The sequence below is a fragment of the Loxodonta africana genome, chromosome 10 (genome assembly GCF_030014295.1).
Source record: "Loxodonta africana isolate mLoxAfr1 chromosome 10, mLoxAfr1.hap2, whole genome shotgun sequence".
Taxonomy (NCBI): domain Eukaryota; kingdom Metazoa; phylum Chordata; class Mammalia; order Proboscidea; family Elephantidae; genus Loxodonta; species Loxodonta africana.
In genome coordinates, this window is record NC_087351.1 from 101,586,581 (window position 1) to 101,647,156 (window position 60,576).

At 39.6% G+C, this 60,576-nt stretch overlaps 1 protein-coding gene across 2 annotated transcripts; it reads left to right on the plus strand.

Annotated features, from left to right (window-relative positions):
* Positions 1–19,743: 19,743 nt before the first annotated feature.
* SPATA7 (spermatogenesis associated 7) lies at positions 19,744–56,132 on the plus strand. 2 transcript variants are annotated; one of them, XR_775658.3, is made up of 12 exons: positions 19,744–19,941; positions 28,530–28,589; positions 30,911–31,006; positions 35,195–35,242; positions 40,928–41,061; positions 44,013–44,494; positions 45,911–45,977; positions 47,703–47,815; positions 48,678–48,754; positions 49,866–49,916; positions 52,530–52,607; positions 54,603–54,660. XR_775658.3 is itself a non-coding variant. In XM_010588794.3 (12 exons), exons 1-12 carry the CDS (start codon positions 19,923–19,925, stop codon positions 55,444–55,446), a joined length of 1,794 nt encoding a protein of 597 aa, XP_010587096.2. In that variant the 5' UTR covers positions 19,744–19,922; the 3' UTR covers positions 55,447–56,132. The 2 variants fall into 2 exon arrangements, 1 of the variants encoding a protein (XP_010587096.2); XM_010588794.3 differs by lacking the exon at positions 48,678–48,754 and adding an exon at positions 54,859–56,132.
* Positions 56,133–60,576: the final 4,444 nt, after the last annotated feature.

Here is a 60,576-nt window from a genome sequence, read left to right on the forward strand (position 1 = left end):
GACATACCATCTACCTGATCCACCAACACCACCTCCTCCTCCTCGACCTGCCAAGCCTGGCCAGACACGGAGCCATAAGCCCAGAGAAATGGACCGAACTCCAAAGATAGCAAGACATTCAGTTCAAGGGCACAAATGAGGCAGGTTGTACTCTTTCAAAGCTCTGCTTTACCTTTCTATATGCTGGTGCCATTAGCTGCCATCAAGTCAGCCCCTGACTCATGGCCACCTTATGTACAATGGCACCTGACAATAGTGATTCATGGGGTTTTCACTGGCTGATTTTCAGAAGCAGGTCACCAGCCTTGCTTCCTAGTTATTCTTAGTCTGGAAGCTCCAATGAAACCTGATTGGCATCATGGAAACACACAAGCCTCCCCTGACAGACAGGTGGCAGCTGTGCATGCGGTACGTTGGCCAGCGATTGAAACTGGGTCTCCTGGATAGAACGAGAGGATTCTACCACTCAGTTACAACTGCCCCGCTTTTCTATATAACCTGATTAAATTTATCAATAAGTTTTTTAATTTCAACAGTTTTTTTTTTCAAATCTTTGACATTTTTGAAGTATCTTTGACTTTATCAAAATTATCATCATCATGATTACTGTTATTAATCATCTGTCGTTAGTTGCCATGAAGTCGATTCCAACTCATGGTGGCTCAATGTGTGCCAAGTAGAACTGCTCCGTAGGGTTTTCAAGGTTAGTAACTAACCATGAGTAATTCACATTTTCTATTGATCAATGTTGCTTAAATATGGCACATCTCAACTATTACTACTCTGGTTTACTGAGTTTTGAGAGCTAACCTATAAACAAACAGTGTGAGTAAGCAGCTCAGGACCAAGAAGTTACTGAATTCTGACTGGTTACATTCACTTGTAGTCCACCAGGTCCAAATGTCAGCAGTAGAGGTGCATTCATGATAGTCTAAGACCTAGACTCTACATAACCATTCTTGCAAAGAAATTATTTTTTATATTTCACATAGTACTAAATAACTTTTTTATTTGGTTTGTGTAAATATGTCACTTTGGACATGTTGTCAGGAGGGATCAGTCCCTGTAGAAGGACACCATGCTTGGCAAAGTACAGGGTCAGCAGAAAAGAGGAAGAGTCTCAACGAGGTAGATTGACACAGTGGCTGCAACTATGAGCTCAAGTATAACAACGATTGTAAGGATGGCACAGGACGGGGCAGTGTTTCATTCTGTTGTGCATAGGGTCACTATGAATCGGAACCGACTCAATGGCACCTCACAACAACAACAATAAATATGTCACAAGCTACAATTCAATGGTTTCTGCAGATAAAATACTCTCAAAAAACAGCTGGAAAGACATGACGCTTACGTTATTAAATTCATATAAAACTCCACCTGGTGAGTGAAGCTCAGCCACATTTCCATGCAGTGACTAAATGTTCCAAGTGTCTTGGTTAATCAGGGAAAATGTTTTTTTTTTCAATATCTATGGTTTTTTCCAGACTATTTGTCTTAGTTATCTAGTGCTGCTATAACAGAAATACCACAAGTGGATGGCTTTAACAAAGAGACATTTATTCTCTCTTTTAGTCTAGGAGGCTAGAAGTCTGAATTCCGGTTTCCAGCTCCAGGGGAAGGCTTTCTCTCTCTGTTGGCTCTGGGGAAAGATCCTTGTCATCAATCGTTCCCTGGTCAAGGAGGTTCTCAGCACAGGGACCCTGGGTCCAAAGGACGCACTCTCCTGGCTCTCTTGTTTGGTGGTAATGAGGTCCCCATTCCTGTCTATTTGCTTCTCTCTTTTATATTTCAAAAAAGGGTTGATTTAAGACACAGCCTAATCTCATAGATTGAGTCCTGCCTCATTAACAATAACTGCCATTAATCCCACCTCATTAACATCATAGAGGTAGGATTTACAACACATAGGAAAATCACATCAGATGGTGAAGTGGTAGACAATCACACAATCCTGGGAATCATGTCCTAGCCATGTTGACACAAATGTGGGGGGGACACAATTCAATCCATAACACTCCTGGACATGACAAGTCCTAGATCATAGGCAAGCTCACTGTAAGTTTAGCCTCCGCAGGAGCCAGAGTGGCCATAGGCAAGAACACTTACTTGAGCTACAACGACAGCCACTCCCAGGAAGGAAGTGGGACTCCTATATTTGTTGTAATAGACTTATGCTCTTTCTAGTTTGCCATTTTTTTTTCCCCAAATTGTTCAACAACAATGGATATGACAAGGATTCCACGGAGCTCATACTATAGAGCCACATAAAAGCAGGAGGTGATAAATGATAAGTGTTCTGGCTTGATTTGGCTCAATGAGATCACTCCCAAGAAACCCTGAGACCAGTACTTGTGGCATTAGAGATATGTCCTGACAGCTGGGGTTTTATTGGAACAAGTGCAGCTTTGTTCTCTTTTATGTCCATTTGTTCCAATGCATTTGTCATTGGTAACTGCTCACACAGAGGGCAAAGCAGATGACATAACAGAGCAAAGAGGTGACAGATTCTATTCAGCTAACCGGAGGAGGGACTAGTTGTCAGGAGTTCTATTTTTAGAGGTTGCTACTATAATGATTTCTAGAGTGCCAAGTCAGCCTGTCCCAACAAATGACTTCATGTTTGGGCATCAATATGCACGTGGACAACAAAACCCATAACCTCTTCTTCCGGTGTGCACTCTACTTCCCTGCCTCTCTTGAGATTATAGGCAAAGGAATGTGAGAAGTGATGTGGGCCACTTCCAGGCCTGGTCCGTAAAAGACTCCCATGGGTTATTCTCCTCATTCTCTCTTCCTCCCAGCTAGATGTCCATACCTAGGTCACCATGAAATTTGCATTTGAAGGATGGTGGTGCCTTCATATGCCAAATCCTTGAATGGTTGTGTGGAGCATAAATGCCAATAACAATACTCCTATAGATTGGAATTTACATAAGGAAATGTAACTTCTAGGATATCAGGCCCCTTAAATTTGGACCGGGGTGGAGGTTGTTACAGCAGTTAGCTTTCCCTAATACGGCATGCAGGAGCCCAGGGAAAGAGTGGACGCACATACTGTATATACCCACTCTGGCAGCCTTTCTGGTTATCTTTTCTCCAACCTACCCCTGTGTTTATAATAATTCTCTAATAACTTACCCTGAGCTGGAGAATAATGGAGGAAAATATGTTGGGTTTTTACACACTAACATACTGATATGACTTTGGAAAAGACAAAGTGAAGATGGTAAAGAATGTACATTCTTGAGGTGAGAAATATTATCCCAATCAAGGAATGTTTGTAGGACATGTTCTCTAAAGGAGTCATTCTTTTAGATGCTTGGAATACAAAGGGATAAAACCTCATCCCTATTTTGGAATTAAAACAAAAAAGATCTAATCCTAGCCCTCAACAAGCTTACAAATTTTGGGAAACATGGCTTGAAATATAGTTGGCTGATGAAAGAGGACAAGCTTCCCAGTCAGACAGAACTGAGTTGAAATACCAGATACGTGACTTATTACCAACACATCTATGGAAAATTACTTAATCACCCTGTGCTTTCTCATCTTTAAACTGGGCTGATAAGGAACGAATAGGGTTAATTCCATAAACTTTTTATTTTGGAATAATTTTAAACCTACAGAGGAGTTGCAAGAGAGTTCCTACCTACCCTTCACCCACCTTCCCCTAATATTAACAACTTACATACCCATAATACAATGATCAAAAAGAAGAAATTAACATTGGTACAGTGCTAATAGCTAAATGGCAGGCTTAATTAGGATTTCCCCAGGTTTTCCACTACTCTTCTTTTTCTGTTCCAGGATCCAATCCCAGGATACAACCTTGCATTTGGTGGTCATGTCTCCTTAGTCTCCTTACCTGTGACAGTTGCCTAGTATTTCATGGCCTTGCCACTTTTGAAGACTATTGGTCACATATTTTGTGCAATATCTCTCAGTTTGGGTTTGTCTGGTGTTTACCCTTGATTAGTCTGAGGTAATATAGATTTAGGGAAAGAATATTACAGGTATGATGCTCCCTTTCCAACATATCATGACAAGAGTTACAACATGACTTATTACTGGTGACATTAATCTTTGTGTTATAGACTGAATTGTGTCCCCTGAAAAGATATGTTGGAGCCCCAACCCCTGGTACTTGTGCAAATGACCTTGTTTGGAAATACTGTCTTTGAAGATATTATCAGTTAAGTTTGCATGAGGTCATGTTGGAGTGGAAAACCCAAGCCAAACTCGTTGCCATTGAGCCAATTCTGACTCATAGCAAGAGTAGAACTGCCCCCATAGGGCTTCCAAGGAGCAGCTGGTGGATTCCAACTGCAGACCTTTTGGACAGCAGCCAAGCTTGTAGGGTGGGTCCTAATCCAATCTGAGTGGTGTCCATATAAAAAAGGAAAGGAGACACAGGAAAGCAGACAAACAGAAAGACAAGACAGAGAGACAGAGGAAGGACAACCTTGTGAAAACGCATTTACAAGTCAAAAAAAAGCCTGGGGCTACCAAAAGCTGAGAAAGACAAGAAAGAAACAACCTCTAGAGACTTTGGACAGAGCCTGCCCTGGCTTACGCTTTGGTTTAGACTTCCAGCCTCCAGAGATATGAGACAATAAATTACTGTACTTAGAAGCCACCCAGTTTGTGGTACTTTGTTACAGCAGCACTAGAAAACTAGTACACTTGGTTAAGGTGGTATCTACCAGGTTTTTCCACCGTGAAGTTATTATTTTTTCCCATTAAATATTCAATAGAAGTGAGTCACTTTTTAAGGGCAGGAGAATAAATTTCACCTCCTGGAGCAAGCAGTTATCAAAGAATTTATGGACACACGTTAAGACCATCTTAGTAATCAATAAAAATTTTAGGGAAATATTATGAGACTATGAAAATACCGTTTCTCCTTAAACCTTGGTTATTTTAGCACTCATTGTTCAAACTTGCCTGTAGCAATATTACTGAGGTGCTCTAATAGTGATTTTCTGTGCCCTTCTTCATTCATTAATTAGAATTATTCATTTAATATAAATTATTGGTTTATATATTTATTCAAACATATCAGTAAGGACTCAAGGACACTTATTTTACTCTTTGAATTATAATCCAATACTATCATTATTTTGTTGTTCAAATTGTTCCAGTTTTAGGCATTCAAGCTTTTTCAGGTTGGCCCTGTGTCCTTTTAAGGCCCTGTCATGGATTGAATTGTGTCCCCCCAAAATTTGTGTATCAATTTGGCTAGGCCACGATTCCCAGTATTGTGTGATTGTCCACCATTTTGTCTTCTAATGTGATTTTCCCATGTGTTATAAATCCTACCTCTATGATATTAATAAGGTGGAATTAATGGCAGTCTTGTTAATGAGACAAGACTCAATCTAGGAGGCTGGTTTTTATATTGAGCCAGTCTCTTTTGAGATATAAAAGAGGGAAGTGAGCAGAGAGACAGGGGGAACTCATATCACAAAGAAAGCAACGCCAGGAGAAAAGAGTGTCCTTTGGACCCAGGGTTCCAGTGCCGAGAAGCTCCTAGTCCAGGGGAAGACTGATGAGAAGGACCTTCCTCCAGAGCCAACAGAGAGATAAAACTTTCCCTTGGAGTTGATGCCCTGAATTTGGACTTCTAGCCTACTAGATGGTGAGGAAATAAATTTCTCTTTGTTAAAGCCATCCATCTGTGGTATTTCTGTTACAGCAGCATTAGATAACCAAGACACACCTCGTCTTTTTTTGTTTGCTTTTTTGTTTGTTTGAGCACTTCCTTACTTTCTGATATTTGAAGACTAAGATCTGGGCACTACATGTGCTTGTAATAAGGTGTCACTGCTTCTAGATCCTCTCAGCAGACACAGCTGGAAATACATATATGTATACTAGCCCATGTAGTCACCACCCATCTGTCAGTTTGTCATACTGTGTGATGGCTTTCTTGTTGCTATGATGCTGCAAGCTATGCCACCGGTATTTCAAATATCAGCAGGGCCACCCACACAGACAGGTGTCAGTGGAATTTCCAGACTAAGACAGGCTAGGAAGAAAAGACCTGGTGATCTACTTTCGGATATTAGCCAGTAATATCACAACAGAACATTCTCTGACTTGCTTGCTTTGGACATGTCATCATGGGGGATCAGTCACTGGAGAAGGGCATCACGTTGGGCAAAGTAGTGAGTCAACAAGAGCAAGGGAGGCCCTCGAGGAGACTGATCGGCACGGTGGTAGCAATGATGGACTTCAACGTGGAGCAATCTTGAGGACAACACAAGATCAGGCAGCATTTCGTCCTGTGGTACATAAGGTCACCATGAGTCAGAGTCCACTTAACAGCAGCTAACAACAATAACCCATGTATGCACACAAATCTACATTTATATCCATATATATAAGTGTATTTGTACATACATGTATAAATATATGTGCCAATATATTAAATAAACGTGAACTCATATAGATACTTCTGATTCCAGTTCAGCACTTTTCTAGCCTTCTTCCCTCTCGTTGTTTATAATTTCTTTCTCTGACAGCGAGAAATCTGGCTCTTATCATCTAAAAAACGCTTACTCATTTGTTCAACCCTAGTACATACATAAGGAGTCTCGTGGTACAAATGGTTTAGGACTCAGCTGCTAAAACTGGAAGGTTGACAGTCAGAACCCACCCATCAGCTCTGTGGAAGAAAGGCCTGGCAATCTGTCCTATAAAGATTAGGAGCCCTGGTGGGCCTAGAAAACTCTAGGGGGCACTTCTATCTTGACACATGGGGTTGTTATGAGTTAGAATTGACTCAACGGCACCCAACAACAAGAAGTATACAGGTAGTTTCAGAATTGCTAATCCACACTGCTGTGAGAAATTTAGCAAGTAGAGCATGGTGTTTGCAAACAGTTCGTTTTGTCTTTAGCCTCAGAGTATCTAGTCAGAACAGTGTTTTCCAACATTCATCCTTGGTTCAGCTCCATTCTTCCCTCACCATTTCAGTATACTTAATTTACAGAATTGTTTTGACAATTCTAATTTCTTCATGTTTCTGTTAAATTTCAGAATCAGCTGGTTGATATCTACAAAGGAGCATATAGTTGGGTCTTAGTTTTTATCCTATCTGGCAAGCTCTGACTTTTGCCCGGTGTTTAGACCATTCACAGGTAAAGTGATCATTGTCATGATTGCATTCAAATCTAGTCTTACTAGCTGTTTTCTTTCTTTCTTTTTTTTTTTTGCTCCATTATTTCTTTGTTTCTTGTTCCCTCTTTCTCTGTGGTTCATTGGGTATTTCTTAGGATTCCTTTTGGAATACCTGTACAGACTATGTAAAGTCCTCTATAGCCTCTTCCTCTCTGGACTTACTTGTACCACTTTTTTCAAAATTTTAGAACTTGGCCCCGGGACACCCTTTTAACTCAGTACTGAAGTCGCTCCTGAGGCTCACCCTTCAGCCAAATGTTGGACAGACCCACAAAACAAACAATAATACACGTAGCTCAACCACGCAGACAAGACTAAATGGGCATATCAGCCCAGGGGCGAGGATGAGAAAGCGGAAGGGGACAAGAAAGCTAGGTGGCTGGAAATGGAGAACCCAAGGTCGAGGAGAGTGTTGACATGTCTCGGGGCTGGTAACCAATATCACAAAAAAATATGTGTATTGTTTATTGAGAAACTAATTTGCTCTATAAACCTTCAAGCACAATTTTAAAAAAAGAAAAAAATTGAGTTTGCCGTAAGTTTAAAATATATATCTTTAATTAGAGTCTAGCTGAAAAATATATTATACCACTTTATTTGCAGTGTAAGGACCTAGTAACAAAATATTCCCTGTGCTTCTCAATTCTGCTGCAAATTAGATTCACCTATGAGGATGTGGGAAACCCTGGTGGCGTAGCGGTTAAGTGCTATGGCTGCTAACCAAGAGGTCAGCAGTTCGAATCTGCCAGGCGTTCCTCGGAAACTCCATGCGGCAGTTCTACTCTGTCCTATGGGGTCGCTATGAGTTGCAATCGACTCGACGGCAGTGGGTTTGGTTTTTTTTTTGGTATGGGGATGCGAGAGAAAAAAAAGAAAAAAAAAATGCCCAGGCCCAACCCAAGACTAATTAAATCAGAATCTCTTGGGGGGAGGCCCAGGCATCGCTATTCTTCAAAAGGTCGCCAGGAGATTCTTAATAAGCAGCCGGGTTTGGGCACCAATCCGTTCAGATCCAAAAACCAAAGCCAAACCCGTTGCTGTCGAGTGGATTCCAACTCCTAGCGACTCTATAGGACAGAGTAGAACTGCCCCGTAGGGCTTCCAAGGAGCGGCTGGTGGATTTGAACTGCTGAACTTTTGGTTCGCAGCTGAGCTCTTAACCACTGCACCACCAGGGCACCCCGTTTAGATCATGGGCTATTAATTGGCTAGGATGTGTGATGTGCAGCCTGGGAATGTGTTTGGTTATGCCTGTCACTGAAAAGGCAAAGTACCTGGGCACTGACTTAGCACCTCTTGTTCGCACACATTTATGTCACCTGCCTGCCCCCTGCAGGCTTTTGCGATGTTTGGTTTCTACCGTGACCACTAGAGGGCACTAAGCATGATGAACGCGGAGAAAAGAAAAAAAACTTTTATTTCTAGTAGCTTTAATGTAAGCTGCTTCACTCCAGCCGTTCAAGTAAGCACCGGGCAGAATAATATACTTCCTTACTCTGCAACTCTTCATTTTTTATAAATGGTAGTGCCAACAATCAGGGAGTTTGAACATGATTTAAAACCATGAATAATTTTCTTAAGAACAAAGTATCAGTGAAATTACTAACACCAAATTTGCCAACGTCCATACAGCAGCTTGATAGCATAGGTCCTAAAATAACTCCAATGTTTTAAGAGGCTACACTTTTACCAGAACACTAGGAAAAAGTGGAGGAGCCCTGGTAACACAAATAGGTAAGCACTCAGCTGTTAACTGAAAGCTGGTAGTTTGAATCCACCCAGGGACTCCGGAGAAGAAAGACCTGGTGGTCTGCTTCTGTAAAGACTACAGCCAAGAAAACCCTATGGGGCAGTGTACTCTGTCACACGGGTCACTGTGAGTTGACATCGACTCAATGGCACACAATAACAGGAAAAAGCTGGCTTTTAAAAATACCCGGTTTTTCAGAGAATTAAAGGGCTGAAAGTCACATTTATTGCAATTTGTCTAACTCATTTTATAGGTTAAGAAACTGAGGCTCAGAGATGTATCTCGTTTAAGTTCATATGACTAGTTAAGACCATATAGCACAAGGAGCCCAGTCTCATACTCATTCTATAGCGGTTCTAGTTTATTGAAGCCAAACCTCCCAAAAGCAGAGAATTCATTGTGATCGATGGGGTTTTTATTGGCTGATTGGAAGTGGTTCACCTGGTCTTTCCTCCTAGTCCGTCAGTCAGGAAGCTCCGCTGAAACCTGTTCAGCATCATAGCAATACACAAGCCTCCAGTGATAGATGGGTGATGGCTGCATATGAGGAGCACTGGCCAGGAATCCAGTCTGGGCCTCCCACGTGAAAGGTGAGAATTCTACAACTGAACCACCACTGCCCTCAATGAAGGAGCTACGTCTGTTCGAGTCCCTTTTCCTCTCTATCTCAGCATCAGGAGCACCAGTGCAAGGAGGTGGGGAGAAACACCTCCAATGCCAGCCACTGGAGCCCACCAGTCAAACCCATGCTGTGGGAAGGGAAGAGAAAAGTTTTGCATCTCACAGAAGGTTAAAATTTCAGAATATACAGGGCTGAGTTTTAAAAATTGAACCAACCAAACCCAACCCATTGCCATCCATTCGGACTCATAGTGACCCTATAGGACAGAGTAGAACTGCCCCACAGGGTTTCCAAGGACTGGCTTAAAGATTCAAACTGCTGAATCTTTGGTTAGCGGTCGAGCTCTCAACCACTGCGCCACCAGGGCTCCTTAAAAATTGAAATGATTTCTAATTCTGAAAGTGACTAAAAGCTAAGGAATCATCCTTAAGAGCCCCAGTGACCCAGTGGGGAGAAGAATTCATTAGCACACAGTTGAAAGCAGTGACTGGGAAAAATAAAAGAACTCCATGCTTTTACCCCCAAATGAAATGAGACTCCTCAATAAACCAATTTTGTCCTTTAAAGTCTTATCAGAGAATCAAACTTATGCAAATCTGAATTGATCCTTATCTAATCCCTCTCCCCCCACCCCCAAGCTGCTGTTGTTATTAGATGCCCTCCAGCCAGTCCCGACTCATAGCAACCCTACGTACAACAGAATGAAAGAGTGCTCGGTCCTGAGCTGTCCTCACAATTGTTGTTATGCTTGGGCTCATTGTTGCAGCCACTGTGTCAATCCATCTCGTTGAGCATCTTCCTCTCCTTTGCTGACCCTCTACTGGACCGAGCACGATGTCCTTCTCCAGCGACTGACCCCTTCTGACAACATGTCCAAAGTGTGTGAGACACAGTCTCGCCATTCTTGCTTCTAAGGAGCATTCTAGTTGTAGTTCTTAATTTGCTCCTTCCTTTGGCAATCCATGGGATAGTCAATATACTTCTCCAACACAATTCAAAGGCGTCTATTCTTCTTCAGTCTTCCTTGTTCATTGACAACTCTGTCTTAAGTCGGTTTTGATGTTAAGTCAAATACTTCTTTTTTTATTTTTTTAATTTTCATTATTATTGACTTCTGTTATTATTATCTTTATAAATCTGATCTTTGAACATCTGTGAATGAACGTCTAAGAATGATAACATCAACAAATTACATGCTGCAACACTGTATGAAGTACATATTACTAAAGATAAGATGTACCAAAAAAAAAAACAGATGGTCGTAAGGGCAGTTCTTGGTAACTCGAATACATCATAAACTGGGGACTACTTGTATTTGGGAGCCCTGCTGGTACAATGGTTAAGTGTTAAGGCTGCTAACCAAAAGGTCTGCAGTTTGAGTCCACCAGCTGCTCCTTAGAAACCCTATGGGGCAATTCTACTCTGTTCTATCTGTAGGGTCGATATGAGATGGAATTGACTTGATGGCAACAGGTTTCTTTTTTTGGCTGTTGTTGTTGTACTTGGAATTTACATTGGCTGGTGACAGTGAAGGTGACTTGTTAAAAGACATGTCTTAGAATCTTAGAAATCCCACAAATATGTATTGAATGCTGTATCAGAACTCTTTCATTGTAAGTGACAATAGGGAATTTATTGGATCGTATAACTGGGAGGTCCAAGGGAACAGGTCACTTCAATCATGGCTGTGTATTTGTGAGCTCAGATAACATCTTCACTCTCTCTCATCTGCTAGACACATGCTTTCCACAGGGAGCAAGATGGCTGTCAGCACCTAGAACTCTTCCCAGCTTAGCGCACCTAGAGAAACAAGTTAATACCAATAGCTTTAGCAGCTTGTCCCAGGGAGGAGGCTGATAGGGTAGGATGCTGACTAGGGTCCTGCACCCACCCTGAATCAACCTCTCTGGCCAGCTGGCTAGGAGTACTCTTGGCCAGTATCACATTCCCCTTCTGTGGCAATGGAGGGGCAAGCGAGAAAAGGATACTGGGGGAGGGAAGGAAGATGGAGACAGTATCAGCCAAAGGATGTGGAATGAGTTGCCCACAGAAATAAAAGAGAAGGATGCTAGGCAGACAATAACAACAGATGTTCAGGAAAAAAAAAAAAAAAATGTGTCCTCTGAGCCAGGCATGTTTAATTTTAAAAGAACCTGAAAAGTCATTTACAATAATAATATTTAAAAATACAAAAGTAAATGCATGTTGCATAGTTCCTGAAGCCCGGGCAGACACTATTGATGCTCTGCCCAAGTCTCTTCCGCCCTTGTCATTTCCTTGCACGCCAGTTCCAAGTTTCCATGGCCAGGACCTGTGCCTCATTGCCTAACACTTTCTCTGACCATTCAAGCCTACTTTGCCTGCCTGTCGGGCAAGCCAGAAGGCCAGGGAATTAACTTGCATCCCCCAGCAGCCCATAAACAAGGCCCGATGACAGATGGTGGATAAATACCCCAGCTCCCCTCCTCTTTGGTAGGATAACCCTGAGGTGCTTATTCTGCACTGTTTCCCAGAGTTCCCCATTGGGGTTGAGCTCCAATTGCCCACAGTGGTAACTTGCTTGATAAAACCAGTTGCCGTCAAGTTAATCATGACTCATGGTAACGCCACGTGTGTCAGCTAAAACTGTGCGACACAGGGTTTTCAATGACTGGTGTTTTAGAAGTAAATCACCTGGGCTTTCTTCCAAAGTGCCTCTGGGTGGACTCGAACCTCCAGCCTTTCAGTTAGCAGTTGATTGTGTTAACTATTGTACCGCTCAGGGACGCCAACTTTGACAGCACTTCTTTATTGGCTTCCTTCCTTTCTCTTCCTCACTTGTGTATCCACCTATTGGTTTTTTGGGATCACCTTTGCACTTGAATCCTTGTCTCAGGGTCTGTATCTAGGGGAACCCGAACTATGACAGTCAGGCACAGTGGTATGCTATTTGCCTGTCCTGCCTCTTTTCAGTCTCACAACCAGCACATGAAGCAGACACTATTATTATGCACCTTTTACAGGTAAAGAAAATAGGTCCAGAAGGTAAGAACTTTGGTCCAGATCACACAGCTAGGAAACAGCAGAGCCAGGATTCAAAGGTAATCCCAACACACACTCATCTATGTGGCCTCATGCTGTACAGTATCCCTGTAGACATTCAGCCTCCAGAGGTTCTGTTCAAATCAGGTAAAGGCCCAGCATATCACTGAAGGGGCTGTAAACGAATTAGCAAAGGTACAGTTGTGTCCCGTAGAACCGGAGGGGAAAGCGTAAGCTGAATATCCATGTGTCTTGCCATAGCAGGTGTTCATTTCTATTGGCTGAAATAACATGTGGCCACTTTCGCCTTATAGGAAGTCATTAAGGTTGCTCTATTCCACCGTCTTTGGGAAAAAAAAAAAAAAAAAAAAACCTGCTCCTGGTGAGGGATAATTCTCTAGTGTAAAATTTTCCTAAACTCAATGCAAATGATAGTCTCTCTGGATTTTGGTAAAGTAATCATCTCCAGGGTAGGAGAAAATTGGGCTCAACTGTGTTGTTTCATTTTAGAAGACTAATATATGTTGGTCTTTTAGGGAGAAAAAAATGACTTTAAAATACACATATTCTCATTTATCTCAGGCAGCTTAGGTACAGGCTTGCCTAAGATAAGGGACTTAAGCAAGCTCCCACTTACCTTTTCCATTTTCTGTGTCCATGCATTGCATATGAGAATAATTTTTCCATTATTTTAGGTAGCATGTGCTTAAGAGAATAAACAAGCATCCTGAAATGTAACTGAGATAATTGTCTTGCTGCTTATTTCCTGAATTAGTGAAATGAGCACTAAACCAGGAGTCAGAAAGCTGAGTTGTGTGGACAAATTACTTTCCTCTAGGCTCTTGTCTCTTCTGCTAAATGAGGCTTAGTGATCACAGACCTCCTTCTAGGCCCCAAATTCTCTGACATGCTCCACTCACGCTCTGCTATTGTTTATCTAACACAGGCATCCACACCGCATGGCCCGGTTGTGTTTATAAATGGCACTGAGGAAATCATCCTGTGGCCAGGTCACCACCTACGTCTCTAGACTGTGCCCCCTGTGGGAAATGCCTTCTGGACTCACTCTAGGACTCTCAATGTTTTTCCTTAATCAGATGTTACCTGTAGGTGTAATCCTCAGTGGTCAAGTAACGTTGCATAACTAGAAGTTGTTTTCATAACACATTTTCATATTGTTGGATGAGATTTTGTTTAAAAAAAAAGACAGAAGACACAATGAACACTGAATAATTGTAGATAAGTAAATGGAAGGAGTGGAATAGCGGTGGCTCAGTGGTAGAATTCTCCCCTTCCATGTAGAAGACCTGGGTTCGATTCCCTGCCAATATACCTCATGTGCAGCCACCACCGTCTGTCAGTGGTGGTTTGCATGTTGCTATGATGCTAAACAGGTTTCAGCAGGGCTTCCAGAATAAGACAGACTAGGAAGAAAAGCCTGGTGATCTACTTCTGAACATCAGCCCATGAAAACCCTCTGGATTACAGCAGTCTGACCAGGGGGATGGTGAAGGACCAGGCATGTTTAATCCTGTTGTGCACGGAGTCCCATGAGGCAGGCACCAACTTGACAGCAGCTAACACAACAAATGCGAGGATTCAAAATGGCTAAAAGAAAACATACTTGAGCCAAGTCAGAGATTGAGCATGTCTGGGGAGTCAGGGACTCCTCCACCCCACTTTCTTTTTCTAAGCTTACTTGTTCAAACATTCCAAAGAAAGAATTAATGCAGTCTAAATTTAAATGTAAGTTTCCGACAATGCTCTTCAAACACTTTAAGTTAAACCAAATGATATTGCCTACTTTGATTTATAAAAACAGTAATTTTGTGTCATTCTGCCTAATCACTTAAAGTGTTTGAGGAGTACATTGCTGGCAGACATCCAAAAAAGACCAGCATATGCCTGGAGTGGAGGTTTAAGTCCCTTAGAAAAACTAGGGAGGGTATGTATCTATAGCAATTCAGAGTGTACTGTCAATAAAGTAACAAGAATGGCTTTCATTGGCAGCTTACAGAAATCAGTTTCCTATCATTGATTCGTGTGTCAGTTTGTGAATCACTGATGCTCCTATAAGAGCTTCACTGAACCTCCTAGAAATTGTTAAGTCTGTGAACGCTATTTTTTAAGTGGAAAAAAAAAAATTACCAGATAGACTACAGCCTGGTTTTGTTTAGGTTTGCTTTATTTTTTAATGATGAGGGTATTGTAAAAGAGGACTTTTTTCTTTTTTAATTTTTTTGTTGTACTTTAGATGAAGGTTTACAGAGCTAGTTTCTCATTAAACAGTTAGTACACATATTGTTTTATGACATTGGTTAACAACCCCACATGTCAACACTCTCCCTTCTCAACCTTGGGTTCCCTGTTACCAGTTTCCTGTCTCCTCCTGCCTTGTAGCTCTTGCCTCTGGGCTGGTGTGCCCCTTTAGTCTCATTTTGTTCTATGGGCCTGTCCAATCTTTGGCTGAAAAGTGAACCTCAGGAGTAGCTTCATTACTGAGCTGAAAGGGTGTCCGGGGCCATACTCTCAGGGTTTCTCCAGCCACTTTCAGGCCAGTAAGTCTGGTCTTCCTTTTTGAATTACAATTTTTTTCTGTATTTTTCTCCAGCTCTGTCCAGGACCCTCTATTGTGATCCCTGTTAGAGCAGTCAGTGGTGGTAGCCGGGCACCATCTAGTCGTACTGGACTCAGTCTGGTGGAGGCCATGGTACATGTGGTCCATTAGTCCTTTGGACTAATCTTACCCTTGTATCTTTAGTCTCCTTCATTCTTCCTTGCTCCCGAAGGGGTGAAACCAGTGGAGTATCCTAGGTGGCTGCTCACAGGCTTTTAAGATCCCAGATACTACTCACCAAAGTAGAATGTAGAACATTTTCTTTATAAACTATGTTATCCCAGTTGAGCTAGATGTTTCCCGAGACCATGGTCCCCACAGCCAAAAGAGGACATTTTCAGATTCTGGTTTATTGCGTGGAGATGAACCTTTAGGCTGAACACTGTCCCTAAAGTATTATGGCATTGATTGGCAGTGGAAAACTAGATAAAATGCTATTCTTAGGCTGTGGGGACAGGTTACCCAGAAACCACAGAATAATTAAGTTCTCTCCACAGTCTTGTCCTCTTAATTGAACGAAAAGATTTAAAAAACACGAGTGTGGAGAAAATGGAGCGAAAGAGGACTGCAGTTATTAGGGAGCCTAATATCCACAATTCCAGCTGCCTTTGCCAAAGGGTTACAATACCAGTGAATCTTTTGTTAGTAACAAGCTAAGCTACTTACAGAGCCACAATTTAGTGCTCTTTCCAACTGCGGGAAAAAATGAAAAAGTGTGGAATGAAGCATATTGCAAAGTGCAGTAAAAATTCCATGTGGTTTTTATACTTCAGAGAATGATCATTTTTCTATGGGAAAGATCACACACCTGTTCAGATATCAGAGTTCTACCATTAAGAGAACTCAAGATGGCCCTTTGGGGTCAGTATACGTTATGAACACTCTCTTTTTTCTGTGTGTTCTACCTTTAGGCATATGTTGCTTTATAGAGAATTATGGTCATTCCTGTTCTCTCCTGTTTTAACAATGAAATGAAGAAAAATCAAGTTATAGGTTAGCAATGATGAAGACTTTTTTTTGATTCATTAAGGACCTTTATTTAACAATTTTTCCTATGTTCAAAAATGAACTCCATAGAATGTAATCAATGTCACTGAATTGTACATGTAGAAATTGCTGAGTTAGTGTACGTTATACTGTATGCCTTCTCTACAACAACAAAAATAAAATAAATCATATTCTTAAAGAAGCACTCAGTATGTATGTCACTGACTGCAGTTTGAGAAGTTCTACCTTGGGGTCACTTTAAAGATGATTGAATAAAATCTGTAGGTTAATATTGTCTTAGCATGGCTGCCTTCCGCACAGGAATGCAGCTTCAAACTTTCCTAAATCCATTACTTTGTAACACGCGAACACCACCATGCTATAAAGTTCTGTTTTCTCCTATAGTTATTAGATCATTCAACAGCAACAGGATTTTGATTGCAGAATGGCCGAGAAATAGTTAACAGCTCAAACACTCAAGCATTCTTCAATTGCTGAAGCGATTTTGTTTTGTGACTGGGGTCAACACAAACTGCGCACACTCCATTTAATTTTTACTCTGCCTTTTTATGTGTACCTTAAAAAACGCTCCCTAAATTTCCTTCATTTTTTCTCCTTTAGAGATTTAAGGATTAAAGTATGTTCATAATACCTCAATGAATGGGAGAAGGTTGTCTTGGCCTTTGTCCCTCATTGCTTTTAATGCGTTCCTGGGCAGTTTTCCTTAGTGATGCTAAGCATGTCCAAACAGACAAACATGACTTCCACGAATCCTCTGAATTATGAAACAAAGGGTCAGCTGTAACGATACAGATGAAATGTACATATCATAATGTATGTTAATGTTGTTGTGTGCCATCAAGACGATTCTGACCCACAGCAACCCTACGGGAGACTGCCACATCTTTCTCCCGCATATGTGTTAATAAATAAAATATAATTTAGAAAAACGGTTGCCATTGAGTCAATTCCAATTCATGGTGACCCCATGTGTTTTAAAGTAGAGCTGCACTCTACTGAGTTTTCATGGCTGTGACCTTTCAGAGGCCCATTGCCAAGCCTTTCTTTCGAGGAGCTTCTGGATAGGTTCAAACTTCCAACTTTTCTATTAGTAGCTTAGCATTTAACTGTTTGCACCACAGAGGAACTCCTAAAATGTAATAAATAATTAAATTATATATTATATGTACTAAACTATATATTATTATACTTACAATGTCTAGTTTATTTATTTTATTTCTACCCCATTTCTAAAGAACTTAAAGCTCATCCAACAAAAGGCAACTACAATTGAACCATTAAAATAAGAGTAGAAGAATAGTAACCTGCCTAGTAAAAAGGAATTAAGGAGATAAATAGAAAACATGGGCTATGAATAACTATTGCAACTGAGCACAAATCTTAGTTTTGAGCTTCTTGTCAGCTAGGACAAAAGGGAAACCCAATAATAAAGGTAAGCATGCCGATGCATTTTGGAAAACAATGGTTTCCCTTCTAAAATACAGATGTACGAACTTCTGCATATCAATAAAAAATATATAGCATTGGAATCATTTCTGATCAATGTGAAATTCACATTACAGGAATGCCTTCTCTCCAAGACCATTACAGCTGGGGGTGATTCCTCGAATGGAAGGGTGTTTGTTGGGAGCTAACTCTACAATAAGCCCATACCAGCTGCATAGATCAGCGCCCCGATCATGGATTATCTTCTGAGAATAACAGCCAGAAAAGATCTTCTCTCTTGTTTATACCCACAGAGTGAAAGCCAAGGATAAATTAAATTTCACTTATGATAATATGTTCACTGCTAAAACTGGAGAGAAATAGACCCTTACTGTGTGCACATCCTCGAAAGAATTGGAACAAGATACTTAAAAGAAATAATGAGATGAGGATGGCTTCAGACAAAGTCGAGTACCAGGCAATATTTTCTTCGGAGCCCTCTCCCATTCTGCTGACCTCTCCTAACCATGGAGGCCCTTTTCTGCTTAAGGGCAAAAATCCACTCTTCATCCTAAAGTCTACTTTAATAAAAGGAGCTGGCATTTGTGTGGATCAAGTCACTGGGTTGCCTCTCCGAGGAATGCTTGCCCTTTAAGCCTTGGCTCTAATTCAATTTAACAAACGCTAGCTAGAGGCTTATTGTATGCAAAAGAGTCGATTCCAACTCGAAGCAACCCTATAGGACAGAGTAGAACTGCCCCATAGAGTTTCCAGGGAGTGCCTGGTAGATTCAAACTGCCGACCCTTTGGTTAGCAGCCGTAGCACTTAACCACTTCGCCACCAGGGTTTCCTTCTACCTGATACACACACACACACACCACACACACCCGATAGGAGGGAATAAAAGGATTCATGTACTTGGAAAGGGTTTTCAAGCATTACTGAGCAGGCAGGAGAGCTTTTTTGTTCTCTGGGTAACAGGTGACTCTTTGCCCCCGGATCCTAATAACTGACATGTTGTTGTGGCCACAGAGCCATCACACACACTCCCCCCTCCCCCGAAAAAAAACTCAGCAGTTCCACACTCCGCTAATTCTCCCGCTAACCTAGAGTCAGAGAGCTAGGGGTTCAGGTATTGCTATTAGCGGCTTTCTAGTATATTCCCCTTTCTTTGTAACAGGGTTCCTGACTTACTCCCTTAAACCTGGAATCCTGAGTTCTTTTGAGGTAGGATTCTCAGAGGAGGGAAACGAGTATTTGTTAAATGCCTCCTATTTTCCAGGCATGTACATATTAATCCTTGCAACTGCAAAGTCAGTAACGATACACAGGACAGTCTCCCAAAACAAAAAATTATTCATCCAGCCCCAAATATGAACAGTGTCGCTGTTGAGAAACCCTACATTACAGACTGCTCCCTGTCCTGCTCTGATTTTATTTCCAAGGATTCAAAGGTAAATACTTCAAGTTAAACGAATTATAGATGCCAGATAAAAAAATAAAAAATAATTTTTTAATCTATATTGCAGCTCTATTCCATTATAGATGCCTTATCTATGTTGCAGCTCTATTCCATTGTAAAGGAAAACGAATTGGAGCCTTAAAATAAATGGGGGGGGGGCGCAGACAGGAAATTAGTTTGAATTATTGAGGTTAAGAATTAAGATGTAAATACGTAGGTATTTTTCATCCCCAGTAATTTCACTAATCCTAAATTCACAGATTGCTTCGAAATGTAATTATTTGAACTAGCTAAATGTCACCCTGACTATAGCTAACATTTGCTTTTCACTTTTTTTCCGGGACCCAGGAGACGTGCATACCAGATGAGACCGCCTTCTCTTCCCCTTCCTCCTGCAGGGACAAGGCCTGCCAGGTGCTGGTGACTCGGCTCCTGCCAGGAGGCCACTGTGTACCACCAGGAGGTTCGCAGAGCAGCCGACTGGCCTTTGGGGCACTGGCCCCGCCCCGTCCCGCCCCTATCCTCCCGCCCCGCCCCGCCCCTCCCCTCCATCTGCTCACCTCCTTCCTCTGGATACCGCGCGGGGGCGGGGCTGCGGGAGCGAACGTCCCCTGCGCCGTGACGTCACAATCCCGACGCCGCGGAACGGGCCCTTAGCAACGGGCCTGGCGACCGTCTCCTGGCGGCTGCCGCCCCCGGCCGGCACCCCTTTTCCCATCTTCTGCTCCCGGCGAGGGTGGGGCTGACTGGGAGTCCAGGGCTGGGCCCGGCCCCGGGAAGGACTGAGGGGCGCCGGCTGTCCCCACGGCGGCCGCACGAGGATCTAAGACCATGAACGGCAGCCGGAGAGGTAAAGGGCAGTTCTCGCGGGCGGCCTCCGGCTCCCGGTCCGGGTTTAGTCACCGGTGTTGACCCGAGCGTTGGCGCAAGCTGCAAGTCGCGCCTAGGAGGCCCTGCCGCCCGGGCTCGCAGATCGGCTTTCTTGCTCTGAATTTGACGCCGGGACTTGAGGAGTTCCGTCCCTGAACTCGGGGTCGTGCAGCCTTGGTCACCTCGGTAGCTCCGAGTGTGGTCTCTGGGGTCAGACCTCCCTGGGCCCACAGTGAAGCCCGTTGCCCTCCGGAGGCGGAACGCCCGTGTCATAGGGCTCTTGAGCATTAAATGCACATGGTGCATATAAATCTGGCACGTTCTAAGTATTCAGTAAATAGAAACCTTCCATTCTGTAACCTAAATCCCTCCCCCAAACTATTGCCTAACCCCGAGCTTCTCTAACTGTTGCGTACAGGAATCCCTTGGGAGTCATGTTAAAATGCAGATAGCGTTCTGTAGGTCTGGTTGGGGGTGCGGAGGGAGGCTGAGATGCCGCGTTTGTAGTAAGCTTCCAGGTGGTGCCACTGTTGCTGTTCTCGGGACTACATTTTTAGTAGCAAAACACTAATCCATACTGCTGTGTACACCTGTCCTTGACTGAGCACTTTCTGGGTCAAGCGGAACCGCTGGGGCCATATAACCTTAAATCTCTATGAGTGGACCCAAGCCAAATAATTTGCATCTCACTCTGAGCAAGTAGCGTTCTTTCCTAAAGCCAAATAAGATTGTTTCCAGACACCCACCCCCCCCCCATCAGTATTTTTGTCTGTACCTTTAAACCAAGATGCTTGGTGGTTCCTTGAAGTAAATCTTGCTTTGGTATGACTGTGCGTTTATGATGTAATCATTGATAAAAATAAGTGCTGTTGGAATGTAAGACCCCCAAACCCAAAAAACTCATTGGCATCAAGCCGATTGTGACTCATAGTGACCAACAAACTATATATTCTGTATATTCTGACACTACACCGGTGTAATTTTCAGAAAAAGCAACCCAAAATGTCTTTTAGGTTTTCAGAACTTTTACAACATAAACTAAAAATTTATTAAGCCCCTCCTGTGTAGCAGGAACTACACCCAAGTTTTCTCATTTAATCCACAAAAGCATCTCTTTAGGTAGGTATTACCCTCATTTCACAGGGAATAAACTAAAACAAAAGATCATAAATAACTTGTCCAAGTTCACACAGTAAGTGACAGAATTGGCTTTGAATCCAGGTGAGGCATGTTAAACCCCAGAGCCCGTGCTTTTACTTACTGTCTCATGGGTGGGTTGGGGGCATGAAGAAGGATGTATGTAGAATGTAGAGTATATTATAGTTGGTTGTTGTTAGGTGCCATCAAGTTGGTTCCGACTCATAGCAACCCTATGTACAACGGAACTAAAAACACTGCCCGGTCCTGATCTAGCCTTAAAATCGTTGTTTTGCTTGAATCCATTGATGCAGCCATTGTGTCAATCCATCTCATTGAGGGTCTTCCTCTTTTTTGCTGACCTTCTACTCTACCAAGCATGATGTCCTTCTCCAGGGTCTAGTCCCTGCTGATAACATGTCCATAGTATGTGAGACAAAATCTTGCCATCCTTGCTTCTGAGGGGCATTCTGGCTGTATATACTTGATTAGTTCTCAGTATTTGTTTATTGAATGATTTTTAACATTAGGTTCATGTCAAAATGTAAAAACAAGACTTATATTCCTGTAACACCCAATGTAATTTAATTAGGTCAGTTTTTTTTTTATATTATAACCCTGGTGACACAGCAGTTAAGAGTTCAGCTGCTAACCAAAAGGTTGGCAGTTCATATCTACTAAGTGCTCCTTGGAAACCCTATGGGGCAGTTGTACTCTGTCCTATAGGGTCAAAATCGACTCGACAGGAACAAGTTTGATTTGGGGTTTTTTATATTAAATATTTTTTATATTATATATATTTATATGTATATAGGTATATATTTATATATATGATATTATATAATATATGGAGCCCTGGTGGCACAGTGGTTAAGAGCTCTGCTACTAACCAAAAGATTAGAAGTTTGAATCCACCAGCTGTTCCTTGGAAACCCTGTGATGCAGTTCTACCTTGTCCTGTAGGGTAGCTGTGAGTTGGAATCCACTGGACGGTAACGGGTTTTTAAATAATATATAGTACTATCAAGCATTATTGATATTGAAATTTTAAAATAAATGTAATATACATCTGTGACAGTTTTCATATACCATAAATAATTATTATTAATAGGAAATCATAGATAATTTTAACCAAAGCTAAAATACTTAATTTTAAATGAAAATATTGGACTTTCTAAATTGCTTAGATCTCATTGGAAAGTTACCTTTGATGTTTTCAGAGTACCAAATATTAAAACATCTAAGGAAAAAATTTTCCTTTTTCATTTTCTCACAGCAGGCACATTTTAGGCATTCCCTTGTAAGGCAAACCTTCTGAATAGTGGTGTAGTATAAAGAGTACCAGTCTGAAACACAATAAATTTTGATTCTAACCCTTGTTTGCTACTAACTAGCTAGACAGTCTTCAGCAAGTCAAGTTACCTTCCTGAGGCTTAGCTATTTGTAAAATGGTGGACTTGGACTAGATAATCTATGAAGTATTCTTTCCAGCTTCTCTTGGGAGAGGGGGAAAAAGTTTGAAAATATCAATCTGCCATTCCTTCTATTATCAGTGACCTTGGGGGAGAAGAGGAAAGAAAGCAACCTACTAGTAAGGGTAACTGAAAGTAGTTTGAAAAAAATAAAATCATGTTAATCCCACAGAGACACTTATCTATGGGATTCCCAAACTTCCAGTATCCCTGGGAAACCCTGCCACTAGAAACACCTTCAGCTCTGCTCAGCAGAGTTCTGGCTGCCTTACTGAAATCCCATGGTATAGGGAACTGGGCTGCTCTCACATACAGATGAATTTTACTGTCTTACCAAGATCTTCTGGTTAAGTGCTTGGCTGCTAACTGAAATGTCAGTGGTTTGAACCCACCAGATGCTCCATGGGAGAAAGATGTGGCAGTCTGCTCCCATAACGATTACAGCCTTGGAAACCCTGTGGGGCAGTTCTACTCTGTCCTATAGGGTTGCTCTGAGTTGGAATCGACTTGGAATCTTAGAGACAGGATTTGGGTCATTAAATAGTTCGAAGATGGTATTGCCTTTCCTGGCATTGGGTTTGAGTCTATTCCATGCCACCTCTGTATCAGACTGGGTCTAATCAGGAAATAGAAACAATACAGTGGTTTTAAAAAGGGAACTTTAATATAAAGAATTCTTAAACTGTATATAGTAAGAGTAACTTTAAGGTATAGGAAAACTCCATGTAGTTCCTCAGGGCTAAGGGAGAATACTCAAGAAAGGACAATTTTGGAAGGGGAACTTCTTCCCAAAGGCTGGGGTTCAGACCTCATTGGAGAAGGTGTAGTTGCAGCCCACTAGATGACAGAGAATTCACTGGTGCCGAAGCCAGAGGATGAACAGGAATCAGCCTTCCAGGGAGCAGGCAAGCACAGGCATTCAGAGAGAATGGAGACACTGGGGTGATACCGTCAGGAGGGCTGTAGTATCAGATCCTAGGAAACCTCATGGGGCAGTTCTTTTTCTGTCACATAAGGTGGCAGTGAGTCGAAATCAACAGCACCTAACAAGAAACAACAACAGCAGTATCAGATTGTTGTGGGATAAACTTCTGGATCAGGAAGGGCCCAGCCTGGCCTTGTGATCACCTTATGTAGGATCGCCATGAGTAGGAATTCACTCAGCGGCAGTGGGGTTTGACTTTGACACAGACACTGCGTGCTCCAAGGCGCCTGCCTGCACTATTGCTTTGATTCCCTCTGCTCACGCATTCTAGAAGCATGGTTGAGGGTAGAGCACCACCAGATGTCCTCACACCTGAAACGCTGACCCACCAGTCAGCAGCTCAGAAGAAGAGGAGAGCCCCTTCCTCCTAGAGTGCTCCTTCAATGCCCTCTACTGAGAAAGGAGAACTGCTTAAAGAAATTCTGTGGATCATTGCAGAGCATCTATTGAAGGGTGAATTTGGAGCTGGAGAGGAAATACTTTAATAACTGGCATGGTCTATCCTTTGGCTGCTCTGCTTCCATAAGCATTGTACTACATATATTTAAATTCCTTGCAACAACAGTCAGTGTCTACGTAAAGAGACGTAGCTAACCTTCTTAAAAGTGAACAGCTTCACTTCTGGAATGGCAACATGAGGAACTCATCAGACTCACTCTGCAGCGAAGGAAGCATAACTGGTTAAAATTATTTATTAAAAAAAAAAAAAAAAGCTTTTAAAATCTCCAGGAATTGTGCTAAGGCTATACAGCAAATAAACGTATTCAAGAAGATCTACTAAAACTCGATAAAAACAGCAAGCGTCTGTGGGACTTGAGCAACAACCTACTTTCTCCTTCCCCACTACCCCAGCTTAGCTACTCCTGGCAAATATGGCCAAAAAAGATTGGGCTCCCTCTCCCCTCAGCTCCCAATCAAAGGTTATGGTACCTCCCTGGGAGGGACAGGCCACCATCATTTCTCATCCCGTCCAGCTCTGATTTGCAGGAGCTAAATTCCTGTGAGTACAGCCAGAAATTCAGGGGCTCTCTTTTTCCACACAGCCTCATAGGGCAGAGAGTCCACCTCAAGTGCAGCAGGCCTAGAATGTTGGGAACCGAACTGCCTTCACCCCAGCCTGCTAATAGGGTGGTGGTTGCTTATCAGTAAAGGCAAACTGAGAACACCAGAGGCTACTCCCCCATCCAGGGCCCAGTGCAGCGCTCAGGGGTTTTACCCCCGGGGAAGAAGCAATACCTCAAACCAGACAGCTTAGAAGCTCTCCCCGAAGGAAATGACTTTATTTGAAACAAAGAGTGGGGAAGTTCAAGCCTAAGGACATGCTCAAAAAAAATGGAGACTTTGGTAGTAAGGTATTGAGAAGAGGCTGGTAACTCTGTGAAAGCAACTAAACTCTAGGCTAGCTTGTTTTGCAGAAAGAACCAGGGAAAGACTTAGTGATAACCTTCCTTGAACCAGAACAAACCCCCAAAACTGGCCTGGCTTGGCAGCTAACCAAAATGTCGGCAGTTCAAACCCATCAGCTGCTCCATAGGAGAAAGATGTGACCGTCTTCTTCCGTAAAGATTACAGCCTTGGAAACCCTGTGGGGCAGTTCTGCTCTGTCCTGTAGGGTCATTATGGGTCAGAATCAACCTGGTGGCGATGAGTTTAGACTATGGAGCAATTTAGGCCCCAAGACATTGCTGAAGACAGTAGAGCGATCAGCTGACAGTTAGTAGTCTAACATCTCAGTGTAATACCAAATGTGGTAGACAACAGAGAGACAGGGAAATAGAGCCTTGTGAAAACCAGCTACCCCAGGATGACTGTGTGCCCACAGCTCTGAGGAGTGACAGCAGAGGCTTCACCCTGCAGGGGAAATAGATTTCATTAAAATAATTTAGGCTAGTCACTAAACAAATAAATAAGCGAACAATAACAAAAAACAAGCCCCAGAGAGGAGGGAGGGGAACCAGTATCTATAGTTGCTACAATATAAAAACCCAAATCAAACCCATTGCTGAATATATTACCCAAAATAACATTTTCAACAAAAAAAAATCATGAGACATGCAAATAAACAAGAAAATGTGCCCCATGCAAAGAAAACAGCAGGCACCAGAAACTGCCTGGGAGAGATCCCAGATGAATGGTCTATTTCTCTCTTCAACAGATTTAAGAAAGACTTCAAAGAAGCCGTTATAAACATGTTCAAAGAACCAAAGGAAATATGCTTAAGTAAGTAAAAACCAGCTATGATGACAGTGTCTCATCAAATGGAGAATATCAGTAAAGGGACAGAAATTATGAAAAAGCCAAATGGAAATTCTACAGTGGAAAAGTACAATGAAAATGAAAAATTATCGCCAGTCGATTTGAACTGGCAGAGGAAAGAATCAGTGAACTTCAAGACAGATTGATATAAATTATGCAATCTGAAAATCAGAAAAAAGAATGAAGAAAAATGAACAGGGCCTTAGAGACGTGGGACACTATCAAGTACACAAACATATGCATAATGGAAATATAAAAATGAGAGGCGAGGGAGAATGGAGCAGAAGAAAAATATGTCATCTGATCACAATGCCGTGAAATCGGTAACAGAAAGACCACCTTGTGATGTCCATCAGCCTCGGGGTTGGAAACGTGACTCTATCATGCTTATATAATGAGGCCACAGTTCCATGGGTGAAAGGCGCTGATGCCTTTGGGGGACATGGAAGTTCTGCACTGGGAACATTTCCCAAACCTCACCCTACACGTGTCTTCATTTGTATCGTTTTGGTACAATAAGGCTGTAATCGTAAGTATAGTTCTTTCCATGAGTTCGTGAGTCATTCCAGTGACAAACCCAAGGGAGTAGTGGGAGCCAGTAGGTTAGAAGTGGGAGGACCCTGGGGACCCCAAGCTTATGCTTGGCATCCTTAAGAGGTAGTGGGCAAACCCTCAATTTGTGGCAAGAAGGTCAGAAGTGAGGGTGTCATGGGGTCTTCAAGCTTGCAACTGGCCTCAGAAGTTGTGGGCAGACTTGGCAGCCCAGAGGACTGTGCCTTTTAACTTCTGAGGTCTGACCTAGTTCCAGGTGGTTAGGGTCAGAGGATAAGTGCTGCATGTGTGGTTGAATTTGAACTGAATTGATTCCGTTCAGTTGGTGTGAGAAGTGGAATAAACTAAAATGAATCTGTAGATTCATTGCAATTGATCTTTGTATTTGTGGGATTTGATTTTTCTCAGTATTTATGTACACCTTCTCCTCACTTGGTCAGCAGTTCAGATCCACCAGGCACTCCTTGGAAACCCTGTGGGGCAGTTCAACTCTGTCCTGTTGGGTCAGTATGAGTTGGAATCGACTGACAGCAATAGTTTTCGGGTTTTTTGGTCTCCTCACTTAGAGCCCTGGGGCTCAGTGGTTAAGAGGTTGGCTGCTAACCAAAAGTTCAGTAGTTCAAATCCACCAGCAGCTCCTTGGAAACCCTATGGAGCAGTTCTGTGCTGTCCTATAGCGTCACTATTAGTCGGAATCGACTCAATGGCAAGGGTTTGTTTTCTCACTTATTGACTATCTCATTATCGAACATCTCACATTTACGACAGTAGTAAAAATCTACTATCCAACTATTTTACACATTAACAACGTACATCTGGCAGTAACAAACACCAAGATATGAGACAAGAGGAATGCTAGCTTTGGTGGTTAACGTGTGTCAACTTACCTGGGTCATGATTCTTAGTGGTTTGGCAGCTGTGTAATGCTGTAACTTGGCAGTTATGTAATAATATAGTCATCCTGCATTTTGTGATCTGAAGTGGCCATCCTCCCTTTTTGCATAACGTGATTTTGCAACCATTGTTGATGAGAGGGTGTGCGCTAACAATTGTCTTCTTCTCTTTCCCTTCTCTCACTTTTATTTTATACACAATTTATTGGAGGTTAATGTTAACAGTTTACTAATTAACCAAAACCCAGTGCCCTCGAGTCGATTCCGACTCATAGCGACCCTATAGGACGGAGTAGAACTGCCCCATTGAGTTTCCAAGAATTAGATAACAATATTTGGGAAGATGATGACTAGATTTGAGGAGTAATTCACATAGTCTGCAGTGGCTTAATAGCTGTTGGGAGTGTTTGTCTTCTCATTTTGGAAAAGAATGAGAGCTTGTTCACTTTTTTAAATAGTGTTATTGAGATATAATTCGCTTCATATTTTGCATGTTAAATTTCATTTAACTCTGTAGCTCAGCCTTTCTATTTTGGAGGTTACGCCTCAAAACACAGTCACTTTTTGGAGAGGAAAATTATTTTGTGATGAGGTATATATCTAATTTTGTGATAGCGCAGGTAGTCTGAAAGAGGAGACACTGCCTAATGGGTTTTCCTTTACTAGACGTGGTTTTAAATACAGGATATCTAGATAGGATCCAAGCAAAGGTAAGTTGATTGGACTAGATGAACCTTAAGACATCTTTTAATCATTAAGTTCTGATCCTGACTTTTAGATTGACTTACTTTTTACATAGCAAGATATTCTATGGTATAATTTCTCATTCACTTTGTGAGAGGATTACTCTCTTTAAATTACTTTTAAGGACAGACTAGCCTGTGATTGACTGAAATAGTTAATACATATCTTCTCAAAATCAATGAAAACGCCAGTAGGTCAGCGATACACAGGATAGTCAGTCAGGTTATGTCAATGACATAGTTGATGCACTTACCATTTTATCAGGCAAAACTAGAGTTTCAAGGTACGACTATTTTGAAAGTAACTCTTTATCTTAAAAGAAAAAACTTTTTATCTATGGCTGCAGAATTTGTGCTGTCTGGTGTAACGGTGCTGGTTAGTAATACAATTGAATAAAAATTTAAATGACTCGTAGTTTAATCAAAGATGCAGTTTATTATTTTTTAAACATTCGATACTGTTTTTGTGGAAGTTGTGTTTCATTTACCCTAATAATTCTTGGGGTTTTTATTGTTGTTTTGTTGTTAAGTCCTCCCCAGATATGATCCACCATGCCTACTTAAGGGACACCTGAGCACCAAAAGTAATGGTAAGTGAGGTACTGGTTTTAATGGCAGCTCGTTAACAGATTAAGTATATGTTTCCTTTATTTGCAAGTTATATGACATGGTGAAAAATTAACCTCACATAATGAATATATGAACTTTAGATTTCATGACTGCATAATATAATGTTAGAGTAGCTAAAAGTATAGGAGTTCTTGAAATAGAAAATTGAGGAGTCCATCATTTTAAACTATCATTGTGTCACTGGATGTGGGCTTGGCTGCCTCCTGCTCCCCGCTGCAGCTCCAGCCTGGCTCTTCTCTTTGCAGGCAGACTACCCTGGCTTAAGGCATGCCTTCCTTGCTAAAATGGTGATTAGCAAGTGTTACAGACAGGAGCACTGCAAAGGAAGAGCTGTGCAGAGAAGGAGAACGCTTGAATAAAGCATTTGGTATCAGCAAACACTTAAGGGCCTCTCTATCCAGTTGGATTTCTAGGACCTATGAAAGGGAAGTCTACTGCGTATTTTTGTGATGGTCTTACATTTTAAAGTCTTCAAAGTAAATTTTTAATGTCGTGAATTTAAAATATATGTTTATAATTATAGCTTAAAAATTATAAGTCAATAGGTTTGTAAGCAAAATGATTGAAAAAAATTTTTTCCCTATTTATGTGAAAAATCTTTGATACTGGTTACCTCCAAATATGAAGGAAGGATCACAGTTTTCAATTATCTCACTTATTTTTTCTATTAAAGTATGTATACACTTAGAACCAGAATAGTGAACTTCCCTTTGAAAAAGAACTTTAAGTAAAAAATTTAAACTATATTTAAAATATACATTAATAAAAACAGGATGAGGAACTATATGTAAAGTTTGCTAACATTTCTTTTAAGGAATGACCATTCAGAGGCAGATAGTTACACTGGTTATCAGCATGAGGCCAAACTGCGTCCTTTATTAGCTGTGTGACCTTGAACACTTTACTCACACCTCTGTGCCTCAGTTTCCACTTCTGTTAAATGATGATAACCATTGCTTTTGAGTCGATTCTGACTCATAGCAGCCCTATAGGACAGAGTAGAACTCTGCCCCATAGGGTTTTCAAGGACTTGAACTGCCAGCCTGTTGGCTAGCAGCCTGAGCTCTTGATCACTGTACTACCAGAGTCCTTAAATAATGATAATAATGACTAAATGAGTTTATATATGTAAGGAGCTTAGAAAACATGCACGGCAAATGGTAAACATTCAGCAAATGTTTTTAGTAATAGTGCTAGTAGTAAGTAAGTAGTAGTAAGGATCCCTAGTGGTACAATGGTTAGCGCTTGGCTGCTAATTGAGAGGTTGGCAGTTTGAACCCTCCAGGCAGCTCCACGGGAGAAAGAACGTAGCCTAGGAAACTTATAGGGCAGTTTACTCTGTCACACGGAGTCGCTATGAGCCAGAATTGACTCAACAGTACATAACAACAATGACAATAGTAATAGTACTAACATCAAGCTCATCACTATCACTATTGTATATGCTTGTCTTATACATAGAATTTCCCTGGAAAAATGTATTAAAAAAGTAGCAGGGTATACTTCTGGGATGGGAGAGTAGGGATCAGAGTGGGAAAGTCACTTATTTTTCAATCTCTGTACGTTTTTTGCTATTTAATTTTTTTAACCACATGCATGTATTCTCAAAAACCATTTTTAAAAAATTATAGTTACATTTATAAATTATATGTAAGTTCTTTATTTCTAAGATTTAAGTAGTTTGGATGAGGTCAAGGAGTTCAGTGTCATGGAATTTCCACGTGATTGTACTTGTCTTAAGGTAGTCCTAGTACTTCAAAAAGAATATAGTAAACTGATTTGTAAGAGATCTTATTTTCAGGTGTAAAGTTAGAAGTTTGCCTCTCAGAATAGAATCTTTGTATAGGATTTTGAGTTTGAGGTTTGTGTATTTTCCCAAACTCAATGGATTGTTCAAGTATTAGTAATAGTATTACTATTTTATAATCAATCAAGTAAGTGACTAAACATTTTTACTTGCGTTTGAGTACTGTCAGTAAGAAACAGTTTTGTAAATGTAATGAAAGATTATATTTTAGAATCTCTTCCCAGGACTCTCAGGGTTGTAAATCTTACTCTTGGAAAGGTTTGAAACCAAGTGGTCAACTGCTCGTCAGAAGCTATCAGTGCAAGATTAAGGCTAGAATTATTCAGCATCACGAATTTATAACATCAGTATCTTTGTCATTGAGTTTCAGAACATTTTCTAAGAATGAGCTGTATTATCAGCAACTTGTTTATCTATTGATAATTTTTATGTTAATTTTAAATATATAATGATTAAATATGTTTTCATTTTTAGCTTTTTGCACTGACTCCTCCTCTCTCAGATTAAACACCCTGCACCTGGTCAAGACTCACATGGCTGCTCACTATAATAAAATCCTTTCTGCCAAAGGTAAAAATGTGCAGAAGTGAACTTTCTGTACCCAGTTTTAACTTTATGCTTCTCATTAGAATAAATCCGTAGCAAGAATGAATGTATTATATGTAGAATGATTTGTTTTTGGTGTAGTAAATAAAGTACAGTTGTTTAACAACTGTTGACTCTTGTTTAGGAAGCAGTGTGTTTATGGTAATGGAAAATTTGGCAGCAGATATTGGTGATGGTTGCACAACATGACTGATGTAATTGGTGTCACAGGATTGTACACATGAAAAATACTGAATTGGCAAATGTGTTATACATATTTTTAACAACAATAAAAAAAGTGTAACTGCCTCCCCCCCCAAAAAAAAAATTATTGACTAACTTTATATACATAGCAAATTTCAGAATACCGTTTTGGTTAACTGTATTTGGAACCTACGTAATACTTATTTTACTTTATCTATGGTATCCCTCATAGTGACCCTGTGGTATCCCTAATATTATTTTGTGGCAAGATATTGATCTTAATATAAAAGTTTTATAAACTGCATTTTTGTTTTTGTATCCACTAAAGAAGTTGCACAAAGAAGATGATATCTTGCTATTTTTTCTTTTTTGTCAGCGTTATTGAAGTATAACTTACGTACAGTAAAATGCACTCATTTTAAATGTACAGCTAAGTGTTTTGACAAATGTGTACCTTTGTATAACCACCACCACCATCATGCTATAAAGTAGGGGTCAGCTAATGACAACGTACAGGCCAAATCCTCCCACCACCTGTTTTTTTACAGCTCATGAACTAAGAATGGTATTATATGTTTTTAAAAGGTTAGAAAAAATCAAAAGAAAAACAACATTTTGTGACATGTGAAATTCAAATTTCACTGTCCATAAATAAAAAAAAATTTTACTAGAGCACAACCACGTTTATTCTTTTACATATTGTCTCTGGCTGCTTTCGCACTAACAGGCAGACTTGACTAGTTGTGACCAGAGACCATATTGCCCTACAAAGACAAAAGCACTTACTCTCTGGCTCTTTACAGAAGAAGTTTCCTGGCTCCTGTAATAGAATATTTCCACCCCAAAAAGTTCCCTCAATTACTTTGTGCTCAATTCCCTCCCGCCAGCCCCTGGCAGCCACTGATCTTTTTATCACTGTAGTTTTGCCTTTTCTAGAATTCCGTATAGCTGGACTCACATAATATGTATCCTTTTGGGTCTTGCTTCTTTGAATTAGCGTAATGTTTTTGAGATTAATCCATGTTTGTTGAGGTGGATCAGTATTTCTTCTTATTGCTCAGTAGTATTCCTTTCAACAGGTATACAACAAATTGTTTATCCGTTCCCCAGTTTGTAGACATTTGGATTGTTTTCACTCACTTTCGGCTCTTATCAATAAAGCTGCTATAAACATTTACATGTACTCCTTGGACGTATGTTTCCATGTCACTTGGGTAAATAACTAGGAGTGGAATTGCAGGGTAATATGGCACACGTAGGGTCATCATGAGTCTGAGTCGACTCGAAGGTAACTGGGTTTTTTTTTGTTTTTGTTTTTATGATAAGTATATGTTTAACTTCATAAGAAACTGCCAAACTGTTTCCCATACCATTTTGCATTTCTGTCACCTCTACGTACTCATCAACACTTGGTACTGGCAGTCTTATTGTAGCCATGCTAGTGGATAGTGGATATGTAGTACCATCTCATGGTTTTAGTTTGCATTTCCTTGATGGCTGCTAACGTCGAGCACTTTTCTTGTGCTTGTTTGCTATGTGTATATCTTCTTTGGTGAAGTGTCTGTTCAGATCTTTTGCTCATATTTTTAAATGGATTATTTGTCTTCTTGGTATAGATTTGTGAGAGTTATATGTTACGTACATGTCCTATATTAGATATATGTTTTGTAAATATTTTCTCAGTCTATGACTTTTCTTTTCATTTTTTTTTTTTTTTACTTTTTATTTTGAAATAATCATAGACTTACAGAGAAGTTGCAGAAATAGTAAAGAGTTAGCGAATACCCTTCACCTAACCAAAAAAAAACCTACTGCCATCGAGTCAATTCTGACTCATAGCGACCCTATAGGACAGAGTAGAACTGCCCCATAGAGTTTCCAAGGAGCTCCTGGCGGACTCAAACTGCTGACCTCTTGGTTAGCAGCTGTAGCATTTAACCACTGCACCACCAGGGTTTCCACCCTTCACTTATCTTCCTCTAATGGTAAAATCTTATATACAGTTACCAAAACCAGCACCAAACCCATTGCTGTCAATTCCGACTCACAGCGACCCTAAAGGACAGAGTAGTAGAACTGCCCCACAGGGTTTCCAGGGAGCGCCAGGACATTAATATTGATACAGTACTATTAACTACAGACCTTATTTGAACTTTACCGGTTTTTCAGTAATATCTATTTAAAAATTTATTTTCTCATTTGAAGAGCTTAAGTTTTAAAATATTCGGTCATTTATATATGTAAAAGGATTGAAAAACCAAAAGAAAAATATTTTGTGAGACGTGGAAATCATAAACCAAAAACCAAACCCAGTGCCGTCGAGTCGATTCCGACTCATAGCGACCCTATAGGACAGAGTAGAACTGCCCCATAGAGTTTCCAAGGAGTGCCTGGCAGATTCGAACTGCTGACCCTTTGGTTAGCAGCCATAGCACTTAACCACTATGCCACCAGGGTTTCCGTGGAAATCATAGGAAATAAAATTTAGCTTTTCAGTTTTTTCACATTTTGTGCTTTTTTAATCCTGTTTGAGAAATCTATGCCTAGCGGCCATCCAAGGCACAGTTGGTCTGTATTTACCTGGAACAACAAAGGAAGGAGAGTCCAGATTAGGAGGAGGATATGGAATGTGTCACTAATTGCCTTCATAAACAACTGCGTCCTTTGCCATGAGACCAGAAGAACTGGATGGTGCCTGGCTACCATTACTGGACATTTTAATCAAACATTCCATAGAAGAATCCTGATCAAAAGGGAGAAAGTACATAACAGAATTTCAAATTCTCATGGACTCCAGACTTTCTGGAGCCCATGAAGGGTGGGTGAGCCCCTGAAACTATTGCCCTCAGATGATCCTTAAACCTTTAACCAAAAATATCCTTAAAGTCTTCTTAAACCCAAATAATAATTTCTCTTAACTAGTAAAAAAATGTCTTCCTTGAGTTGGAATTGACTCCATGACAACAGGTTTGGTTTTTTTTGTTTTTAGTAAAAAGTGTCTTCCTTGAGAATTATGTTATTTTAAGAACGATTAATATGCCATCAGATTGACAACAGTAACTTGAAAGATTTGATGGGAACCTTAGAGGGCAGTGAGTTTATGTTAATGAGGAAGGAAGGTGAGAATGGTTGCACAACTCAAAGAATATAATCAGTGTCACTAAATGGTACAGGTAGAAATGGTTGAATTGGTGTATGTTTTTCTGTGTATATTCTCAACAACAACAAAATAAATAAAATTTAGGAAAAAGAAATCTTTGCCTAACCCTAGGTCACTAAAGATTTTCTTGTATATTTTCTTCTAGAGGTTTTATAGTTTTAGCTCCTAATTTTCAGTTTATGATCCATTTTGAGTTAGTTTTTGTATATGGTATGATAGAAAAATCATGTATTTCTTGCCTGTGGATATCCAAATATTCCATTATCATCTGTTCAGTTGATTATCATTTTCCTCCTGAACTGCCTTGGCACCTTTTAAAAATCAATTGACCATATGTTTGGTCTATTTCTGGACTTAGTGTTCAGTTCCATTGATATATACGCCTGTTTTTATGCCAATAATACACTGTCTTAATAACATTACAGAAAGCCTTAAGATCAGGTAGTTTAAGTCTCTCTTTTTTTGAAAACTGTTGTGTGATTCCAATTACAAATATGTTAAGATGCATGATACAGCTATGTTAGATCAGTGATTCTGTTTGTTCTTTTTTTTGGTCTCTTTTTACTCTGTTTCTTTTTGAATAGTTTCTATTGCTGTGTTTTCAAGTTCACTAATATTTTCTTCCACAGCATCTATTAATCCCAACCAGTGTGCTTTTTATCACAAATGTATTTTTCATCTCTAGAAGTATAATAAAAACCAAACAAAGAAATGCAAACCTGGAACTCTTTGTGATTTCCACATTTGATACTTATTATCAATTACAAATATTAAGAATATTATTAGACAGCTAATTTTTCTTTTTTCAGCTGCAGTAGACTGCTCAGTTCCAGTAAGCATAAGTACCAGCATCAAATGTAAGTAACTTTTTGACCTACTGCCTTTTGAGAAAACATTTTCTAACTTTTTTATATTGTCCATATATAAAGGAAGCTTGTATTATATTTCTAAGTTAGGGTCTTAGAGTCTAGCCCAGATTTTGCTCCCAAACTTTTGTATGACTTTGTATATATAAAAACATAGGTTGTACAAAAAGACTTGCCAAGGTTTAAACTCTAAAAGTCTACGATTTTCACTGCTCTTGGCTTATTGTCAAGGTAACTGCATGGTTTATTAAAAATATCATAACTGGCACTTTTCTCCAGATAAATGTTGTCTACCATTTATATCCTAATAGCCTAACTGTTAAACACAGTAGTTATATACATCTAAAAAGCCATATTGACTTGTAGTAATATAGAATCCTGAAATGTATGAAATAACTACCCCTGACTACCCAGTATTTCCCTTTTTAGAAATCTGTACTGAGGAAGTAATCAGAACACAAAATTCGAAATTCCTATTTAAAAATTTTCTGAAGGATACCATTTAAGGTATTTGTGTTTGAGTTCAGGTCAAGAAATGCAGACTTTAATAATAGCTCAAGAAGATAGATATCACAGCCCGTGGTTGTCTAATTAAAAAAAAAAACACCTGTTGCCGTCGAGTCGATTCCAACCGTAGCAACCCTATAGGACAGAGTAGAACGGCTCCATAGAGTTTCCAGGGAGCACCTGGTGAATTCGAACTGCTGACCTTTCGGTTAGCAGCTGTAGCACTTCACCACCAGGGTTTCCATGGTTGTCTTATCAGGAATCAAAAAAATCAATGTATTGTAAGTTTAGTGTTTTCTTAAGTTACTATTTAAACTTAGTAGTTATCTAATTGAGAGAGGATGTCTACGTTAAAAAATAAATATTAACCCACGGTAGTCCATGGTAAGTAATGAATGAGGACATAGATAGGGAAATGCCCCTCTGTTGCTGGGCCCATCTCTTCTTGTATATCTTCTTAGTGGGAAAGAGAGAGCTAAGCTGAGCCATTAGCCACCAGCTGCCATTCAGTGAGCAGAGTCTTTATCAGGCCCTGTGCTTGGCACTTTATATTTCCCTGTTTTGTGCCCTTTATGTTTGTAACAAGCCCTAATATAGGCTCTTACATCTTTGAAGGACTCTAGGGATTCGTATCGTTTGATAGGCACAGTAAAGGCATTCTAGAGCTTGAGTGTATATTTTCCAAGACCACAGCACACTAACTACATGGGCAAGCCATTTTACCTCTTACCACCTTTTGTAAAATGAAAAGCAGTGATCTCTAAGATCGCTTCTAGATTTTGAATTTCTGTGCTGCTGTATGTTTTATTTTTCTGTATCGTATTAGTAACTTTTATTAAAAAAGAATGAAAAACTGGTTTGTTCAATATTTATGGTTTTTAAAAATTCAAATCATTCGAATTAAGATGATTTTCACTGATCATCTTTAGATCAAATAGTCCTCTTTAATAGTGGTCACCTCTAAATGAGAGAGCTTTGCTAAATTTTCATGCTGGTATTAATTTCCTGAATAATAGATATATAAGATTTGTCTTTCGTGTGTGTGTGTGTGTGTGTGTGTAATAAAAAGATTGTGTAATAAATAGCCTAAATGTATTAATCCTCTTGCTCAACCAAACTCTTGGATTTAAAATCCGCATTCACCAATTTAGAACAACCAGGCATTTTGCATAATACTTTGTTTACTTCACTAGAATTCACTCATTAGTTAATTCAACAAATGTTTATTGGGCACTGACTATGTGCTAGGTACTGTTCCAATACTACGTGTTAGATATTGTTTCAAGGACTGGAACTGAAAAGATGAATGAAAGAAAGTACCTGCTTTTATAGAGCTTACATTCTAGTTGGAGGAAACAAACAATAAGCAAATACAAACAAGTAAATGTAGAATATGTCACATAGTGATAAATGCTATGGGAAAATGTGAAGCAGGAAATAGGAGGAAAAGTCCTCACTGATGAGGTGACAATTGAGCAGAGACTGAAAGAATTTAGGGGAGGCATGTGTATGTCTGGGGGCAGAGCAATCCAGGAAAAGGAAACAGCAAGTTCAAAAGCCTTGAGGTGGCATCATGATTGGTATATTCAAGGCACACCAAGGAGGGCTGTATGTTGTATTAGGTGCCGTTCAGTGCGTTCCAACTCATAGTGACAACAGAACAAAACACTGCCTGGTGCTGCACCATTTTCACAGTCATTACTATGTTTGAGCCCATTGTTGGAGCTACTGTTTCAGTCCATCTCAATGAGTGTTTTCCTCTTTTTCACTGATCCTCTACTTTACCAAGCATGATGTCCTTCTCTAGGGACTGTTCCCTCCTGGTAACAAGTCCAAAGTATGTGAGATAAGTCTCGTATCCTTGCTTCTCAGGAGCATTCTGGCTGTACTTCTTCCAAGACAGATTTGTTCGTTCTTCTGGCAGTCCATGGTATAGCCTATATTCATCGCCAGCACCCTAATTCAAAGATATCAGTTCTTCTTCGGTTTTCCTTATTCATTATCCAGCTTTTGAATGCATATTAGGCAATTGAAAGCACCATGGCTTGGGTCAGGGACCACTTAGTCCTCAAGGTGACATCTTTGCTTTTGAACACTTTAACGAAGTCTTTTTCAACAGATATATCCAATGCAATACGTTGTTTGCGTTTCTTGACTGCCGCTTCCACGGGCATTGATTGTGGATCCAAGTAAAATGAAATTCTTGACAACTCCATCTTTTCTCTGTTTATCATGAAGTTGCTTATTGGTCCAGTTGTTAGGATTTTTGTTTTTTTTAAATGTTGAGGTGCAATCTGTACCAAAGGCTCTGGTCTTTGATCTTCATCAGTAAGGGCTTCAGGTCCTCTTCACTTTCAGCAAACAAGGCTATATTATCTACATATTGCAAGTTGTTAATGAGTCTTTCTCCAGTCCTAACGCCATGTTCTTCATATAGTCCAGCTTCTCAAATTATTTGCTCAGCATACAGATTGAATCCCAGATTGAATAAAGTATGGTGAAAGGATACAACCCTGACACACATCTTTCCTGGCTTTAAACCATGTGGTATCCCCTCGTTCTGTTCAAACGACAACCTCTTGATCTACCTACAGATTCCTCATGAGCACAATTAAGTGTTCTGGAATTCCTATTTTTCGCAGCGTTGTCCGTAATTCATTATGATCCGTACAGTTGAATGCCTTTGCATAGTCAGTGAAACACAGGTAAATATCTTTCTGGTATTCTCTGCTTTCAACCAAGATCCGTCTGACATTAGCAATGATATCCCTGGTTCCACGTTCTCTTCTGAATTGGCTTGAATTTCTGGCAGTTCCCTGTAAATGTACTGCTGCAACTGCTTTTGAATGATCTTCAGCAGAATTTTACTTGTGTCTGATATTAATGATCCGGAAAGCAAAATCAAAACCCATTGCTGTCAAGTCGATTCTGACACATAGCAATCCTATAGTCAGAGAGAACTGCACCATAGGGTTTCCAAGGAGCAGCTGGTGGCTTTGAACTGCCGATCTTTGGGTTAGCAGCCAGGCTGTTAGATATTAATGATAGTTTCGATAATTTCCACATTTGTTGGATCACCTTTCTGTGGAATGAGTACAAATATGGATCTCTTCCAGTCAGTTGGCCAGGAAGGCTGTCTTCCAAATTTGTTGGCATAGACAAGTGAGCACCTCAGTGCCGCATCTGTTTGTTGAAACATCTCAATTGGTATTCAGTGCAGCTCGGACTTCTTTCTTCAGTATCGCCAGTTCTTGATCATATGCTACCTCCTGAAATGGTTGAATGTCGACCAGTTCCTTTTGGTACAGTAAGGCTGTGTATTCCTTCCATCTTTTGATGTTTCCTATGTTGTTTAATATTTTCCTGTAGAATCCTTCAGTATTGCAACTTGAGGCTTGAATTTTTTTCTTCAGTTCTTTCAGCTTGAGAAATGCCAAGTACGTTCTTCTTTTTCGGTATTATATCTCCAGGTCTCTGCACATTTCATTATAATACTTTGTTTGTCTTCTTGAGCCGCCCTTTGAGATCTTCTGTTCAACTCTTATACTTCATCCTTTTGCTTTAGCTATTCTACATTCAAAAGCAAGTTTCAGAATCTCTTCTGACATCCATTTTGGCCTTTTCTTTCCTTCCTGTCTTTTTAACGACCTCTTGCTTTCTTCATATCGTTGATGTCATTCCACAGCTTGCCTGGGCTTCAGTCATTAGTGTTCAATGCAGCAAATCTATTCTTGAGATGGTCTCTAAATTCAGACGGAATATACTCAAGGTCCGTACTTTGGCGCTCATGTACTTGCTTTAATTTTCTTCAGCTTCAACTTGAACTTGCATAGGAGCAATTGAGGGTCTATTCCACAGTTGGCCCCTGGCCTTGGTCTGACTGATGGTACCGAACTTCTCCATTCTCTCTTTCCACAAATGTAGTCGATTTGATTCCTGTGTATCTCATCTGGTGAGGTCCATGAGGGCTATCTAGCTGGCATGCAGTGAGACAGCTGGAGAGTGATAAGAGATGAGATCATTGTGATGGGGCAGAGAGATGCTAGTCATGTAGGGATGTGGCCGCTGCAAGGAGTTTGGCCTTTACTCTGAATGAAATTGGAAGCCCTTGGAAGGTTTTGAGTCAAGGAGTAACGTGAGTTAATTTAACTTTTAAAAGTATCTCTCTGGCTACTGTATTGGGAATAGTCTTGAAAGGCTAATGGTAGAAACAGGACGACCAGGTAGGAGACAGTGATCTAGGTGAGAAAAAATGGCTGCAGTGGAGGGAATGTGAAATAGTTGGGTTCTGGATACATTTTAAAGGGTGTCGACAGCATTTACTCATGGATCAAATGTAGATAGGGTGTAAGAGAAAAAGAGGAGTGAGTCAAGAATGACTCCTAAGACTTAGGGCCTGTCAACCAAAAGGACAATTATCATCTATCCCATGTGTGTCAGAGTAGCAGTGTGCTCCATAGGGTTTTCACTGGCTGATTTTTCAGAGTTAGATCATCAGGCCTTTCTTCCAAGCCACCTCTGGGTGGACTCAAACCTCCCGCCTTTTGGTTAGCAGCTGCCTCAGGCTGGGTTCCCTAGAGACACAAACACAAGGTTGGCAGGTCAGACAGCAGGTCTCTGGCTCGCAGGCTGCAGAGGCCAATGAATCCCAAGATTGACAGGTAAGCTGCTAGCTTAAGTCCCAACAACTGGAGGTCAGATGAACAGGAGCCAGCTGCAGGATCCAGAGTGAGCAAAAGCCCTTGCGCTTTGCCAGAAAATCCACCTATATGGGATGCAGCCACACCTCCAAGAAATGCCCTTTCAACTGATTGGCTGCTCATAGCATTATGCGTTATATCAGATCTCATTATGGAGGTGATTACATAATTGCATAGTTCCCAAACTACATCATAACTGCCAAACCACTGTGAATCATGGCCCAGCCAAACTGACACACAACCTTAACCATCACAGCAGCTGAGCATGTTAAACATTTGCACCACTCAGAGGCTCCTTGTCTGTATAGAGAAAGGTCTGTGGATTTTTAAATTTACATATCGATAGTGTAAACATTTTTTAGCAAGAAAAAAATGTGCCTTTTACTAGTTCTATAAGACCAAAAAAATTAAATTTTCTCTTTTGTTCTATATTTTAGATGATATTTAGAGATTTGTTTTTCCCCCTTAGATGCAGACCAACAACGAAGAGAGAAACTCAAAAGGGAATTAGCACGATGTGAAAAGGAGTTGAGGTTAGCTAAAACCATAAGGCAGGCCAATTCTAAAAATAATTCCAGGTCAATATTAAGCACGCTGCAAAAGGTAAGATAGTATTTTTACCTTTTACAAGCAAATATTTCTAAGATACTTCATTAGTGGTACAATCTGACTTTTTGGTGACCATCTACCTTATTTTTTGTCAGAAAAGTTCTAAATTTGTGTTTTAACACAGAGGGAATTTTACCTGGGCCTGTCGACACAAATGGGAGCCAGCTCCATGGCAGCACACAACACATAGTGTCTTGTAATATACCCCCCTCTCTTTCCCATGGGGAGTCTTTTTTGGCCTGAGAATGTTGTCACAGTGTGTTTTCAGTGGTGGTGGGATGAAAAGTGAATGTGAAGCATAAACTTGTAAGTTTGAAATCATGAAGTGTAACCTTATACAGATGACAATGTGAAGTGCCATGAAATTATGTCTGCTTCTGTGTCCATTCTTCAGTTGTTGAGCTCTTGCCCCTGTAAGCTACTTGTAGCTTTCCGGGCTTCATTCTCAGCTCTCGTTTCAGCCACTTACGGATAGAAAAGGACAGTGTCTTTTGAGGAAAAGAATGCTGGGTTTTAATAACAAAAACGAACTTCGATTTGTTCTTATTGAGATGCTTAACTGAAAATGGAACCAGCAGATCTAATCCAGCAGGAGATACATTACAGTTAGTGCTGTGAATGTTATTATTTATGCTTATACCATAAAGGTTAGATTTTCTTTTAGGCTAAAGATAAGGAGGGTTTCTGTACTGAAGTCTCTACCGCAGACTAAGTTAATAGTAGAACATTTTCCACTAAATTTTAGATTGATATTCTTCTATTTCTTAAGGCTTAATTATTAAAGACTGAGGAGCTAAGAGTTTCATGAAAACAATTTTTGGGGTTTCTTTAGCTTGGTATTTTTAATCCCAATGAACACTTCGTACTATAATACCTCACCTTTGAGTAATGCTTTAAACACACACACATACAGCCTAAGCCTCACAACAGCCCTGTCATCAGTGAACCTGTGAATATGAGAGTCCCTAGCGCTACTATAGAGATAAAAGGACCAGGCATAAAGCCAGTTCCTTTAGAATAAACCTGCTGTACTCCATACTGTACTGTGCCATTTAGGAATCGGTTTATCAATATTTGACTCACGTGTATATTTTCATTTTTAGTGATTGTACTTTTTAACTGAAAATTCAAAATATTTTCTATTATACAGCATTTTTAATGTAATTTGATAATTTTATCTTTAGATAAGAATGGAATTTGTTGAAAGTAAAATACATAATTAAGTCTGTAAATATAAGATGTTTTAATTTTTCTATTAGCCACTGCAGCCCTATAACTTTGGCCTTCATAAAGTAGTTCTGTAAGAATGGCATGGGGGAGGTGTCTGACCTCCTCCAACGCCACAAGGGGGAAGAGAGCCAAGATCAACAGCCCAAGGCTGATTCCTATGAGGCAGAGGCCAGGCAAGCCTTCTCTCTCTGCCATCTCTACCAATTCTGACACCAACCATCCCTCCCACAGTGCTCTTTACTGGGTTCAGTAATTCATTGCAATGGCCACACAGAACTCACAGACCATACTCACAATTATGGGTTTATTAGGGAAGTTAACAGTTAAAATTCAAGCTCAAGAACACTTAGGATACAGCTCTTCCATCAGGATAGCCTCTCTCTGGCTCTGAGTCTCTGCCCAAAGGTACTCAGCTTTCTTTCTCCATGGGCCAGGAAGCCCACCACACTGTCTCCTGCTGCCAGGTCTCTGCTGCTAGGTATCTCCTTCCTTGATGGTGGTGGGCTCCTCTCTTCTACTCTGAAATTGGCTCTCTTTAAGGAAAACTGACCAGTCTCCTTGGTAAGCCACAATTACCCTATCACACGATCACCTGGGTAGAGTTACAAGCCCATGGCCACACGCAAAAGTAGTCACACTGCAAGTTCATTTATACATGTTCTTATTGACTCCATTTAGAAGTCACAGTAACTTGCAATTTGCTAAGAGTTTTGCTAAGCCTTGATGATAAACATTTTAGGCACATGCAAATTGTCTTAAAATTATTATTTTTGGCAGTGTATTTATTTTGCAAATTAGGTGGCTTTAGAATGTTTACTATAATTTACCTTTAAAAAGAAAATGCTAGCTTTAGCTTCTAAACATATTAGCAATTTACATACATGAGATCATATATCAGAAACTCTTTATTTTGAAAATTGCCAGCACTGACTCTAGTGAAGAAAACAGACCCAGCTTTGATTTCCATTTCATTGCATATGAGGAATTAATTGTAAATATGGATGTGCTAAAGAATCATTTGGTCTGTCCAGCCTGCCCATTCAACTTATAATTGAGTCCACTCACAAGTACAAAATCTTATTGCAACTTCTAGTCATTTGATAAAACTATCTTTAAAAAATGGATTTCCTTTGCTTATTTTTATTTATAGAGTTTGTAAATTAAGCATGATTGATAGTTTTTCCCTTTAAAACAATAATGTGAAATATAGAAACATTTTTATTTTAGTTTTAAATAATTTCAGTAATTTTATTTACATGGTAATTTATATGATAGGTACTCTGTTGCCACTGTATAGAGTAAAAAAGGGATGATAAAAATAACTTCTTTCACTGCTATGGAGTGCTTACTATGTACAAGATACTGTCACACCTATTTAACTGTCAAATGTATTAACTCATTGAATCCTCACACTGACTTCTGGGAGACGCTACAATTACTACCATTTTATAGATGAAGAAACTGAGGCACAGGATCTGACAGATTCAAACTCAGGCTCTTCACCATTGCATCATACTATCTATTTTAAAAACTCATTTGAAAATGCTATATTTTTAGATTTTTTACGGCACCAAGAATCTTAAATTGATTTTAACTGCTTTCCTGGTAGTGAACAAGTCAGCTAACCTAACTACTAATTTATCTAAGTGAAGAAACTGCAGATAACTGGATATGAATTTGTAAATGCAATTGACTGTCAACCCAAATGTTCTTAGCCTGCAGGTGAACCACAGGATGAGGCTGATGTGTTAACAGAAGGAATAAGGGAATTTCCTTCCTTTGCAAGGTCACGAGTACCTTCTTCAGAGAGACTACTCCTTGGCCCATGTAAAACCGATAAAGTCCTCACGAGTGGTACTGAGGAGAACTCCAGTTCCTCCCTCACCAGTATGGGTCACACGGTTTCCCGGCCGAGGAAACTGAGCTCTGCAAGGCCTTACAGCAGAGGGCCCAGGAGCGCAGGGCCCAGGAGCGCATGCCCCAGTCCCCACCGGTTTCAGCTGGTTATTTCAAAAGCACCCACTGGGGATCTTTTGGATAAACATTCTGAACTCTTTTCTAACAAAGAATTGCCATTCACTCCACGCACTTTAAAAACAGATGCAAAATCTTTCCTGTCACAGTACCGATACTATACACCTGCCAGAAGAAAAAAGGCTCAGCGGATAGAAGCTGAAACCCAGACTGAAGTAAGCAGGTATGACTCATCAACAGCCAGTAGTAAACCCTTTCAGATATTGTAGAAATGAAATTAGCATTCCTTATTTTATATCATGCACCTCAAGCCCCACACTTAACATCTGGTAGTGTCCTTTTGATTAGAATAAGGTTAATAAGGTGACTTTCATTTTGCATGTATCATTAAAACTGGACGAGTAATTGTTGAAAAAATATAGAAAAGTTAGCTATTAAACTTGTCAGGCTCCTTATAGACATAAATGTTGAAAAAAAAAAAAAAAACGTTGCCGTCGGGTCAATTCTGACCTGTAATGATGTTACTTAATTTATTGTTTCAAACATGGAGACCTTGTTCAAATTTTATGCATTATTTTCAGGATATCCTTAAAATACCTCATCAGACAGCATTTGGGTAAACATATCTATTAATTCATGTTAAAAATAGCAAAACAATGAGCTATAGAGGGAAAAAACAATTGTTTAACCAACTACTCCTGCTCCCCCTTTCCTGTAAATATTCAGTCCTAGTCTTGTATAGCAGGAACTCCCCAAGAATAATTTAGACAGTTGGGATAATTTCTAGACATTAAGTATAATAATTTACCTCAATAATGTTTTCATATACAATGTGCCTAAAAAAAAAAAAAAAAGCCCATTGCCATCAAGTAGATTCCAACTCATAGCGATCCTATAGGACAGAGTAGAACTGCCCCATAGAGTTTCCAAGGAGCACCTGGTGGATTTGAACTGCCAGCCTTTTGGTTAGCAGCCATAGCACTTACCCACTAAGCCACCAGGGTTTCCACAATAGTTAGTGCCTAGCACACAACACATCTTCCTAAGAGTTTGCCAAATGAATGAAGAAGCAAACAAATCTTGTAAAGTATTAAGTGTTAGCTGATTTGTGATTTTTTTCCTAGTGTTATGTGAACAAGTATTTATCTAGTACTATTTTAGAAAGTAAAAAAAAAGGGTATAGATATCTATACCCAAGAAAAGAATATTAGCCTATTTTTTTTTTTAATGTCTGTGTTTGTAGATATTTAGCCAAAGATTAAACAATTGAATCTACTATAGAGCTTGTGAAGTTGGGGAGAGATGAGGAAAGCAAGTATATCCTGTCTGATTATAGTTACGATTGCTCGTGAAAGAAATACTTCCCATCTTCTCCTATATTAGCGACAGCAACGGGTTTTTGTTTTGTGTATTACTCCTGTTCTGCCCAGCTGATATCTAGCTGGTGTTCAGCAAAGGAAAAAGAAGCATACATAACCCAAGCCATAGCTATTTCATGATGATATTATTGGGAATGACACATTTTGTGAGAACATATCAGCCTCATTCTCTTGTTTGAGTTTTTTTCTAGACAGTAAAGCTTGTTATCACAATGTTTATATTTTGAAGGCTTATAGTCATTTCTTTTAAAACACTACAGCTTTAACTCTGATTTTGAGACAGCTGAGACTGAGAATTTGACAGATTCAGAAGTGAACATACAGCAGGTAATAAAAATGAGATATTTTCAGGTCGCCACATTTGAATTGCGGATGCTTTAACTTAAAAAAAATATGTATAGCTATTTGGAGCTGGTGTTTTTGTATAATTGTGAGGACTATGAGTATAATCTCTTGGTGACACTTGTTGCATATGCTGTTGCCAGAATGCAGAAGGTTGCCTATTTACAAATGGTTATAGCTCTCTGTGAATGGCCAGATGGAGCCTGCCCAAGTTGGGAAATCATTTGTTATTAGCATCTTTTCCAGATGGTTACTTGATTGGCAGGATAGATGAATGAAATACCTTAATGTTTTCAAAGATGCAGACTTGAATAAAGGAGCCAGCAAAGCTGGGCAAGAAGCTATTTGAGTTTTTATACCTGCGTTTTTTTTTTTTTTTTTTTTTAAGAATTGCCACTGATTATATTATTGGAAGTTACCCATTTTATAAGAATAGATGGATATCATTCTCTTATGTTTGCTTTTACTTTTTCCTAGACAATTAAGCTTTTTATCATGTTTATATTTTGAAGGCTTAGCAATCATTTCTTGTAAAATATTACAGCTTTAAGTTTGGTTTTGAGGCAAAGTGATTTTTTTTATTTTGGGAGGGTGTCAATCATCCACTTGTATTCTAAGATAAGTTTACTGTTTGTAAAAATAATTTGTTTATTAAAATTTAAAACACAGACTAAGGGATAGAAGAATAAAACATATTTCCACTCAACTTCCTTCTCCCCTTGTGAAAACAAGCAGATTATAGGTTTACATCTCAGCCACTAATGGCTGTTTGACATAGGGCCCTGCCACTTAAGGCTCAAGGACAACTCACTTATCCTCTGAGACCTGAGTTTCCTGATCCAGAAAACCTGCAGTTGCCTTATGAGATTGCTGGGGAGAATAAATGATGTCAGTAAAGTGCCTGGCATGGTATGTGTTTGATAAATGATGGCTATTACTAGCTTGAGATATAGGAAGTTAGCTCTACAGATAATAAACTAAAGCAGAAGTTCGTTTTTATTACGTGTGCTCCAAATGTTTATTCATAACTCTGCAAGAACATGGTGTGTCCCCGTAGCCAATAACCAGCAATAGATCCCACTGGCAATTGACGTGAGGAAGCTAGTATTCACTGCATTGTACCCACATTTTAACAGCACTTTTATTAAACTGTGGAGCACTATATAGAGATGAGCACTGTAAAGATTAAATCTGAAAATGTGTAAATGCTTGGCCCAGTATGTGCCACATACCCATAGTAAGGCATATATAAAAGTAAGTTGCCGTTATTTTTGTGTGTTAATATTACCGTTAATATTGCCACTGCTACCACTGCTGCTACGTATTTGACATGCTGGCCTTTGAAACAGATGGGCTATTTGAATTTCTGAATAATGAGGTTTTTTTTTTCTCAATTGTACTTAAAATTTTCAAATTTGCTCCATTTTCTCTTTATATGTTTATTTGTGGTGATTTCTTAATGACATTTAAAATGTCTTCATTAAAATACAAGAAATAAGACCTTGTTTTGTTTTACTTTAAACAAGCAAAAGACAAAAAAGTACTGATTGGATGGAAGAAAATATTCTAAAACATTCCTTTATCATAATAAATCAGTCACTTGTAACTACTGGAAATCTCCATTCTCTCTTTTGCAATTTGCTATGCTTTGTTTTATTTCTGCTTTCATATGTCTAAAGTAAATAAAGATTTATTCTTACTGCATCCCAGGCACCTAGCTGTTTAACACATGGTACCAGAGAAAAAACACCTTTACCTTCACAAAAGTATGGCTTAACGTGGGATGAGATTAAAGAGGGCGTTCTTCAACGTTCCGCACCCAGGTAAACACCTTACAGGAGAAATCATGTCAACTGTCTTTATCTAATTGCTTTCCTGTAAAACAGACACATAGTGTTTGCAACATAAGTACTATTTTAATTACATGCTATAATAATCCATTTTGGTGTCATACAATTCAATGGTATTGTTAATTTTACTAAGGAAATTTACAAAGTAGGTGCTTAATGAAAGTTTGAGTTAATTATGCTAATTCATTAATAAAGGAAAAGGGACACTAACTTGCATTAGTCACCATCACTACTGATAGGAAAAAGGATTTTCAGCCGAGACAAGTCCTCTGGCAGTGATGCTAGTCAGCTTCCACGGCACACGCAGCCCTGAAGGACCTGACCACCTGAGGAGTCGTCATTTGTGGTTCTGAGTATTTACCGGACGCTCGTGCTGATCTTGCCATGCCGTATGGGGGTGCTTGTTTAATAATTATGGAATACTGCATCGGAACAAAAATGATACATTAGCAGGCAGTAGAAAGCCTAAAAGATGCCCTTAAATCGTTCCATCTATCCAAATGCATTTCAAATGTCAGGGATTGAATATAAGATGAAGGGGGTGGCAGAAAGGAAGAAGGAGGGATGAAAAAGTGAGCAAGAATGAAATGTTACGCAGCCGTCCAGGAGTCCACTTCACACAATCCCTCAGGGTGCATCGGCTGTGCTCCTCCCTCAGGCCTTTACTAGGGAGAGCTGACCTGCTCAGATCACCTGGGAGTTCACTGCTAACCTCCCTGTCCTTGAAATTTATGATGCTTCAATACTCGTAATTTAATATTTATAAACTACACTTGAGCCCGTCTTCAATGAACATAAAGAATGTCCTAAAAAAAGGAATGTTTGTCTCTTCTAGTGATTTCTGTCTAGAAGAAGTACAGGTAGTCCTCAACTTAGAACGTATTCGAGTTAAGAGGAACCGCACTTACGACGGTCTGTTTTTTTTTTTTACATCTTAATGATACTTAATATGTACCACATATAATGTTGCAGTGCATAATTTGCTGATGTTATCATTTTCAAATGGCCACTTGCAGATTTTCAATGTTATGATTTACTGTTCAAAACACTGCCTTATAGCCGGCTATGAAACAGAAAAAAAAAATATGAAGAGGTATTTAAGTCAGGACCGACTTACGTTGGATTTGGAATGGAACCCCGTCGTAAGTCGGGGACTACCTGTAAAGTAAAATATTATAATTGAGTATACCTGAATAAAAAGCTTAGGATTAATAGTGACATAACTAAATATGACAAAATTTATCATAATGACCAGCTAAAAATTTTTTCATAGAGAAATACCTGTTTGCAGCATTATTTATGTATTAAAAAACCAAACCAGTTGCCGTCAACTTGACTCCAACTCATGGAGACCCCATGTGTGTCAGAGTAGAACTGTGCTCCGTAGAGTTTTTCAATGGCTGTGATTTTTCCGAAGTAGACCACCAAGCCCTTCTTCTGAGGCGCCTCGGGGTGGATTTGAACCGCCAATCTTTTAGCAAGTAGCCAAGCACTTAACCATTTGTGCTACCTAGGGACTCCATACCAAAGGGTCAGCAGTTCAGATCTGCCAGGCGGTCCTTGGAAACTCTATGGGGCAGTTCTACTCTGTCCTATAGGGTTGCTATGAGTCAGAATCGACTCGATGGCACTGGGTTTGTTTTTTTTTTTTTTTAGGGACTCCATTTGTATATTAACCTCAGCCAAAGTGTCATTGTTTATACTAGGGAAGTGCCATGCTGTACTTGAAAAAAGGATTGTGAATTTATAATTACAAAACTAGTTTAAAAATCTATCTTTGCTATTTATTAACATGAAACGTTGACAAGTTACTTAGTCTCTCTGACCCACAGTGAGCTCATTAGTACATGCTAAAGTAATACCTATCCAACATACCTGACCAAGTTGTTTTGAAGATTAAATTAGATCATGGATATGAAAGTGCTCAATAAATTCTGAAATATTATTATTAACATTTAATGCTACTAAACACTATTGTATGCCAACTATTATTTTGCTCAGATATTTTAATTTATCTTTCCAGGACAATATCCAAGTATTCCCTACAACCTTCAGGGAGAAAAATTCACTCTGAGTAAGATCATTTTTACCTCTTCATTTTGCTTAATGGGAAACAAGAATTAAGACTCACATAGAGCGTTATTAAATAAGCGAGGATTGAACACGAGCTTTGCTTATGGCCAGCTTTGGAGTATCAGTCACCTAATACTTGCAAAATTTGAGAAAATGACTGAAATTTTCTGAAATAATTTTCAGTGGTGTCATTTTTATCCCTGGTTGCAATTTGTTCCTATGTTAATAATAGCTGCTATTTTTTTTTTTATAATCGATTCCCCTGGGTGGACATTTTGAACCCACCCAGAGACACCTTGGAATAAAGACCTGGCAGTCTGCTTCCAAAAGGTCACAGCCTTGAAACCCTGATGGTGCAGTTCTGCTCTGCACATGCGGGGTCGCCATGAGTTGGAATCGACTCAACAGCAACTGGTTTGGTTTTGGTTTTATCCTTTTACTTTTACAAGTAAAAATAATGAAGTAATAAAGAAGAAATACAGACTTTTGGTAGATCAGAATACTCTTCCTAGAAGTTTCTAACTTCTCCAGATGTCTGCAGATGTTATACTTCTAGGTGATAATGTTTTACCTAAGCTGAAATTTTTTTTTTTCCAGAGAAAATCATCTATTTGATAAAGTTTTACTTATTCCCAAATGTGTTGCTTAAATATTAGAGCCTGGGAATCAGTTTGAAAGTGTAACTTTTTTTTTTAAGGTGCTTTTTTTTTTAAGTGAAAGTTTACAAACCAATTCAGTCTCTCCTACAAAAATTTTTGTACACCTTGCTGTATAGCCCTAATTGCTCTCCCTCTAATGAGACAGCACACTCCTTCCCTCCACTCTCTATTTTCGTGTCTATTCGGCCAGCTTCTGACCCCCTCTGCTCTCTCATCTCCCCTCCAGACAGGAGATGCCAACATAGTCTCATGTGTCTACTTGATCCAAGAAGCTCATTCTTCACTAGAATCGTTTTCTATCCCATAGTCCAGTCCAATCCCTGTCTGAAGAGTTGGCTTTGGGAATGGCTCCTGTCTTGGGCTAACAGAAAGTCTGGGGATCATGACCTCCAGGGTCCTCCTAGTCTCAGTCAGACCATTAAGTCTGGTCTCTTTATGAGAATTTGGGGTCTGCATCCCACTGCTGTCCTGCTCCCTGAGGGGCTCTCCGTTGCACTCCTGTCAGGGCAGTCATCGGTTGTAGCCGGCTACCATCTAGTTCTTCTGGTCTCAGGATGATGCAGTCTCTGGTTTATGTGGCCCTTTATCTCTCTTGGGCTCATAATTACCTTGTGTCTTTGGTGTTCTTCATTCTCCTTTGCTCCAGGTGGGTTGAGACCCATTGATGCATCTTAGATGGCTGCTTGCTGGTATTTAAGACCCCAGAAGCCACTCTACAAAGTGGGATGCAGAATGTTTTCTTAATAGATTTTATTATGCTAATTGTCTTAGATGTCACCTGAAACCATGGTCCCCAAACCCCCGCCCCTGCTACGCTGGCCTTCAAAGCATTCAGTTTATTCAGGAAACGTCTTTGCTTTTAGTTTAGTCCAGTTGTGCTGACCTCACCTGAACTGTGTGTTGTCTTTCCCTTCACCTAAAACAATCCTTATCTACTATCTTAGGAGTAAAAACTCCTTTCCCTCCCTCCTTCCATCCCTCCCCACTCTGGTAACCATCAAAGAATATTGAAAGTGTAACTTTTTATATGACATTTTAATCTTCCATTATCTTACTTGCTTATTAACTCTTCCCCTTATATTTAGTAATTGAGTAGTTGCTATTACATTTTCTACTAAGTCACTAATTTCTGATAATACAAACTTATAATAATGTACTAATTTTCTTGTAATAGATACTAAAATAATGATCTCATGTTTTTGTTAGGTGCCATCGAGTCGGTTCCGACTCATAGCGACCCTACAGGACAGAGCAGAACTGCCCCATAGGCAGTTTCCAAGGAGCAGCTGGTGCATTTGATCTGCTGACCTTTTGGTTAGCAGCCATAGCTTTTAACCAGTGTGCCATCAGGGCCCCATACATAATGTAATACAGAAGTGTGTTCAAGTAATTAAAAATTACCACTATGTTAACGTACATAAATTTTTCTATTGGAGCTTTTTTCCTTCTCTCCAAACATTTTGAGAAAGAAAATAAATTTTTTCCATCAGTTTCCCAGCCTTAAAACAAGATGCTCTGTTGGGAGCAAAACAGGATTTCACTGTTGACATTTTTCTCCCTCCCCAAAGTGCCTCTCAGAGGAGCTTGGCCTCTGCTTGCAGGACCTGGTAAAATTCACAACACCTGTCAGGAACGTTTGCTTCAGACGGATCACATTTGATTGCCTTCTTGGCCTTGGTCGCTCATTTTGTTTACTTTTTTTTTTTTTTTAACTGCTATTCATGTTGTAAACGTCTATAAAATCTTACCCTATTAGGTAATATTTTCTTATTTTAATATTTACTCTTGCATAATTTGAGAAGGTAGACATGTTTGTTTTATAATATTCCTCTTAATATAAGGAGATAAAAAGTATATTTGTAACAGTAAAGATATTTCTAAGATACTCATGTTTCTTGTAGTTTTCAGATATAAGTAAAGAATATTTTATGCTATATTTTGCCTTGCTTTCACAGTGAAGAAGAACTATTGTATCTGAGTTTCATTGAAGATGTAACAGATGAAATTTTGAAACTTGGTTTCTTCTCAAATAGGTTAGATTTTTTTTAAATTGTGTTTGGTGGTGAAGTATGTATTAGGTACTCTTGGCATGGTGTTAATTTTTTAGTTACTTCCACACATATTAAGAAGTGAAAAATCAAGGGGAGTGATCATATTCTTGTCATTGATAGCAAAATGTAAAGAATGTTTAATTCCTATTCTAAGGCAAGTCCATAGTTTGGGAGAGTTATAGAAAAAAAATAGAGATTTTATTCATTTAAATACTGTTAAAGCTCTTGTTTATACCAGACCAGTAAAATAAACTTTTACTTCTTACTTGCATAAAAGCTAGGTTTGTACACTGTAAATGAAATGGAAAGTTTGTAAAGCCAGATCAGGTATTTTATATCTTAAGCAAACTGTGTGACCCTGTATATGGCTTGAACATTTGTGAATCTAAAATTCGTTGGGCCTGGGCCTCACTTTATACAATAAACATATATAACATGGCACAGGACCCTATTATGTACAGTGTATGCTTTCTGTTATAATATGCCAAGTGCAGACATTTCTAATGAATTCTTCCTATTCCCTACGTCAAACTTTTTTTTTGTTTTAATTAAAGCAGACTTTTTCATTATTTGGATAAAAAGATATATCAAAAAGACCTAAGTTTTTGGCAATGATTCTATTTATTTCTTCCATTTAAAAAAGTTGGTTTCAAATGTTTGAATAAAATATAATATATTTATGCTGATTTTTAAAAATTTTTTCTCTTAATGTTATAAAGCTATTCATTGCAGCATTTTTTATAGTAGGAAAAAAGTAATCAACCTGAGTGTTGAATAAACTCTAGCATATCCGTAAGAGTGAGTGCTATTTGTCTATTAAAAATGATGTCGTAGAAGTGAATTTACTGATATAGTAAGATATTCACAGTATATTGTTTGATTACAAAAACAGTTTTGTTAAAGAAATATATATGCATAGAAAAATGTCTATGAGTGAATATCCTAAAACTTTAAAAGGTAAAATAAACATTCTTGGGCTTTTAAAAAATTGCTAGATAATTCAGTAGTACTAAATGTAACATTGGCTGATAATTGAGGATAACAAATAGTAACAAAAGAAATGAGTTGTTTTGCACAAAACCTGTTGATCCAGTCATGTGATAAAAAAGACAAGCATAGTCTAGTTGCAAGAATAAATTGTCTGGAGCCGGATACATCTATCTGGGTTGATTTCTCTGAATGGCTTGCGACCTTTGCAGAAAGTAAATGAACACCTTACAGATGTCGCTTTTTCATCTTTCAGATGGTTTTTACAATTCCTTTCTATCCCAACACTGGTAAGGATTAGAGGTGTAATAGTATGTGTCTGCCACGAATGTCTAGCACTTAATGGTACTTCATAAGTGAGAGCGGTTACATTATTACATGATTTTACCATCAGTGGAATTATTTTCAAGAATAATTTAGGAGCCCATTAAACGCTTGCCGACTTATAGTGACCCTACAGGACAGGGTAGAACTGCCCCATAGTTTCCAAGGAGTCTCTGGTGGATTTGAACTGCCACTCTTTTGGTTAGCAGCCACAGCACTTAACCACTATGCCACCAGGGTTTCCTAATTTAGGAAGCATTGTAAAATAATTATTTACTTTGTAAGAGGATCTTCAGATTTGGTTTTTAGGGGGTGTGTGTGTATGTCAAAGAGAGAGAGAGGCTTTTAGTATTTGTGTGTGTGTGAGAAAAAAGGTTTTTGGTGTGTGTGTGTGCACATGCGTGCACAAGCACTCGCGTGAGAATTTTTGTACTCGTTTAAACTTGCAACCTCCTTATGCAACTTGAAGCAAATGCCTAGTTGAAGACATACTGGCTGCCAAGTTGGAGAACGTGACAGAACAGGAAAGGATAAGTCTTTAGTTTGGGAAGAAAAAGGTTAATCTAAAAAATATTTTCCAACCTTTAGTACTTTAATTATTGCATAGCTATTTTATATTTGATTGCCTCATTTTGAGACATTAACACTTTTACTTATAATTTGTAGGTTTTTAGAACGACTGTTTGAGAGACATATAAAAGAAAACAAACATCATTTGGAGGAGGTTTGTCTTTCCTTAAAACTTCATTAGAAGAATTCTAATGTAGAAATTTAAGATTTTTCTCTATACTTGCCCTTTTTTTTTTTTCTGGTTGGGGGGAGAAGAAGGGAGAGCATTAATCCTCCCGAGATTAGCAGCACTGCAGACAAAAGGAATTCAGCTTACCAGTTTAATTAATTGTTTGCTTTTTCTTAATCCTAGAGAAAAATGCGCCACCTGCTACATGTCCTGAAGGTGAACTTAGGCTGTATATCCGAGCAAACCTCAGTAAAGCTAAATGATGCCGATATGTTGACTTTACTTGATTTTGAAAAGACTAAGAATTCAAAACAAAATGACTTTAAAAAAGAGCATGAAATAACAATCCAACAGGAACATCAGGAATACCAGACAGCTTTGGATATGTTATTGTCTGTACAGAAAGATGAGAACGAGATATTCTCTCCATCAAATGATTTTTTCCTGCCCATCTTTAAAACAAAAAAGTATTCAGAAGGAGTTACAATTCAGCAGGTGAATGATGAAGCAAATCTTGAACCTTCAACATGGGATGAAAAAAACCCAAGTGTTTCAGACAGCTTAATAGACCAGGAAACCTCTGTGGATGTCATCGAAGTTGATAGCGACACTGAAGAGGTTGAGACTTCAGATGCATTAGCATGTCTTAGCCCACCATTTTCCCAGTCTGCCCAGTTCTCCAGGGTCACAGGTGACAACAATCATGACATGAAAGGGCCAACTCTTAAAATCATGGAAATGAGCATTGACGACTGTCCTTTGAATGTTTGATCTTCGTTAATAAACACCTCAGATGACCAGGAACTCAATATTCCCTTTCATTTTTTTTTTTTCTATATTTCAATATTAGTTTTCCATGCTACATAATAAATTACCACAAATGTGGCAGCTTAAAACAACACACATTTATTATTTATCCCACAGTTTCTGTGGGTCAGAACTCTGAGCACAGGCTAGCTGCGTCACTCCCTTTTTTAAAAAAGCTTTTGAGAGTCTCCACTTGCTAACAAGATAAAAGTCCATACCACTTCCATTTTTTATAATGCTCATCTCTTGCCGTCTTCTCCAGGGATGGATTACCCAGTAGGCAAAGTAAGCACAGATTTACTTGGGCTCACTTACTAATCTGTAAATAAGCGCAAGTAAGTAAGCCTGTGCTTACCTTGCTTACCGGGTAAATCCACCCATCAGGAAGTGTAAATTTGAGGAGGTTGGATTCTGTAGGAAGGTGCTGTGGATTGGGAGACAGATGCCAGCCATACCTAGAAGCAGAAGTTTGATGTAAAAACATGTGAAATTGTTCACTACCGACGATCTGGAAGCAAGGTAGGCACCATGCTTCCCTTACTTATTGGGTAATCTGCCCCATCTTCTCCCAAGCATCTGAAGTGCCTGTGACACCTAGTTTGCTTTCCCTGCCTCCATGCTGTCTGCTCAGAACACCATTCCCTCCCGCCTTCCCCCCCCGCCCCCGCCCCCGCCCCCGCCCTTAAGCCTCATTGACAGCCCAGACTAAATGTAACACCTCCTGGGAGCTCTGAGTGATTGCCCCTCCATCTGTCCCACTCTCTGGGACCGGAGGTCTTTCCCGTCTACAGTATGAATCATAATATTGCTTTTTGCTTGACTTGTCTTCTCTTTAGACTGTGGGCTTCTGAAGAGGAAGGATTTTCTTTCTCTTCGGACCCCCAAGTCAGTGCCTAGCACAGAGTGGCTGCCTGAATAAATGCATTTATTCTGGGAAGGAGATAGAGCCTGAGGGGAGGCTTAGCTAACAGCAAGGTTATAGGGAAAACACGGGATAGACATTTCCTGTCTCTCTGCACTCAAAGTGCAAATTCCCTAGCGCAGAAGGGAAAATATAGCAACTTGCTAAAGTATATGAAAATTTCCTCATTTGCTCACATTTTAAATGGTATAAAGTATAAATTAAAATCTTCCCCAAAAGCCTGACTTTAAAAAGTCATCTTTTTCCCCTTCTAGATGTAGTAGGGGGGCCAGTCAGACAAGATCAGAGCAGCTTTTACAGGGCAATTGTGTAATTTGCCAGGTGAATTAATTGGCTTTCACTCTGGTTTAAAAGGGTTTAGATGATCCAAAAACTTCTTTCAGCTTTAATATGTCAAAGTTAGCTTAATTCTTAGGGTATGTAGAAACTGAGTGTAACTGAAATAATTTACATCTAGAAACAGCAACACTACTAACTCTTCAGGTGCCAGTGTAATCCTGGAAAGCAGTCGGCTAAATGGATTCACACTTCAGTGATTGATAGCTGAAGACACACCCTAACAAATTACTCTTTCCAGACCTTTTAAAAGCAGCCAGATGAAACCAATCATGGCTTTTCCCAGAGGAACAAATCCCTGTGTTAATTCAAAGGCCAGGAGGAAGAACCTTTTTTGATTTGGTTCCAAGGTCAACCTTGTTGCTTCAGGAATCCTGTCTTGGGCCGACATTCAAGTTTTGAGGCAGACACCTAGCAGTCCTGGATGGGAAACTTCCATATTCATCTAGTTTTATAATATCCTGAAAAAAGGCGAGCTAAGCTTCAAGTTTTTCCTGAGAGGAGACTAATATACTGTTGTATTAGTTTTCTGTTGCTGCTATACCAATTCCCACAAACTTACTGGCTTAAAATAGCACACATTATTACCTTGCAGCTCTGGAGGTCAGAAGTTCTAAAATCAAGGTGTTGCCAGGGCTGCGTGCCTTTTGGAAGTTGTAAGGGAGAATCTGTTTCCTTGCCTCTCTCAGTTTCTAGAGGCTGCCAGCATTCCTTCCTTCGTGGCCGCTTCATCTTCAAGGCCAGCTGTGTACCATCTTCAACTATCTCTCTTCACCTCTCCCCTCACACTTACCTGTTTCATAGTTGCATCTCCTCTCACTCTGACCCTCCGCCTCCCTCTTAGGAGGATCCCTGTGATTATATTGGGCCACCTGGATAATCCAGGATCATCTCATCTCAAGATCCTTAGTCACATCTGCACAGCCCCTTTTGCCATATGAAGTAACATAGTCACACACTCGGGGGATTAGGATGTAAACACCCGGGGAGGGGGGCATTATTCAGCATACCACAATTGTAAATATCATTAACCCCCCAAAAATTGCCTAAACAATAATGGGTTCCGGGTTAAACATTTTAGTACCTATTATAGTTCTTAATATAGTATATATTATAGTTTGACTAAAACCAAAAAAAAAAAAAAAACTAACCCCATTGTCATCAAGTCAATTCCGACTTATAACGACCCTATAGGACAGAGCAGAACTGCCCCATAGGGTTTCCAAGGAGCATCTGGTGGATTTGAACTGCCAACCTTTTGGTTAACAGGCATAGCTCTTAACCACTCCACCACCAGGGTTTCCATAGTTTGACTATGTAATGAGAATTCCTTCTGAATCCCAAATTGAGATGTGTATTAAACATCAAAGATGGCTTCACTGGTGAATTCTACCAAACATTTAAAGAAAAATTAATACCAAACATTTAAGAAAAATAGCAACTATTCACAAACTTTTCAATAATGGAAAAGAGACCACTTCCTACCTCATTCTATGAGGCTTGATACAAAAACAAAAGCTATCACAAGAAAACTCCAGCTGAATACCTCTTTTGAACATAGATGCAATCCTCAACAAAATACTAGCAAACCAAATCCAGCAATATATTGAAGAAATTATACACCATGAGCAGCAATACAGGCGTGATTTTACGTCCGAAAAAAAAAGTAATAATCCATATAAATGAAGGAGAAAAACTACATGGTCATCTCAATGAATGCAGGAAAAGCATTTGACAAAATCCAACTCCATGACAAAAACACTGAACAAAGTCTGAAGAGAAAGGAACTTCCTCCGCCTGACAAACATCTATGAAAAACCCATAGCTAACATACTTAATGGTGAAGACGGAGGGCTTTTCTTCTTAAGATCAGGTACAAGGATGTCCACTTTGCCAATTCTAGTCAACACTGTACTGGACAGCCAGGTCAGTTAGGCAACAAAATGGAGTTTAGATTTTGTGAACGTGAAAACCTTCAGCCCTGTGAGGTGTAGTGAAGATAACCAAAACGGAGTCTGGGTGCTCTGCTGGTATGTGATCTTGAACCAGTAACTTCATTCTCGGCCTGCTGTCTTTACCTGTGAAGGTGAAATGGCGTATACCAAAGAGCTGTGGTGATGGTTAAAGGGAATAATGGACACAGAAGTCCTTCAACTCAAATACTAGATAAAATGTTAGAACATGTCTTTATTGGATAGTTCATTTCTAAAATGCCTCCTGAATATTAAAATCATCATGTACTATTATTTAAAATTAAAATAGTGTACTCTCAAATGGTGTTTTCTTTTCCATTGTGACAAGTAGAATTTTCTCTTAAAGACAGCCCACCTGAAGAGTTTAACATACTTACCTATTAAGTGATTTAAAATGGCATAGTTCTAATTCACCCAAAAGAAAGGGATCAAGTTGTATGCATCATTGTGTTAGCCTTTCACAAATCAAAGTGTTCATTAGTATCTTGACAGGGAGAAGAACATTAAAAGTAAGTATTTACTGGCTGACTGGTATATCTGACACTTTTGGAGAAAAAAACTAAAAAAATTTTTTTCTGCTACATTGCTACTCTTTATACTTGAAAAACATACTAGCGTCTTGTGTGTGATTAGCTTGAAAATACCAAACGGACTTTTTAAACCAAGACTGCTCTTTGTTGCCATCTTTCTGCTACCTGAAATTCTGCGTTTCAGAAAGTCAGTTAAATCAGAACCTTCACTTAGAAGGATCTGCTGCTCTCCTGAACACTCGGTGCCAGGTGAGTCTGTCCTCTGTGATGAATCGATGTATCGGGTACCCAGTCATTTGCCAGAGTGTGGGGAGGCTCCTTTGCACGTGGTGGTGTGTTCTCCACGTGTGTACCAGAGGTGGAAGCTCTCTGTGTCCACGGCATCATCTTCTCTCTGCCTTTGAAGGTCCTTCAGACAGCCAGGAAGCCAGTTCTGGTCATGGTTTCACCTGCTCATCATCCTTGACCCGTTTGCTCCCTTCAGTGTTATTTGCTTAAAAAAATTTTTTTTTCTGGCTAAATCGGAAACCCTCTTGTCTCTCCTTAGATACACATGGTTTGGTTATGTCAGCCAGTTTAATCATTTTATAGACCCAGGTACTAAAATGCTATACATCCAATTGAAAAAAAAAAATGCATTCAAGTATGACCCAAACACAGATTCTTATTAAGATAGTGTCACTAAGTAAAACTTACAATTAAGATTACATAACAAAGGAGAAAGGAGCCATGGTGGCACAGTGGTTAAGCACTCAGCTGCTAACCAAAAGGTCAGAGGTTCGAACCCATCAGCTGCTCTGAGGGAGCAAGATGTAGCAGTCTGCTTCCATAGAGATTCCAGCCTTGGAACTATGGGGCAGTTCTACTCTGTCCTATGAGTCAGACTCGACTTGACAGCTACAGGTTATTTCATTTTTTTAATAAAGGGGAAAAATCAGAATTTTGAGCTTTGCTGGATAGTAGACATTGTGCTTTATTTGCCGTCTTATTTAATCCTCTTAAGAGCCCTATGTATGAGTAGGTAATTGCCATTTGACGGATAAAGAAACCAAGTAAGTTAAATAACCTGCCCATGGCCACGAAGCTACTTCCCAAGTCTCTAAAGCCTGGTTTGTTCCACTTTAATCTGCTCTGTTGATATCGTTGGGAAATATATCAACAAATATTTATTATTCAGATATATTAACTGGCCCACAAATATCCTGCTTAATGAAGATGGCCATGTTGGCAAGGGAAGTTCTGAGTAACTAATTACTGGGGAGATGTGTGATGACAGATTGGCAACTGCTAAAACAAAGCTATTATCCAGTACATTATTTTAAATAATCTAGTG

Bases quoted from the DNA above. Each gene is read 5' to 3' on its own strand.
- SPATA7 (XM_010588794.3), top strand. The intron at 41,062-44,012 runs GTAAGATAGTAT...AAATGTTCTTAG, and splicing joins TATTAAGCACGCTGCAAAAG to CCTGCAGGTGAACCACAGGA. The intron at 47,816-49,865 runs GTAAACACCTTA...TTATCTTTCCAG, and splicing joins CTTCAACGTTCCGCACCCAG to GACAATATCCAAGTATTCCC.